At 42.6% G+C, this 72,089-nt stretch overlaps 1 protein-coding gene across 1 annotated transcript; it reads right to left on the reverse strand.

Annotated features, from left to right (window-relative positions):
- Positions 1 to 30,562: 30,562 nt before the first annotated feature.
- UBXN2B (UBX domain protein 2B) lies at positions 30,563 to 58,868 on the reverse strand. Its single transcript, XM_073331094.1, has 9 exons — positions 58,666 to 58,868; positions 56,072 to 56,175; positions 52,786 to 52,857; positions 50,380 to 50,545; positions 49,939 to 50,025; positions 46,066 to 46,175; positions 42,107 to 42,244; positions 37,122 to 37,283; positions 30,563 to 32,277 (listed from the first exon to the last, which is right to left on the reverse strand). Exons 1-9 carry the CDS (start codon positions 58,777 to 58,779, stop codon positions 32,115 to 32,117), a joined length of 1,116 nt encoding a protein of 371 aa, XP_073187195.1. The 5' UTR covers positions 58,780 to 58,868; the 3' UTR covers positions 30,563 to 32,114.
- Positions 58,869 to 72,089: the final 13,221 nt, after the last annotated feature.

Below are 72,089 nucleotides of genomic sequence, written 5' to 3' on the forward strand. Positions count from 1 at the left end.
GAGGCTACATAAAAAGCACTAGTGAAGTCAGTACACACTAAAATTTCATATGGACAATGACTTGTTTATACTGCTCTATATATTATACACTGAAATGTAAGTACAATATTTATATTCCAAATGATTTATTTTATAATTATATGGTAAAAATGAGAATGTAAGCAATTTTTCAGTAATAGTGTGCTGTGACACTTTTGCATTTTTATGTCTGATTTTGTAAGCAAGTAGTTTTAAAATGAGGTGTAACTTGGGGTATGCAAGACAAATCAGACTCCTGAAAGGGGTACAGTAGTCTGGAAAGGTTGAGAGCCACTGCCTTAGAGGGTATCAGTAACTTAGCCCTGGTCTACACTAGCGGGGGGGGATCGATCTAAGTTATGTAATCTCAGCTACGAGAATAACTTAGCTGAAGTTGACGTACTTAGATCAACTTACCATGGTGTCTTCCCCTCGTTGAGTTGACTGCTGCCGCTACCTCATTGACTCTACCTGCACCTCTTGTGGCGGTGGAGTACAGGAGTCGCCGGGAGAGTGCTCGGGGGTCGATTTATCGCGTCTAAACTAGACTCGATAAATTGATCCCCGGTGATTGATCGCTGCCCGCCGATCCGGCTGGTAGTGTAGACATACCCATAGAGAAGTTGTTTTACTTCTCTCCTGTTGTAATACTTAACCTTTAGCCAATACCTAATTTTAACACACACAAAAAAGGCCAGTTCTGTCCATGCTAGGAAACTGACCAGTTGCCAACAATTGATAAAGATGAATCCCACTGAGCCAGCACTGAAAATGATTTAGTTGCTAGCACAGACATGACAAAACCTTTTTCTCACTATTATGAGCCTGATTGAGACTTTGTGGGTATATCTACACTGCAATAAAACACCTGGGCTTGCAGGGCTATAAAATTGCCCTGTAGACATCTGGGCTTAGGTGGAGGTCAGGTTCTAGAAACTTGCTGGGGGGAGGGTCCCAGAGTCCGGGCTCCAGCCTGAGCCCAGATGGCTGTACTGCAATTTTATAGACCCACAGTTTAAGCCCCGCCAGCCAGAGTCAGCTGACACAGGCTAGCTGTGGGTGTTTTATTGCAGTTTAGAAATTCCCTCTGGAACCATGTTTCTGTAACAGTAATGAAAATGATTTTGTTCCATCTATATTAGCAGGTAAATCGACATGAAGGGGACTGACTGATGACAATCACAGTCAGGAATATGTTTATTTCCTACTGTAGATGGGGCATCATTGTACAATATATGCAGAGGATAAGAAGTCTACTTCTGGCCTAAAATATAACCACATGCTGTTGTTGCCATTAGAAGATAAACATTTCCTAACACACAAGACAACGGTCCCACAGTTATTTATTTATTATAATTTAATAATGGATCAGATCCTCAGCTGGTGTAAATCAACGTGGCTCCATTGAACTAGCTGAAGACCTAGCCCTGTGGGTTCTGAATTCAGACTTAGATTTGAATGTTATCTGGACTTATAGTGCTCTTAGGACAGTAGACTAGGCCTTGTCTAGATTTAAAGTTACCCCAGTTTAACTTCAAAAGAGTTAAAAGAACAATTTAGTTAAATGAGTGCATAACTCTGTGTGAATGCTGTTAATTTGATTTAAAATTGATTTAATTTAACTAGATTCCTTTAGACACTCAAAATTGATTTAAAATCATGTTTAAACAAGTGCAAACATGTATATGAGCAAGGGTTATATACAGTCATACTGAAATCATGTTGTACTCATACTTTCTGATACACACCAAAACTTCAGTGTGCACTAGGACCAGCTTTGAGAACACTTAACATAGGTCACTGAACAGACATCAGAGGGTAATAACTTTCTCTCACTGCTGATTTGGGCTGGATTTCAAAGGATGATTTACTGATGAAAAACTTTGTAACCCATCGCCCATCTCCTGAGCGATACGGACCCAAAAAGAGAAATTAATAATTTTAAAATAATGGCATCAGTGTCCTTAACAAGATTACCACCCCCCGGGAAATGCTGTTGTGTAGCAGAGAAGCCTAGACAGAGAGACACTATTTTTGTCCCTAAATATACTTATGTTAAACAGAATTTAATAAAGTAAGCACCAAATTTTTGGTTTTTATCTAAATTACACATTGCAAAACTTTGCTCTCAGTAGACAATAGTAACCCCAAACCAGATTCTCAGCTGGTGTAAATCAGCATAGCTCCAGCAAAGTCAATAGAACTGTGCCCGATGTACACCAGCTGACGCTCTGGATTCCTTTGGATTAATTCTTTGTATTTACTTAACCCATGGTAACTTTATTTTACAAGGCTCTTCGTTCAAAACAACTTCAGTTAAGGACAGGTATATTAGGGCCATCTCTGTGAACCACTATTATGATAACTCAGCTAAGGATAGCAGCATTCGGGACATGGCACATCAAATAGTTAGATTTCTAATGTTTTCTTTGAAAAACAAAGGAAAAAATGGAATTTCCATGTACAAAACATGTTAGTTTCATACTGGGGTTGAGCAAATAAGCAGTAAAAATCAGTAAGGGTCTGACTGAATGGGAGCTGGATTGGGTTTATCCTCCCTCCCCGCCCCCCGCCAAGTTGAATTGGTGGGAGTTTTGCTCACTGAACCTGTGCCTCTACTGAGACCAGTGTGGGATTTGGAGGAAAGGCTGCAAATCAGGCCCATCCATAGGAAGGTCTGGTACCCCTTCACATTGAATGGCCCCTTGAAATATGTGTTGACTACTTATGCTAAACAATCTGTTCCATCTTTATTGAGCTGTGGAATTCTGAGTACATTTCCCAGACCTCGGAAGCTTGTCTCTCTCACCAACAGAAGTTGGTCCAATAAAAGATATCACCTTACCCACCTGGTCTCTCTATATTTCCTTTTATTTTCCTCTCACCCTCCCTCAGTTCCATGACAAGACAGCTAGGATGGATCTGTTCTTGGAAGGTTTCTCCTGCCAGCTATTGCCACCTTGTGGGAGGTGGGGTGGTTCAAATTACAGAGGGAGACCTCCCCAAGTTAATGTGCTGGACAGAGTTGAGTAATCTGTGAATGGATGTGGGGCATGCTGGGGAATGCTGCCACAGAGAGCTGGTGGCCTGTGGTTCTAGTTCTCTGTGGAGGTCCCAGTTTCTATGGAGCACCAGTTGGAGCAGGTTCAGAAGGCTGAACAATACTGCAGAGACCATACTTCATTGTTCCACACATGCCATCAGGATTTGCCAAATCACAAAATGCCTCTTGCTTCTGGAAGCAGAGTGTAGTGATATCACCCCATAATATTTGACTTCATAAAGCATACTGAGATACAGTTGGTATGAAAGTTATACAAGATAAAGCCATACCGTATGCTTTTAACAATACTGCTGGTTAAGAAACTGCAATATGGTTCAACAATGAAATTACATTTCCCATTTCACTTTTATTATTAATTATTAGGTTAGAGTGAATTTACAGAAAGAAAAACTAAGGGCTGAATTCAGTTGTCTGCTAAATACATTTTGCACTGTTTCCCCCTGCGTGTCATGTGTGCATGTCAGATTCAGGCTGGGAGCAAGCTGGGTTTGGAAAAGTGTAATAGAGCTGAACTCCAGTATGCCTGATTCCTCAGGGCAGAAGTTAGAGTAGGGCCCCTGCTGCTAAGGCTTTGGCTAGGCAGCTGGGGATCAAGGAGGGACAGCTAGTTTCTGGCAGCCTCTACTGCCCACTACATCAGAGCACAGCTCAGACATAGAGAGAACATGGGGGAGTGCCTTAGACTTCAGAGTTGTGTAATTTTAGCACTATTCAATTCTGCATTATTTTCAGTAATAAAATGTTTTGCTCCCTTTTACCTTTGCATTCCCTCTCCAATCATGACTCTACCAGATGAAGGTACTTTAAAAAGGACCCTGTAGTTTGTGCAATGCATTGCTGGTGATAGGACAAAGGAAGAGATTCTCTCTCCTTGTTTGCTACTTTCCGGAGAGGTTTCAGAGTAGTTTGCTACTTTCAGGAGAGTCGTTCTAAGAGGGTAGGGAGGGTCCATCTGTGTTTTGGTTTACTCCAACAGCTGAGAAAACTCTGAACTGTGTTAAACCAATGCCACTGAGGAGTGAGGTCATACAGATGTGAGGGCAGAAACTGGACCAAAGGCTGTAGCTGCTACACTTACGCTAATGTAACCAAATACTTCAGCAATCAATACGCACTTTTTTTGCAATGTCATCTGACCGAATCAAGGTTGACAGGGCAGTTCTGTTCACTTGTAGTCCAACCAGTAGGTTTTTTTAAAAAAATGTATTTGAATGACTGTAGTAGACAAGACTGTCTCTCACTGATAATTAAAGACTATAAAATCAGCAAAAAACATGAGACAGATCCTGTTTGTTAGCAAATTGAGACAAATCTTCATCCATAGCTTTTTCAAATATTCAAAAATATTCATTTTTACATATGTGTAAATACAATGTATGTAATTGTGTGTTTCCTCTTTCAGGACCTGTGTGTCAACCTCAGATTGTTAACGAAAGTGAGAGTTGATGAAGTTGAGATAAAGTCTAGGGTATTTAGCCACCCACCTCCACTTAATTTCAGTCAGAGCTGTGTTGCTGGCTACATACCTCAGTAGGTTTTGAACAATTCAACTTGATCTGTTGTGATCTCTTTGTTAGGCATAGGATCTGTCTATCTTCATTCCAGCAGTTAAAAAAAAAGGGTGTGGGGGGGAGAGTAGGAAGAATTTTCTGTCCTCTCCTTTTTCAGGATTCCCAGCTGTGTGTTTTCTTATGGAGGTGAGAGCCATTCTATAGAAAAGGGTGTCACTCATTAAATTTCTGTTAGTCAGATACAGCATACATAGGACATCCTTCACTTGCCTTTCAAATGTCTTAGTTTCTCTGGATCCTATTTTGGATTTGAAGTTGTGCACTTAGCACATATGCATTCTGAAGATAACAGTCTCTTACTCGTAAACTCATACAAGAGGGTCTGAAGGAAAATGCTTACATTATAATCAAGTGGCAGAGGTGAAGGAATTAGGAAAAGACAATGGGTAACATTTTCTGAAATGCTTAATGTAACTAAGAAATCTGAGCTCCATCTACTTCCAGATTTAGGCTTTTAAGTCACTCAGACACTTTTGAAAATTTGAAAATTGTATCCATGATCTTAGAGTAAACAGATCTCTATAGCAGTGTAAAAAGATACGCACCCTCCAGGAACCAGGTGAACAATCCAATTTGTAAAGTGTGTAATATACACAACCAGCAGGCTAGACATAGGGCCAAATTCTGCTCTCGTTTACATTACAGCAACTGCAATTGGAGTTATTCTGGATGCAGACCCAGCACCAGGCCTAAATAGACTAAGCAATTGTATAAGGTTCCAAGCAGTTCAAGGGGACCCCCTATTCGGTTTTTACTAGGTGGTGTGCGTGGAGGGGCAAAAATATTCCTGCTTAGAGCCCCCAGGGGACTAGCACCACCTCTGTCTGGATGCACACTGGCCTGAGCAGAATAGTCTGCCACAATCTTCATTGTGCCTGTTCAGATGGCTTAGGAGAAGAAGATCACTGGCAAAAATAGCTACTGCCCCTAAGAAACTTCAGATTTAAATACTTTTGCTTTTGGTGCAAGATGTAGAAAAGGTTACATATTGTTAAGTGGACCAATATCAATGTAAACATACACTTCAGTGGCCATTGTTGACTCAAGCTTGTTTTCTGCCAAGACTGACAACCCTACGGGAGAAAACAAACTCAAACAAGATTTTTCATGGTTCACGTGTCTGACATGTGCATGTAAGTGTATGAAATTGGTACGTGTGAATATAGCACATATAGACATTCCCAAGTTAGCTTTGATCTAGTTAGATCAAATAGACACTTGAGTAATTACCTAAGGTTCTGGGAGGGATGGGGTTAGCCCACGCAACCACTTGTGAGATGGCAGATTCTCCCTGCTATTGTTATTCCAGCTAGCTTTGATCTAGCTCAAATCAAAGTTAGCCCAAGTATGGCTACCCCGGCTGCAATCACAAGTCTGATTGCACATCCTTAGTCTGATTTACTACAGAGGCTACATATTTTATGTTATTTTTAAATGAAAACTGGCAAAATGTGGGTTACAGTTAAGATAAACAAATATCTCCCAGCATTTCTTTTATTCTTTTCAAAGATAACACTCATTTCTGAATGTAATCACAGCAGGCAGAAAAATCCTGAAGAGATTTCAAAAGCTAGCACATCAGTTGATTAAATCACCTTTTGAAAACCCTGGTATGTGGAGAGATATGGGATTAGAATCCCATAGCATTTTGTATGATTTGGAAGAAGACTAAGGCTATGTCTACACTGCAATAAAAGAACTGTGGCTGGCCTGGTTCAGCTGACTTGGGTTCATGGGGCTCAGGCTGAGGGGCAATAAAATAGCAGTATAGAGTTCAGGCTTGGGATGGAGCCTGGGCTTTGGGAACTTCCCACTTCACGGGAGTCCAGGCTGCAGCCTGAGCCAAAAAAATCTACATTGCAATTTTATAGCGCCATAGCCTGAGCTGGAGTCAGCTGACCCAGGCCAGCCATGGCTGTGCCACGAGTGTCTTATTGCAGTGTAGACATACTCTATATGCCTCAGAAGTTTGACAGCGAGATAAGGAAGCTTTCAGTTCTTGGTCACTGCTGGTCAACATCAGGACAATTCAGAAGTAACTGAGGCCAATAATCTCAAACTGGAGTGCCTACAGTTAGGTAACGAAATCTCAGTACACGTTTTCAGAGGTGCTGAGCATACCATTGCCTGATCCTTCTGTAGTAATAGACTGATAGTCCTGGTGGTCTGGGATAGGTCCCTGGCCTGTCATGGAACTACAGGGTGACAGATTGCCTAATGTGGTCCCCAAGTTTCCCTCTAGTTTCTTTGTGCATCTGTACTGTGGACATTATTGCATGGCTGCTGCATTGTCTATGGGTAGATCAATCTCAGCATGTCATCCTCTGTCTCTTCTCCCATGCTCTGCATGAATGTTTGTCTTATATTATGCAGAGTGTAGGAGTAGGGCCCTGGAGACTCAGAAGCTAGATAGTGGAAAGACATTAACTATCAGTCCATCCAGCAGTTTAGAGAAACCTCTCTCCCCTCCACCACTCCCACACAAGTGCTTTGAAATAAGGACAAATAATTTAAGAATAAGGTTGTTTAAGAGGTGATGTAAAGAGCTGCTCAAAGGAAGCCATTTGTAGTGCATAACAGCAACACCCTTTATTGCATCTACAAACCCCTTAAAAACAATGCTACATATTCCTGAGTGCCCTTTATCGGCACATTTTCTATTTACATATATACAGACACAGAGCACTCTTGTAACAAAGGTTGAGCTCAAACTCTTAACTGGCTATGACTGAATCCAGATTTAAAGGTACAGCTCCAGAGCTGGAAGGCTTTCCTCCATGATTGTGCAGAAGCATTCAGCAAATGATTTTTTTCTGAGACAATAAAGGGCAGATGGCTGACTACTTATGGGTTCTACAGTCAATGCAAGGGCCAGAGCCTTAGTTAATATATATCAGCATAGCTCCATTTCCTTCAACGTGGCTATGCCAATTCACAACAACTGAAAATCTGGCTGTATGCCTGAAGAAAGGACAGCATAATATCACCTATGCCACACTTCCCCACAAGGCACTTGACCTCTTAGGGGAGACACCCATTAGGGTTTATGATTTAATTTAGGACCAGATCCACAAAAGGATTTAGGCACTTAACCGCCACTTTAGGCTCCCAAATCCAACCACTGAGATCCTTGTAACCCCATCTTAGCTGCTGCCTAACGTGCAGGTGCTTCAAGTCTCTCGGGCACCTACATTTCTGCTCTTAAAGTCACCAACGTGTCTAAGTTTCTGCCACTGGGCATATGCACAGCTGCCTCTAACCTGATGGCTGGCACCTACCTCATACCTAAGAGCCGTCAGGATTCTCAAGCTAGGTGTTTCCCTGCCTCTCTTGTCTGTGGGGCCTGATCTGATAGGCATGCCCAAAGAACGCTGCACTCCACACAAAATGAAGAGAGAGAGGAAGAGGTGGCTTCTCTTATAACCTTTGGCCTAGTGGTTAGGGCACTAAGCCAGGGTGTGGAGATCCTGGCTGAATTCCCCCTCTGCCAGAAGTGAAGAAGGAATTTGGATTTGGGTTTCCCACCTCTCAGGTGAGTGTCTTGACATTGGACTACAGGATATTTTGGTGTAGGTCTCTCTCAATCTTTCCGGAAGAAGCTTCTCCATTGTGTATAAACAATTAAATATGCGTTGGGACAGAGTGAGAATGAGGCTAGTGATTAGAGCACTCTCCTAAGAGGTGAGGAAATCCCTTATTCACATGAGGTAGAGGTAAGTATTGAACTGGGGGCTCCTACATCCTGGGTGACTAAAGGGATTATAAGGGAAACCCTCTGCCTACTTTCCCTCCCCCACTCCGGCTGTTTTATGGGGGTTTAAGCATATACCACCAACCTTCTTCCAAGAAATGGCATAAGCGCCTAACTCCAGGAGAAGATTCACAGCTGTGAATCGTGAATGGCAATAGGCCCTTTGCTCCAGCCCAGATTTAGATGCCCAATTCTGAGAGGGGTGGGTTCTAGGCCACACCATTTCCCTCAGAATCTGTTTTTCACTTGCTCCACATTCAGTGCGCTGGCTTTTGTGGAACCCATTCTGAGGTGCCCAACTCTCCCCATGCATTGTATAGGGAGCCTGGGTGCCTACCTCAGGGCTGTGGATTTCACTAGGTAGCAAGCGGCCTAAAAATTAGACATTGCAATGCTGACCATTGCAACATCTGAGTCCCTTTGTAGATTTAACCCTTAGTCTCCATGCACATTCATTTCTCTGCCTCTCTGTGCGTACTCCAAGAGCACTAATAAGGATGCTAGTAATTGTGAAGCAGAATTTATTAGAACTGATGTCTATCTTTCAGGTCAACAAAACAAAATAGCTACATGTGCTAAATAAAACATAGCAGACTGAGTGTGCCTGCAAACATACACACGATAGCACTCTGGATCAAAAAGTTATTTGATGATAGCATTCAGCCTTGAGCATTTAGCCTTGAACAGCATTTGTTAAGGTCTTCCACTACTCCAGCTATCTCTAAACATCAATACAACAAACTGCACTTTCAATTAGCCTTGAACCTTTGTGCAGGTGTTTTCCAATAAATAATTGCCAGAAAATATGTTATATTTCAAGCTTGTCAAATAACAGCTAACAGCAGCAGCTTAGGTAAGTATTAATATTTATTTAGTGTCATAAATAAAATATCTGGCAACTATAAAATAAATAAGATGACATGCAGTAACCATCTGATTATGATAAAGAGATGTTAATGTTTATGGTCCCAAATTAGATTAACCTGACATTTAAAAACCAATTTAGAGGGTTTTTTTATAATCTTTTTTTACCCTCATGGCATCATTACAGGGCGGAGTTGAGACTGTCTGGCTGCTTTGACTGTACATTTCCAGACATTGACATGCTTGGATTTCTTTTACATTTAACCCTAACTCTGAATTTCCTTTGTAATTTTTGTTGTAATTCTTCCCAAAAACATTCTCAGGATTTTTTTCTCCTCTTAAATTACTGATACGTATGTTCAGTTTTAACTTCTTTTTTGCATAGTTTTTTGCATGTGAATCGTTTATATTATGTACAATTGTAATAGACTTATCAAAGGCTAAGCCAATAAAGATAGACTGGACGAGTATGGCAATGAAAATAGGATAAGTATACATGCATGAAAAAATATTATGCTACATGTATATAATATGATAAAAATATTGCATGATATTATTTAAGAAATAGTGTAAGATGCTGAAATTAAGGGCTATGGATAAAATTTTCCAAAGTCCCATTTTCACAAGTGACCAGTGGTGCAAGTAGGGTGGTCCAGTCCAGTATCCTGTACCAGTAAGCTATTTATAGCTGGTACACCGTAACGGAAAGACACAGGAGGAGCAGAATGTAGGGCCACTGGGTGGCCCCACTCCAGCAGCTCCTCTGGTGTGGCTGTACTTTCCCCAGCCCTTCCATGCAGCTATGTCTAGTGTCTCCTGTCTGGAGTCTGTAGGCAGCCCTGCCGGAGGACAGGGCTGGGGGTGGTACAACCGCGCCGGAGGAGCTGCCGGTGTGCAGTCGCCAGGCAGCCCCATGTTCTGCTCCTTTCACCACTGCGGTTCCCAGGAGAGCCCTTAACCGCAGGGGTCTCCTGAGGACTGCAGCAGAGAAAGGAGCAGAATGTCAGGTGGTCCCATGCCGGCAGCTCCTCCACCTAGCCTCGCAGGCCCCGGACAGGACTCAGGACACACAGCTGTGTTTAAGGACTGGGGGTGAGGCTGGGGGCAGTACAGCCCTGCTGGAAGAGCTGCCGGCATGGTGGCCCCACATTCTGCTCCTTTCACCACTGCAGTTCCAGACAGCTCTGTGGTTCAGAACTCTCTGGCACAGCTGGAGGAGAGCGGAGCTCCCTCCACTCCCCCCCCAGGTAACATGGGATGGATCATGGGGAGGGGTGGGGGAAGAGCACGGGGCCCTGGGCTGGGGGTGGAGTCACATGAGATGTCATTTTCCATGGGTGTTCTGTGTTGGCCTAACTCAGCTCCACATGGGAGTTTTACCATTGATTTCAATGGTAAGAAATCAAGGCCAATACCAAGCACTCTTTCAAATGCCACTTCTAACCTTTAGCGGAAAAACGTAGGTAGCATTTATATTCTTTTAAAAATCAGAGGAACACCCCCAGGTATTTTGGGAGCAGCATTCTTTTAATAATTTTGTATCTGTCCTTGATTCATCAGAACATGCAAAGACAGGCCACTCAGTTGACATTACACTTATGTGCACAGGTCACATGACTGCAGCAGCCATTGTCCAAGAAAAACAAATGTTGAAGAGTGGTGAGATGCACTTTGGATAACCCGTTTATGCAAAAGGTTGGAACAGCTCAGAGGTAGGGCTCTATCTTTCTTGTTTACTTTGAAATTTACCTGAAAAGAAGTTAAATTAAGGTCTAATCAAAAAGCAAACCCAATGATTGTTATTTCATTAGGCTACCGGCTTTTGTTTGCTGTTTATAAAGATAAGGTACTCCTAGCTGATAAAATTGCCTCTGTAGCTGCTGACTCACAAAAGCTTTCTGGGGCTATATAAGAGGAGAGATTTCTCCCTATTTGGGAGCCCCATCAAAGCTAGTGTCTCACAGAGGGTGAAGCTACCCCCATTCTGACTCCACCCTCTTGAGCTCATAGGAATTACATCAGACTCTGTAGGGAAGAATTTTAAACGAGTCTGAAGACACCAAGGAAGTCCCTGGCTGACAATTTCACTCTGCTACAGAAAACAGTGAAGGAGAAGAGTAGTATTGCCATCCCCAAAGGCTAAAAAACAAGCAGGAATCAGACCCCACCCACCCACCCACCCAAAATCATGAGACTTAAAAAAAAAATCTTATGATTTGGGGCCCAAAGATTATATTGGGTTTTCCTTTCTGACCCCCCCCCCTCTGCCCAGCTCCAGTGTGTGCGCATGTGACAACATGGCCAGCACTCCCAGATTCAGAAACTATCAGGATTCCAGCCCTGCTGCAGGTGCACTTGCTGGCTGCCCCAAAGTTCTAATTAATTAATACTGGGCCCCGCATCTCATTGGTCATCCCCCAGCCCAGAAGTTAATTCTGTACTCGCAGCCCCACACCTGTCCTTTGCCCCTCATAGAATATCAGGGATGGAAGGGACCTCAAGAGGTCACCTAGTCCACCCCCCTGCTCAGAGCAGGACCAATCCCCAACTAACTCATCCCAGCCAGGGCTTTGTCAAGTCTGACCTTAAAAACCTCTAAGGATGGAGATTCCATCACCCCCCTAGGTAACCCATTCCAGTGCTTTACCACCCTCCTAATGAAAACGTTTTTCCTAATATCCAACCTAAACCTCCCCCACTGCAACTTGAGACCATTACTCCTCATTCTGTCATCTGGTACCACTGAGAAAAGTCTAGATCCATCCTCTTTGGAACCCCCTTTCAGGAAGTTGAAAGCAGCTATCAAATGCCCACTTATTCTTCTCTTGTGCAGACTAAAGAATCCCAGTTCTCTCAGCCTTGCCTCATAAATCATGTGCTTCAGCCCCCTAATAATTTTTGTTGCCCTCCGCTGGGCTCTTTCCAGTTTTTCCACATCCTTCTTGTAGTGTGGGACACAAAACTGGTTACAGTACTCCAGATGAGGCCTCACCAATGCTGGATAGAGGGGAATGATCACGTTCCTCTATCTGCTGGCAATACCCCTACTTATACAGCCCAAAATGCCGTTAGCCTTCTTGGCAACGAGGGCACTGTTGACTCATATCCAGTTTCTCATCCACTGTAACCCCTAGGTCCTTTTCTGCAGAACTGCTGCCTAGCTGCTCGGTTCCTAGTCTGTAGCAGTGCATGGGATTCTTCTGTCCTAAGTGCAGGACTCTGCACTTGTCCTTGTTGAACCTCAGATTTCTTTTGGCCCAATCCTCCAATTTGTCTAGGGCCCTCTGTATTCTATCCCTATCTTCCAGCATATCTACCACTCCTCCCAGTTTAGTGTCATATGCAAACTTGTTGGGGGTGCAATTCACACCATCCTCCAGATCGTTCATGAAAATATTGAACAAAATCGGCCCCAGGACCGACACCTGGGGCCTTTTGCTTGATACTGGCTGCCAAGTAGACATGGAGCCATTGATCACTACCCATTGAGCCTGACAATGTAGCCAACACTCTATCCACCTTATAGTCCATTCATCCAGCCCATCTTTAACTTGCTGGCAAGAATACTGTGGGAGACCGTATCTAAAAGCTTTGCTAAAGTCAAGGAATAACATGTCCACTGCTTTCCCCTCATCCACAGAACCAGTTAACTCATCATAGAAGGCAATTCGATTAGTCAGGCATGACTTTCCCTTGGTGAATCCATGGTGACTGTTCCTGATCACTTTCCTCTCCTCTAAGTGCTTCAGAATTGATTCCTTGAGGACCTGCTCCATGATTTTTCCAGAGACTGAGGTGAGGCTGACTGGCCTGTAGTTCCCTGGATCCTCCTTCTTCCCTTTTTAAAAGATGGGCACTATATTAGCCTTTTTCCACTCATCCAGGACCTCCCCCGATTTCCATGAGTTTTCAGAGATAATGGCCAATGGCTCTGAAATCACATCAGCCAACTCCTTTGGCACTCTCGGATGCAGTGCATCTGGCCCCATGGACTTGTGCTCGTCCAGCTTTTCTAAATAGTCCTGAACCACTTCTTTCTCCACAGAGGGCTGGTCACCTCTGCCCCATACTGTGCTGCCCAGTGCAGTAGTCTGGGAGCTGACCTTGTTCGTGAAGACAGAGGCAAAAATAGCATTGAGTACATTAGCTTTTTCCCCCACATCCTCTGTCACTAGGTTGCCTCCCTCATTCAGTAAGGGGCCTACTCTTTCCTTGACCACCTTCTTGTTGCTAACATACCTGAAGAAACCCTTCTTGTTACTCTTAACATCTCTTGCTAGCTGCAACTCCAAGTGTGGTTTGGCCTTCCTGATTTTGCTCCTGCATGCCCAAGCAATATTTTTATACTCCTCCCTGATCATTTGTCCAATCTTCCACTTCTTTTAAGCTTCTTTTTTGTGTTTAAGATCAGCAAGGATTTCACTGTTAAGCCAAGCTGGTCGCCTGCCATATTTACTATTCTTTCTACACATCGGAATGCTTTGTTTCTGCAACCTCAATAAGGATTCTTTAAAATACAGCCAGCTCTCCTGGACTCCTTTCCCCTTCATGTTATTCTCCCAGGAGATCCCGCCCATCAGTTCCCGGAGGGAGTCAAAGTCTGCTTTTCTGAAGTCCAGGTCTATATTCTGCTGCTCTCCTTTCTTCCTTGTGTCAGGATCCTGAACTCCACCATCTCATGGTCACTGCCTCCCAGGTTCCCATCCACTTTTGCTTCCCCCTACTAATTCTTCCCGGTTTGTGAGCAGCAGGTCAAGAAGAGCTCTGCCCCGAGTTGGTTCCTCCAGCACTTGCACCAGGAAATTGTCCCCTACACTTTCCAAAAACTTCCTGGATTGTCTGTGCACTGCTGTATTGCTCTCCGAGCAGATATCAGGGTGATTGAAGTCGCCCATGAGAACTAGGGCTTGCAACCTAGTAACTTCTGTGAGTTGCCGGAAGAAAGCCTCGTCCACCTCATCCCTCTGGGCTGGTGGTCTACAGCAGACTCCCACAACGACATCACCCTTGTTGCTCACACTTCTAAACTTAATCCAGAGACTCTCAGGTTTTTCTGCAGTTTCATATTTGAGCTGTGAGCAGTCATACTGCTCCCTTACATACAATGCAACTCCCCCACCTTTTCTCCCCTGCCTGTCCTTCCTGAACAGTTTATATCCATCCATGACAGTACTCCAGTCATGTGAGTTATCCCACCAAGTCTCTGTTATTCCAACCACATCATAGTTCCTTGACTGTGCCAGGACTTCCAGTTCTCCCTGCTTGTTTCCCAGGCTTCTTGCATTTGTGTATAGGCACTTGAGATAACTCGCTGATCGTCCCTCTTTCTCAGTATGAGGCAGGAATCCTCCTCTCTTGCTCTCTCCTGCTCATACTTCCTCCTGGTATCCCACTTACCTCAGGGCTTTGGTCTCCTTCCCCGGTGAACCTAGTTTAAAGACCTCCTCACTAGGTTAGCCTGCCTGCTTGCGAAGATGCTCTTCTTCCCTCCTGCAGCACAAGGGGTTCTTCACCCCCATCTTCCCTTTCCCGGTCGTGCTGGGGCAGGGAGGAGAGAACAGTCTGACCCATTGTTCGCAGAAGGGGAGGGAGGAGGAAGGGGCAGAGCTTCCTGAAATGCTGGGCTCTTTCTGCTCTGTGAGAATAGTGTTGGCTGCTCCTTCTCCCCTCCCTGACACCTCCTCTCCACTCCTGAGGGGGGGATGACAGCTCTGCTTGATTCATGCCTTCCCCACCTCCCAGGCAAGAGCAGCCAATCAGAGGAGGTTTTGCCCAGGCAGGGCTGAAATACAACAAGCTGGAGCATTTTACATCACTGGGATATGTTGGCACCAGTGAGGGCCAAAACTCCATTACTCACAATGAAATTGTGCAGACTGGTACTACTGGAAGAGAGATCCCTCCCCTTAGGCTGAAGGTTTCTTGTACCCTTCCAAACCAAAATGATAATGAAGGAGTGAGGCCCCTCAAGGATTCAGATGGTTGGGGAAACTCAAATGGCAGAAAATCACTGGTTGTGAGGTTCTGTGGGGACAGGACTGGAACCTGGATCTGTGAGGTGCGGGATGGCTAATACCTGCACACCACTATCCAGCAGCCATGGTAAACCTGCACGTGTTACCACATAGATCCTGTGCAGATAAATACCACAGGAAGTACTACCTTGAAAGGCTGGATTGACAGCCCTGATTGGTCCAGGCATCCTATTTAAGCCCAGGAGGAGTTTTAGGAAGTGTCTGTGTAACAAGGCAAACTCCCTTGTCAGCTCTAGCAACAGGGCAGGCCTTACCATGAGGTGAACAGAGGCGGCCACCTCAGGTGCCAGACTGTGGGGGTGGGGGGCGCCTCTAGGACCCAGAGTGTAGAAAATTGTCTGCTGCTGGTGCATATGTATTCTCTCTGCTCTAGATGCACAGAGACGGTGGAGTGCTGTGCTGGAGGAAGGAGGGCCCAAGGACATAACAGGCAGGCAGGAGGAAAGGTGAGAGGGAATAACAGAAAGTAGCAGGAGCTGCAGGGAGAGAGAGGAGCAGGAGCCTCTTATGGACCTCTCTAGCACCCCCAGGAGCCTGGACTGATTAACACCAGCTTCTCAGGGAGCTTCCTGTTTCGTGCTGCTTCCCTGAACCAACTTGAGGAGAACAGGCAGTCAACTGAAGTAGTAGGAGCCAGTTAGGCCCTTAAGACGCTGATATCTTTCCTCACTCAGGCCCGGCTACAAGCCTGCTTATTTGTCCCCTTCAATTGAGTGTTGAGAGTCACTATAGCTGGCACAAAACAGCAGTCATGCGTGAAAGAAGAAAACGCCCCTCTGGGGCGGCATTCAGAGAAAGCAAGCAAGCAAAGGAAGCTTTTCTATCTAAGCAGGAAGGAGCTCTCCTGAGATACATAGACACAAATGTTCTGGCCCCAGTGAGGATGTGAGTGGTGAGGAGATGCCTGATCTTCCAGTTAGTCAGAGTGCAGGTGACCTGGCAGCTACTGCAACATCCATATCTCCATCTCAAAGGGATGTAACCATGCACATTCCTGAAGAAAAAAGTGTAGATCAGAGAAGAGTCTGGTGGAGGCGCAAGAAACAGCTGCTGCTGAGTTTAGTTCCTTAAGTCTAGATGATCCAGGACTGTGGACCCACTTGAGCAGTAGCCTGAGGGACTTCCTTGTACTGCATGGGCCACAGCAAGTGAAAAACTTCATGTTACCCAAAGACAATGAAAATAGAAGTTTCCATCCAACACATTACTGGTGTGAAATCCCCAATGGTGACAAAGTGGAGAGGCCATGGTTTATGTACTCAAAAACCACAGAATGCTGCATACTGTTTTTGTTGCAAACTCTTCCAGTCTAATGTTCCAGCCACATTGGGTTCTACAGGAACAAAGGACTGGAAAAATCTGGCTAGAAATCTGGCATGCCATGAGAACATTCCATAGGTGGAAAGAGCTTGAGATGAGACTAAGGTTAAAGGCCACTAGAGATGATCAGCATCAAGAGAAGATTGCATCAGAGTCTCTCTACTGGCAAAATGTTCGGAAAAGGCTCATTGGCACTGTGAGAATGCTTGCTACCCAAAACCTAGCACTGCATGGCACTTCAGATCAGCTGTGTGTGCCAAACAATGGAAATGTCCTTAAAACTGTGGAGCTGATGATGGAGTTTGATGCTGTACTCCAGAAGCATCTAAGAAGAGAGTCACCACCCAAGAAAAGTGCACACCCCACTACCTTGGAAAAACAATTCAAAATGAGATCATGCAGTTACTGGCAATAAAAGTCAAACAGAAGATTGTGGCAGATCTGAAGTCAGCAAGATATTACTCTGTTATTCTGGACTGCACACTGGACATCAGCCATACAGAACAAAATGACTTTAATGGTGCGTTTTGGAACAGAACCTAGTGAAAATGTCCCTGGAATGGTGACTGTCAGAGAGCATTTTCTAGACTTTAGTGACATTGATGATACTACGTGAGCTGGTATAACAAATGTGCTTCTTAAAAAGCTGGAAGATACGGGAATTGCGATAGCTGACATGAGAGGTCAGAGGTACGATAATGGTGCCAACATGAGAGGAAAGAACAAAGGAGTGCAGACACGGATCCGAGAGTTAAACCCTCGAACTCTTTTTGTCCCATGCAGTTCTCATTCATTGAACTTGGTGGTCAGTAATGTAGCATCAGCTTTTTGTGAGGCTGCTGAATTTTTTCACGTAATTCAAAGCATCTATGTATTTTTCTCTGCATCAACAAATTGATGGCAGATTTTGAAGCAACATCTGGTAACATCCTCTCTGACACTGAAACCACTGAGAACCACAGGATGGGAAAGTCGAGTGGAGGCGATAAAGCCTAACACACACACACACACACACCCCCCAAATTGGGAAGATAGATGATGCCATAGTTGTCATTATGGAGGATAATGTTATGACAGGAACTGTTCATGGGAGAACAGTGGTAGAGGGAAATGGAATCACCAGAAACATACATAACTTCACATTTCTGTGTGGCTTAGTGTTGTGGCATGACATACTGTTTGAAATAAATGTTGTAAGCAAGAGACTCCAAGGTATTGACCTTGATAAATCTGGAGCAATGGAACAACTGGACAAAGCAAAGTCATACCTACAGTCTTACCGGTCAGATGAGGGATTTCAAAACGTTCTGAAGAGTGCACAGAAGTTGTCAGAGGAACTTCACACTGAAGCTATTTTCCCATCCATTCAGGAATACAAGAGTCACCCAAGAAGACGACATTTTGATTACGAGGCACAGGATAATCCCATAAGAGACCCCAAACAACAATTCAAAGTTGAATTCTTTAACCAGGTGCTAGCTTGTGCAATACAGTCAGTTGAAGAACGTTTCATGCAGCTCAAGGAACACAGCAGTATATTTGGGATGTTGTAGGATATTCCCAAACTCCTTCACTATACCTGAAGACGACCTACACCAGCAATGCAGGGCACTAGAGACAGTGCTGACACATGATGACATGCGCGATTTTGATGCGACTGATTTAGAAGATACATTTCAGCAGGATCAACTCCAAAGGCTGTTCTGGGGGAATATATGTGCACAGATAAGATGACCACCCTCTTTCCAAATGCTTTTGTTGCTCCACACATACTTCTAACACTTCCTGTAACAGTTGCCAGTGGAGAACGCAGCTTCTCCAAGCTGAAGTTAATAAAAACACATCTGCGCTCCACAATGACACAGGAGAGGCTGGTTGGCCTTGCAACCATCTCAATAGAGCATGAGCTGGCCCAGACTGTGGACCTTCAGCAGGAAGCAGTTCAAATCTTTGCAACCAAGAATGCATAGAAAGCACCACTTTGATATTCAAGCAGATAAAAATGCCAGTGTTTACTATGCAGACAAGAAAAGTTAACTTTCAAACGCCTAAACAGCAAATGTAAGTGTTACTTAAAATTTTTGAACAATGCATTTTTAGTTGTTAGTTCTCCTTTATTGGGGTAGGTAGCAGAGCAGTACCACGAGACGAGTAGAACAGGAAGAAGGCAGAATTGAGACCTTTTAAAGTTTTGGCCCAAGTGAAGGGACATGGGGGCGTCATTTGAGCTCCCCACCTCAGGTGCCAAAATGTTGTGGGCTGGCCCTGTGTAGCAATGGTCCTGCCTCTTGAATCACTCTTAGACTCCTGACCCCTTGTGCTGACTCCAGCTCTGATTCTTGGTTCCTGACTCCAGCTCTAATGCCTGGTTCCTGACTCCAGGTCTGACACTTGATTCTAACACCTGCTTCCCGACTTCAGATCTGTTTCCGGTTTCTTACTGCTACCACTCTGATCACTAGGTCTGACCTCCCAAGCTCCAGTAGTGACAGTGTGGATAGACCCACACCTAACCTCCCACACAGAAATGGCCCCAATTGGGGGAATGAAAGCAACAGGCTTCCCACTAACCAGGGTATTCCAAAGGGCAACAGAACTACAGGAGTGGGTTGCCCACCTCCAGGCTGAAAACCGTGCGCTGCAGGCTCAGGTGGCACAACTGTGGCTGAGAATCAGGGCCTTCGAAACAAGTGGCCTGCTTACACAAAGAAAACACTTCACTCTAGGCATGGATCATGATCCCATCTTCTGAAGAAGCAGCATACTCACCATGTTAGAACCATCCTAGAGAGATTGCAACAATGCAACCTGAATGTGAAGTTGGAGAAGTGCGTTTTTGACCAAACCTCCAAAGAATTCCTAGGGTTTATCCTACCTCCACAGAAAGTATTGAGATGGATCAGAAAAAGGTGGAGGCCATTCACAACTGGGCAATGCTGTAGTGCACCTGAGACCTCCAACACTTCTTTGGCTTCATCAATTTCTATCAGTGTTTTATCACAGACTTTGGGCAAATAGCACCTATGACCACCTTCCTCCATAAAAATGGAAGATTTATCGAGCCCCTGAAGCAAAACATTTTGCACAACTCAAACTTACCTTCATCACTGCCCTAGTACATCCACATGTGTGAGTTGATGCATCCAACATGGCAATTGAGGCAGTGCTCTCTCAGAGGCACGGTCCCCAACAGTTACTACACCCGTGCACCTACTACTCCAGGAGACTCACTGCCACAGAGCAAGATTATGAGATCTTGGATGCAGAACTCCAGGCAATAAAAGACGCTTTTGAAGAGTGGTGTCACTACCTCAAAGGAACCCCATGTCCAGAACAGGTCTATACTGACCACAAAAACCTTGACATCTACGCAAGGCCAAAGTACTGAACCAGAGACAACTCAGGTGGGTTACATTCTTCTCACACTTCAACTTTATCATTACCTATCTCCTGGGGGACAAAATGGTAAGGCCGAGGCACTATCCCAAAAGGGGGAATATCACGTAGGCCCAGAAAAAGCCTAGCCAGAAGCTGCCCTACATTGTCAAGCCCCAATATTTCCTGAATACCATCATTCAGCAAGATCTAATCACCTTAAACTGTCTGGCCTCAAGGAAGGGGATATCTCCTGAAGAGCTAAGAGCAGGGGGAAAGGGACAACACTCTATGCAGGATAGGATAATATATGTGACTGGATGCATATATGTCCCATTGGGACTTCCCCGGACAGTGGTGATGCGTCTGTACCATGACACTCCAAGTGGAGCATTTTTGGTCATCTTAAAACCTATTGCTTAGCCTTCCATTTCTTCTGGTGGCCTCACATGCAAGCCACAAGCCATAATACAGACTTACATTGACTCCTGTGACTTGTGCATCCACTCCAAGACACAATACCACAAACTGCTTGGCCTTCTCCTGCCCCTAGAGACCCTGCCAAGGCCCTGGATGTCATCATTCATTGTCAAACTCCCTGAAACCAGTGGCCTCACAGTAATCCTGACTGTTGTGGACCAACTTACCAAGATGGCACACTTCATCCCCTGCATCCACCTACCTTTCTCTGAAGAAACAGCTCAGCATCCAGAGAAACATGTGATCTGCCTTCATGGGCTCCTGGACCATGTTACTTAGGACTGAGACCCACAGTTCATCTTATGCTTTCGGCATGAAACTTTCCTGCTCTTTGGAGTCTGCGTTTCCACCTCTTCAGCATACCACCCACAGACAGATGGCCAGGGTAAGCCAAATATTACAACAAATACCTACAATGCTTCATCATTTACCACCAGATCAACTGGTCTGTACTCCTGCCCTACATGGAATGCACATATAACACTGACCATAACTCCACTGGGCCAATATATATATATTTGGTGGCCAATTATGGGTTCCACCCAGCATTATGTGCTACTTCCCCAAACTTAGCAGCCACTGACTGGATTCAACAGATTTACCATGCCTCTTTGAGGAAGCAAACACAGCCTGCAAGTGATATGCAGACTGTTGCTGAAGGGAGAGACCAACACTTTCAGTAGTCCAAAGGTGTGCCTTGCCACAACACCTGTGCACAGATAGGCCATCCCGTAAACAAAACCACCAGTTCCTTGGGCCATGCTATCTGTCAACAGAAGGAAGAAGCTGTTCTAGATTTGATTTTCACAAATAGAGAGGAACTAGTTGAGAATTGGAAGGCAGCTTGGGTGAAAGTGATTTAAGGATGATTCTATGGAATGGTAGAAGGGAAAAGAGCAGAATAAAGATAATGGATTTCAAGAGGGCAGACTTCAGCAAACACAGGGACTTGGTAGGTAAGATTTTATGGGAAGCAAGTTTAAGAGGAAAAACAGTTTGAGAGAGCTGGAAGTTTTTCAAAGAGACATTATTAAGGGCACAAGAGCAAACTATCCCACTGCGTAGGAAAGCTAGGAAGTGTGGCAAGAGACCACTCTAGTGTAACCAAGAGATATTCAATGATCTGGAGTACTTTTCTTTTTGCGAATACAGACTAACACGGCTGTTACTCTGAAACCATTCAATGATCTGAAACTCAAAAAAAGAGCCCTACAAAAAAGTAGAAACTAGATCAAATTATAAAGGATGAATATAAACACCACAAGCATGTAGGGACAAAATTAGATAGGCCAAGGCACAAAAGAAGCTAAACTAGTTATAGACATATAGGGTAGCAAGCAAACATTCTACAAATACATTAGAAGCAAAAGGAAGACCAAGGTCAGGGTAGGCCCATTACTCAATGAGGAGGGAAAGACAATAACAGAAGTACTAAATGACGTTTTTGTTTCAGTTTTCACCAAAAAGGTTAGTGGTAATTGGATGTCTAACATAGTTAACGCCAGTGAAAATGAGGTGGATCAGGGCCAGATTTCCAGGTACAGTAGGCACGTGCCTAGGGATGCCAGTGTTCTAGGAGCACCTAAAAGTTAAAAGTGGGTTAAAAGTTTAATTTTTTATGGAAAACATGAAGATCAGCTATAGGCAGGAAGGGTGCTGAAGATGCTGTGCTTAGGGGCGCAAAAGGCATAAATACGCTCCTTGGTAGGATCTGAGGATAAAATAGGGAAAGAACAAGTTAAAAATTACTTAGACAAGTTAGATGTCTTCAAGTCGGCAGGACCTGGTGAAATACATCCTAGAATACTCAAGGAGCTGACTGAGGAGATATCGGAGCCATTAGTGATTATCTTCGAAAACTCATAGAAGATGGGAGAGATTCCAGAAGACTGAAAGAGAGACAATATATGCCCAGCTATAAAAAGGGGAATAAGGACAACCCAGGGAATTACAGACCAGTCAACTTAACTTCAGTACCCAGAAAGATAATGGAGCAAATAATCAAGCAATCCATTTTGCAAACACCTAGAAGATAATAAGGTGATAAGTAACAGTCAGCATGAATTTGTCAGGTTTGACATGATTTGTTCTTGACTAATTCATGCTGCCTGTTACTTATCACCTTATTATCTTCTAGGTGTTTACCCTGATAAGGCCTCAGCTGGAGTATTGTGTCCAGTTCTGGGCACAACATTTCAGGAAAGATGTGGACAAATTGGAAAAAGTCCAGAGGAGAGCAAAACAAATTATTAAAGTTCTAGAAAACATGACCTCTGAGGGAAGATTGAAAAAATTGGGTTTGTTTAGTCTGGAGAAGAAAAGACCAAGTGGGGACATAACAGTTTTCAAGGACATAACAGGTTGTTACAAGGAGGAGGGAGCAAAATTGTTCTTCTTAACCTCTGACGATAGGACAAGAAACAATGGACTTAAATTGCAGCAAGGGAGCTTTAGGTTGGACATTAGGAAAACCTCCTGTCATGGTAGTTAAGCACTGGAACAAATTGCCTAGAGAGATTGTGGAATTTCTGTCACTGGAGCTTTTTAAGAACAGGTTAGACAAACACCTGTCAGGAATCGCCTAGTTATTATGTAGTCCTACCTTGAGTGCAGGGGACTGGACTAGATAACCTATTGAGGTTCTTTCCAGTCCTACACGTCTCTGATTCTATGGTATCTCATTGACTGGTGAGGTTACAGCCCTGAAGAATGGTCCTGGGAACCAGCTGCCCATATCCAAACATCTGACCTTGTGGATGCCTTTCATAAAAACGACTCATACAAGCCTGGTTCAGCAGGGCTTTAGGGGTGCCCCTGAAAGGGGGAAGGGTGATGTGAGGTTCTAGAGGGAGAACCAGGGTCTGCGGGATGGCTCACCCCTCCATGTCGCTATCCAGTGGCCAAGGTAGGGTTGCATGCATTACCACATAGACCCTGTGGAGATAAACACCACAGGATGGACTGCCTCAGAAGGCTGGACTGACAGCTTCCCTTGTGGTCTCTCTTAGGTCCAGGCACTCTACTTAAGCCCAGGAGGAGTTCCAGGAATTGTCTGTACAACAAGGTGGACTCCCTGCCAAGCATAGCAATGGACCTGCCTCTTGGCTTGCTCTCAGACTCCTTGTTCCTGATTCCAGCTCGGAACAGATGCTGTTCCTGAGTTCTTACTGCCACTGCTCCAACCACTAGCCATGACTGCCCAAGCTCCACTTGTGTCAGTGCAGGGGGTGGGCTCACAGCTCTGATCCATTATGGGAAGGCCTGATTGCCAACTGCTTCTATGCTAACTCATGTCTCCCTTTTGGGTCTGTAAAAGCCCCCTCCTTATCTCTAATACCCACTGTAGCCTTTTGCAACCCACTTCACTTGGAGATGCCATTGGTTTTCATGCTGTTTGGACCAAGAATGAGTGAAGTGAGAGGGTTAGGTTCCAGGCACATCTTTTACTTTCTCTACCTCCCCTTAGTGGTTAAAAGACTTTGCTCTCTCTGGGGATGGATTATGTGAAACACCCACACAACAGTCACTTGTTTAAAAAGATTTATTAGATAAAGAGAAGCAGATCAAAATAAAAGAAATTATTCACATAATATACCACATCCCTTAGCTTCATTAAAAGAGAAGAAAGGAAAATAGAACATGAAAGCAGGTCCTATCTGTGACCCAACCCTGGTCAAAACTGAAAGCCTTGCATAGCTGATTCTGGAGAGAGAATCCCCCCCTAACCTAGACCAGTTTTCTCCAGCTAGATACACAGAATATAGGAGTTGGTGAGCAGTTGCATTGTCTAGGGGATGTGCCACTGAGGATCAGAGGACACTTTAATGGTGCTAATGGCGGTCTTTCAAATGCTTAACCACCAAACTCAAGTACAGCCTTGCGCAGTTCATTTGGTCTGGCTGTCTCCAGTTTATCCAGGCTCCATCACTTTTCCCTTGCTGTGAAGTATAAATTATTGATAGAACCCAGACGCTCCATCACACAGATGAACTCAAAGCAAAGCAAAATCAGCCTAAACAGCCAAATTTTGACTGTTTTTGAACCAAAGCCATAAATCAGCCCCAATGTGCATGACAACTAGCCAAACTTCAACAACACATGCACAAGCCTTGGCAAATCCTGCCCTACTTTAGAAACAAAACTCTAATCCAGTTTTATTTTGCCTGGTTGAGAGTTTTATTACAAAACCAGCATACTGTTTTGTTTGCCTTAAACAGAAATACAACATACATTCATACAGAATGCAGTACAAGAAACAGTATTACTGAATGGAATGTCATGTTATTATATGGGAAAGGTTATCTGTAAATACTCTGCATAAAAATAGATTTCAGTACTCGTAAAATACAATCTACTTCTCTATGATAGAGTTAGACCTCTATCGCAGCAACATTTAATGAGGGTTTAATTACTGTACTTTTCAGAGACTATTCAGTTAGAGTATCTGAGTTTGCAGCAGATGGGGCTTTAAGAACTCTACTCCATATGCCACAGTTCTAGGAAAAGTCCTAAAATGAAACTTGTTTGTAATTGGCCTTGGCCACTACTGAAGGTCATTTGGAAATCACTTACACCAGGTCACCTCTACCTGCTCTGCTTGCGCAGTAGATTGGGTAATAGCTGCCTGTATAGGCTTTAAGGCAAACAGACCTTGCCAGGTTGGCATTTTCTGAATTTTTATGGGCTGAGCTAAATGATCACTTCAGAAAAGAGTAAAAAAAAAAAAACAAATGAATAAAGCAAATGAACAAACATTCGGGTTTATTGGAGAGCATCACAGAGATAGCTCTTGGAGTATAATATACACTGTTGTTGGCTAATTTTGCTTGCCCATTAACAGCTACAGATGGAGAAACTAAATAAAAAATTTAGCAAACTGTATTGTTTAATAATTATATTTTATTAGCATCCAGAGGTCCCAATTAGAACAGCAGAGCCACTGTGCTAGCTAGTGTACAAACACATACAAAGACCTGTAGAAAGGACCAGGTCTTCAAGGATATCAATGGGAGTTAAGCACCTAAATAACTTTGAGGTGCTGGGCCATACAGGTGACAATCCAAGCTCCAAGTCCTGCAAACATGCCTGATTTATGCATGGAAGTGGTCCCATCCATTTTAATGGAACTACTCATGTATGTCAACTTTTGTGTGTGCATAAGTGTTTGCAGGATCAACATCTATGGAGACAGCATGAATATTGAGCCTGTTCAGCAAGTCAGGTATAGCTGAATATCCACCAGAAAATATTTGGCTGTATAACAAAAGAAATAGTCAGTGTGGAATGGAGAAAAGATTTGGAAAGTAAAACTTCTCTTGAAATATCTTATCTGTATTGTGTTCAAAATCCTCTCAAATTTGTTTCCTGACAAATGTGGCCACACCCATATTTTATATATGTATAAATAAAATATACAGATCTGACCAGCTATTTACTTACCTTTTTAATGTAGTCTACAAAGTTTTACAAGAAGGGATAAAACCAAGCAGAGCTTTCCTCATCACCTCTAAGGCTCAGATCTCAGAACAGGGTTTGCTTAGATCTGCAACAACGGAAATATAAGCACTATATCAGTAATATTAGTACTATATCAACAAAGCTCTTGCCCTGCTTACACACCAGTGGGGATCAAAGTCCAGATTTACCGGATTAACTAAAACAAAATTAAGTATCAGCTGTCAAGTGAGCTGTAACAGGGTGTAAAACCAGCACTGGATAGTCTGGAGTACAAAATGTATCTAACAGGGTATATTGCCATCCAACAATGCCAAAAATGCTTTTTAAATTAAATTTGAAAAATGTTTTGGGCAGCCATCCTTTAAAATAACTCAAAGGAGCTTCTTTCAGCCAAGGTTTTCCCTCGCGTATGTAGAGGGTCTGGTTGCTATAACAGGCAAGGTTGAGAAAGTGAGATTCTGCAGATGGGACCTAATCCTTGATAAAATTAAGATTGACTTTAGTTGGCATTATGTCAGACTCATAAAACAGGAGGAAAACTCCTGTTTACTTTTGTGGAAGTTGGATTGGGGCTGTAAACCCCTTTACCAGCAGAAGCTACATGACAAGATCATTTAACATTTTCAGCCCTTAAAAATTTAGCTTAATCGCCTTCCCATCATGAAGTTTCAGAATTTTGCTGAAAGCTACAGAAATACAGTTTTGTAAAACCTTTGGCACTGAGCAAATAAACTACTAAGTTATTGCTGTATTTCAAAGAGCTTTATGGTATATTTTAATTAGCCTGTCAACCTACTCCTCTGCTGTTCAGTTACTCATGTCTGGCTAAGGAACAGTATGCTTTTGTTGGGGACTGGCATGCTTAACTAGCCAATGGGAACAGGGTGGGAGTCTGCTGGACAGACTATATGGTCTGTAAAACTACGCAAATCGGACATCGTGGTGGCTCCAGCTAACTGAAGTGTTTATACGTCAGCTTCCTAGATTCATGAATAAGAGCTACATAAGCAATTACATTGACAAAACTCCCATTCTGCCCATCACCTGTATGTATACAACTGCTGCTGTAACATCCTTGCACTTGGCTGCCTCCTGTCCCCACCCTTTGTAAGCTGCTGTGACAGACCCAGACCAGTGGGGTACAAGAGTCTGGTAGAAGGCAAATATACTGGCCACTGAATGAATAATTTTCTCTAGTGCAGCCCGTTCTGGTCACTCAGGGAACAGAAATCAGGAACCTGCTAGAACCAATTAAGACAGGCAAGCTAATTAAGACACCTGGAGCCAATTAAGAAAATACTAGAATCAATTATGGCAGGCAGACTAATTTAACCTGGTTTAAAAAGGACCTCACATGGGGAGTGAGGAGTACAAGTGTGATCAGGCTTCAGGAGGAAGATCCTGCGGTGAGGATAAAGAAGGCGCTGGGGGGAGGCCGTGGGAAGTAGCCCAGGGAGTTGTAGCTGTCATGCAGCTGATACAGGAGATGTAGACAGCGGCTATCCACAGGGCCCTAGGCTGGAACCTGGTATAGAGGGTGGGCCTGGGTTCCCCCCAATTCCTGATCGGACACAGGAGTTGACTTGATCTGTGAGCAACATCAGAAGGGAAGGTCTAATTTGGAAAGGGATCTGGCCTGTCCCTGATCCACTAGGTAGGGCAACAGAGAGACTGAAGATTGTTCTCTATTTTCCCCCATGCTGGCCAGTGATGAGGTTAGCTGAGTGAACGGCAGGTTCAAGCCTCTAGCAGAAGCAGCCAAACTGAGGGCTGCTGTGAACCTCTGAGATGAGCAAATCTGCCAAAAAGCACAGGACCCACCAAGGCAGAGGAAGAACTTTGTCACACTGTATATAAAGAGCATGTACAGTGGCCTATTGTACAGCTGCATGGTTTCTACTTGCTGATCACAAGGTTCACTGAATAGCAGGCATGCTTGAGGGGAGACCAAATGTCTTTCAGAGCAAAAGTATGAAACTAATAATAAAGGGGGTTGGATTCCTTAGCAGCTTGGCACCTATGACTAGATGTTGCTGAGCACACTGCTAGCCAGTGTCTGGGCTGCACACATGATAGGGGCCAGGGTAAAGAGAATCAAGGTGTGGTGTGCAGGGGACTTCACAGATGTTTAGCAGTAAAATTTCCAAGTGTGCCCACACATTACCTGAATGTCCACGGGTAGACGATCCCACCCCCTACAGGTGTAAGCGGGGCCAAAAGAAAGCCCAAACACCCAGAATAGATATCCTCACTGGGAAATGCTTGTTGTAGCAGATTAAGTATTAGTGTCCTGCTCCAATAAACTCTTTGGAGAGAGAGAGAGAGAGAGAAAACACAGAGAGATGTGGTTGAATATTGTGGTTCAGATCTAAGATGCACAGTGGCCTGAAAGATGAGCCTCTACCCATATCACACTGAGATCAAGGAAGACCCTCAGAGGGTCTTAGACCTGGCTTTAGGGGTAAAAGCATCTCCTCCTATCCACCTTATTCTCCCCCTTGTCAGACTCCTTTCCTTTATTTACCTCCTAGCATACAGAAGTCCAAGCACAATGATGTGTTGCAATGCAACCTTGCTCCCTGATGCTGTACTCTCTATACCCACCCCCAAAGCACCAGTATGTGAGCTCCCCACCATTTTCACTCCTCCCCCACTTATTCTGATCCCTGCCTGACTCCACCACCTATCTCTATAGTATTTATAGCTACTCTCAGCTGCATGTCTGTGTGGATCCCTACTCCATGCACTGTCTGCTTTAAGTGTGTCAATACTGCAAAGCAGCCAGTGAGACACAGCTGCTTGAACACCTTAACCTGTGACCCTTTACTTAGTTATACTTCAGATACAATTTCAATAGAGAGTACATGGGATGAAACCCAGTGCCTTGGCAGCCCTTACCCAGGCCATTCTTGAACATCCATCATTACAGTACTCAACTTGCTGGGCACCCAGACAACTTAGTCAAGAGCAGCTACCTGCAGTGTAAATGTGCTGGCCAACCAACTCTAATTGTTATCCAGAGATAGCTGGCTAAATGGCTATTTATGCCCATACAAGCTTTTGAAAATGCAGGTGTTTAGTAAAGGTTCTGTGGCTTCCAGGTATGGCACACAGCTCCCATAGGGTGGGGGAAGATGATGTTATTCCCAAATACAGAAGTTTTTAAACTGACGCGTGGCCCTCCAAGGGGTGTGTAACAGGACACGCACCCCCTTGGCCAAGTGCATGAGTCTTCAGTGACTCAGCCCTCCAGCAGTCTCACACAGTTGGTCTGTGAAAGCAAAGCAAAATCCCTTCTGGGGTACAAGTCCTACAGGGATGTATCTCTGTGCTCTCTGTAACATCTCCCTCAAGTTGCCCAGCTCTGGGATAGAGCGGTACTAGTCGTGCTGCTGCTCTAGTTCCCTGGGCCACTTCTCCGCGCATCTTCACCTTTACCTCAGGGCCTCGTCCCGATGGAGTCCCAGCAACCCTCTCGGAGCTCCTCACTCTCACCAGCTTCTGGCAGCACTGCCTCATCCAAGGTCCTGCAGGTCCCTCAGCCAGCCAGCCACACACCATCCATGCTCCTCCAGCTCCAGCAAGGAACTGGCCTTACTCTAGTCCTGCAGCTCCTCTTATACTGACCTGCTGGGCTCTGATTGGCTGTGTCCCAAACAAACACTCTAGGCAGTTTCTGGGCCCTTTTCTGCAGTGGGGTGTGGCAGGGCTGTGAGGCCTTCAGCAGGGGGCCTCAGAGGGTCTGGTATACTCTGTCACAGGGGGGCATGGAGGAACATTTGGGGAGGAGGGTGTGAGTGGCAATGCCTACCTTGTGCAGTGGAGCATGGGGAGGGAGTACAATCTCTACCCCTTGACTTACCTCAGCAGGCCATCCAGCCTGTGGGTCAGGGCCACATCCGCTGTGGCCACACCCAGCACTGGCTCTGGCCCCAGAGACCATTGCATGCACCTTCCCCAACCCTGAAAACCTGAGGGGGGAGTGGCAGGTATTGGGTCTATTTTTGCCTGGGTTGGGGGGGCACAACCCCAAATTGTAACTCAAAGTGGGGGGGGGGGGCGGTGCGCTCAGCTCAAAAAGTTTAAAAAACGCTGCCTGAATACCTCCAAAGATATTAATAAATACAAATGCATGCTGTATTTTCTCTGAGCGCTTTAATCTTAAAGTAAAGACTTTTACCCAGATGTTACAAAGCTCTTACATCAGAAGGTCACTGGCTATTTAAAATAAAGAAAGGGTGACAACATGTAGTTAGTGATGTCTTAGATTCTCATTTTTCAGGGTTGTTCAATTTCTTTTATGTAACCACAGTTCCTTAGGCATTAAAACTGTTCAATTTGTTATTACCTGAGCACTGCTTATATTTTATTAGGTATGGACGTGAAGCTAATCCTTGATTCCAAACACGCCCAAACTTTGTAGTGGTTCAGATCCACATCAGAACTCTGACTCGGAAATCTATATTTTATTTACCAAGTATTTAAGTCTAGTATATTGTTTTAAACATATATTTCCTTCCTCCCTCACCCCAAATACACAACACTCACCATGCAAAACACACAAACAACTCGTTTGTCACAGCGTAAAAAATAAGAGAATATGAAAAAGTTGTCTGGGACATTTTTAACTTAAAATGTTTTCTTTATTGATTAGCACACACAATGTATTTGTGATTGTTTAAATCATGCAGATATTTGTCTTACAAAACATTTGACTTCCTAAATGGTTGCAAATGATTGAAAATTACTTATAGTTGGAAATGCCTACTCTGAGGTAAGAACTTAAAATAAATTCTACTGACCAAGGATGAGCGAAGTATAGTGAAATAAGTTTTCAAGTTTTTGGGAAATAATATTAAAGACAACATTCTATACATACTGGCACATGGGAGGCAGCCCATTCTCCTCATCTAAGATTTGATCCTCTCTTTTGACTCACGGTATGCAGATTTATAATATCTGTGGCTGTATAAATACAGGAACCCATTTTCTATTTCACGCTGTTTCTATCTGCATAGCAGAATGAAGGATTAAACTCTTTGAAAAGAATATACTTTCAAAGAATTGTCATGGTTTAATCACGCAGCTGCCAGTGAGAATAAAGAAAATTGCATAACTAAATTCCCATTGTACTACTTTGAAAATTTAACACTTTTAGACAAAATATCAAATATGAAGAGCTAAAGTCCAGGTGCAAAACTGCATGCACAACTGCACATCTTCTTTTGTGCATTCAAATGACTACATAAACAAGTCTTGTGTTTGTGCACACATGTTATCTGAACACCTAAATAACTGCTTGTGCATGGAATTATATATCTGCATAGGTCTCACTTGCACGCGTGTTTGAATGTGATCATCAAGCCAATTCTTTGGAAAATATGGAGCTTTGTTTGTCCATTAGTTGCTATTACTCTCTACCATTTCTATTTAAAGTAAATTCTTTCCAACATGAGAATTACACCTGGAGCACAAGTGAGAAAAATATTAAATATGAGTGAGAACAATATTAAATATATTCAGAAAAGGCTGAGATTTGTTTTTCTTTTGTTACTGATCCATTCATAGTGACGGTTATAGGATAATTTACAGGAAAAATATTTATAGGTTATTTTATGTAATTATACTGCACCAACAAAACACTACAAACAGAATATTTTAAAATCATATTAGGGCATGTAAACATGTCAACTTACAAAGAATACTTGAAAATCTATGTGCTAAGGGAGGTAAACATATCTCAGCCTACTGGGTTAAGTTTTCAAAAGGCTGTTTGTCAATGCAGCATAAAACATTTCCTTAGTGCAAGACTTACCAAGTGTGTAAAAAGACACTGACTCCCTGAAAAAACTCCTTTTCTCCCCTAAAAATATCTGAATAATAAAGTGATATCTGTGTTTCTCAAGTAGCTTATTAGTTCTTGCTGAGTTTTGGAACATACCCATTTATACAAGCTTAGTTTTAAAACTGTAAAAACATTTGGTGAGAAATCACTCTAAAATCTGATTCAAATATGCTATCGTTGGAACACAGAACAGAAATAAAAACAAAACTGATCTGTGCAAGTGAAAGAAGATGTTGATTTGATTCCCTCCCTCCGCACCACTGGAAGCATCCTTGTATGACAGTTTGGCACATTACCTATCCACAAAAGCTATATTGGACTGACAGGTGCAAGGTTACTTTAGTTGTTGAAGAATCACAGTGTTAAGTATATCTGCTTCTTGTAGTGTCAGACTTTCATCTGTTAGTTCTTTATTTGGAAATGTAGTCACAAGAACAAAGTCAGATGCTGCAAATGCAGGACGGGACTGGATAATAAAATCTCGAACATCCATAATCCTGTTGAAATAAATATGATATAAACACTGAAAATTACTAATGATTTAATTTATACAGGAATCAGCTGCCAACACCAATAAAGGCAAAAAATTTGAATACTGCAAATACAGCATGCACTATTTACAAATGCACTTTTGATTGTATACCTATATTTTGATTATATTCGCCAGATTAGGATGATAATCTAGGGATTCTTGCTTTCTGAATACAAGGACTGAAAAGAAGAGTAGATGTATGGTTTGTCTTATATAATAGAAAGTTACTCATCTTGTAAAATCTTGAGCTGTCTCCCTCTATAAGTGCTCCACTTCAGGTGTGCAGGTGCCTCTTGAGTCATTGATCAGAGATTTTCAGCTATCAGTGTCTGTTTAGCCTGTGCATTCGCCTATGCCTCCTTGTGCCAGACACCAAGGCTATATAGGTGTGTGCAGGCAAACTGGCCTCAGGTCCTTCTCTACCCAACTGTCCCCCAAGGAACAGTTTGAAGCACAGGGGAAGGAGGGCAGGTACTGGAGCACCCAAGGGGACACACATCTTGAAGACTGTAGTTACTGCACAAGTTGAATAACCTCCTCTTCTTCTTCGAGTAGTGTCCCTATCGGTGCTCCACTTCAGGTGATTTCTGGACAGTATCCCCAGAAGGAGGAGGGAACTTCAAAACAGAGTCCAGAACTGAAGATGATACTGTAGAACCTACTGATGTATCAGATCTGACCACATGGATAAGGAAATGAAGCTGGAATACAGGGTTGGTTCCACCACTGTTGATGACCAATACAATCCTCCCTGGGACTAGCCAAAAAGGAATTCCTGAAGGGGCAGGTTGGTGAACCCCTGACCAAGACAGAGGAGACTGATTGAAAGTCTCCCTCTTTCTTTTTTATGTCATCCCATCGGGTCGGGGGGCACCACTGAAAATGGTGGAGATTCCTACGGTGCCAAAGGACAGTAGCCCAGAGACTGGTGTCTCAGTACCGAAAGGCACTTAGTACCCATAAGAAGCAGGGACTCTGGTCCATCAGATAACGTAAGGTCCTTAGAGTGCTGGAATGCCTGTGATACTGAGAAGGGATCCAGTACTGAAGCAGTAGCCCAGGCCATGGTCACCAAAGCCAACGGTACTGATGATGATTACACTCCAGGTGAAGAAGGGGGTCATGCCAAATGTGCTGGCACTGATGGCTGGACAAAATGAATCAGTACCAATGGCTGGACTAAGGGGAGTAATGGCACTGCTGGCTGGGTCGGATGCATTGGTACTGACTGCTGGGCTGAACTCGACAGTGCCCCATGACTGCTCTCCTTGTGGGTAAAGGATACTGGCATCCTGCCAGAGCAGTGTCTTCTTTCCTTGGAGCTCCAGTGCTTCACAGCCCCACCAGTCCCCATAGAAGAGTCTTTGGCCTCAACAGTACCCTCGGAGACCGTAGACTTGGTGCGGAGACTTGGTCTTTTCTGGTGCTGGCTCCTTGGATTGAGAGTCTGCACTTCTCTTTTTGGGAGCCTTCCCAGAAGCCTCCAAAAATCTTCCCTTCCTTGGGGGAAGCTTGCCCCAGCGTGCTCTGGGTCTGTCTGAGGACAGGCATTCTGGAGGTGGGAGGTTTCTTGTGACCTGGTTCTGGCTGCAGGAGTGTTCTGTCATGAACAGTCTTAGCTTGGTCTCCCTGTTCTTCCTTGGCCTACACTTAAAGGTCAAGCAAAAGTTGCACTTCTGAGAGATATGGGACTCCCCCAAGCAATGAACACACTTAGAGTGGCCATTGTTTACAAGACTAGCCTCATTAGGAGAGGCAGCATTTGAAACCTGGGGAGCCAGGCATGTCCTGCCAGGAAAAATGAGTCTCCCAAAGGAAAAAAGGGTAAGGAGAACAAAGCAATCCCCCCTCACTATCCACAGAAACTAACTATAACTACTACTACTAGTAGTCTCTCCATAGTAGTCGTCCATCACTGATAATGATGACAATATTGTTACAATTCTCATCTATGGCCATGCATATGACTCTGAAGTCCAAACCCTGATGCAGAGTCGGCTGCACTGAGGGTGCAGGAAGTCCGTATCCATGATATTTGACGATGCAGCTCTATGGCATCTTTCATATGCAGCCTGGAAACAATTTGGTCAATCCTGCTCAAACCCATGGCATGCTAATCTTGTCAGAGACTACCAGTGAGTCCTGTTCTGAGCGGTTTGCTCAAGTTCTTTGAGATTGATCCCAGCCCACAACAGACCGCATTTCAAGTTATCTATGAAGCGCTCATACGGATAACACTTCTTTGTTTTGCCCTGTCTCAGCTCCCCATACAGGATCTGTTTTGGGAGGTGGTGGTCTTCCATTCTGATGACATGTCCAGTCCTAATTTGTGCTCTCAATAACATTTCCTCGATGCTGGTTGTGTTTGCTGTAACTATATACCACACTAACATTACCAACTGCTAAACTAAGTATCTTAACACTAAGGAAAAACAGAATGGCCAATGTAGATACACTAAGGCTCCGTCTCAGGCTGAAGTGCTTGAGAAAAAGCTAAGGGCAGTTTGCCTGTGCACCCATATATAACCTTGGTGTCCGGCACAAGGAGGCACAGGACGCATGCAAGAGCTGAATGGACACTGCTAGCTGAAAATCTCCAATCAAGGGCTCGAAAGGCACATGAGCACCTGAAGCGGAGCACCCATAGGGGACACATCTTGAAGAATGAAGGTTGTGGCACAGGAGTTCACTAGATAAACTCCTTTTATTTTTCAACGTAATTTACTCTTTCAGCAGTTTGAGTACTGAGAGTTGAGTAAAATCCAATACCCCACATGTAATGACAAAGCCAAGCTAAATTAACGCCAGTTCCTTAATCAGCTTCAATTCTGAGTGATCAGTGCTGTCCCTACTTCCCAGACATGGCCAAATCTGAATGAAAAAAGAGAAGCATTACACTGTACCCCTGTGGTGTAGCTAGGTATCGAAATTTGGGTGGGCCCCAAATTCTGATGGAAGGGCAATGTCTAATACCTGAGCTCCCACCTTCACGTTGCATGGTTCCAAAATAAAGCCCATTAATAAATTCACTTAAACTTGGCATTCACACAGACTCTGATTCTGGTGGGCCTGAGTGAGCTACGATCCATGTCTACACCAGATCCATGTCTACACCCTTGATGTACCCTGAAAGTCAGCAGACTAGCTCTGACAGAAAAATGGTGGTTGGGGACAGGAATGTGTTCCAAAACCAAAAAGTTTTCTGCTGAATACCCTATCAACCACCCACAATCTAAAAACTGTCAGCAAAAGTACTTCAGATGACATCATAAGTAGTGTCAACACACAGAACAAGAAGTCATCTTAAGACAGCCAAGATGCAAATTATACAGGGCTCGAGAACAAATTTAATGCTGCAAAATTGTTCCAGAGGAAAATAATAAGCCTGTGCAATCTTTGAAGAGTTAGTGTAAAATGTCCTCTTTAACCAATAATTAAGCAAGCAGACAGCAGCATCCTGCAGTAGCTGTAGTTCCTTACTGATCGTCTACCGTACACTGGGCTGTGAAGTGTATTCTATATTGACATTATCAGTGCTTGGATAACTATGACAACTATGTGAGAAAAGGGTCACTATTGCCTAACAAAATACATGGAAACAAGTGCTTCTGGCTATTGATGCTATCTGGGAACCTAGGAGCAGGTTGGAGTCCAGAATCCCCCTTCCCCTCCTGGATGGCAAAGTTCCTTCAAGACTGGAAATACTCCCTCAATAATGGGGAAAAGCAATATCCTGGGTCACACCTTGTATCAGTTTCCCCGCTTGAGCTGGTCAGGAATATTCAATGCAGTGGTTTGTCACAAAATACTGATTTGCCAAAACTTTTTGCAGGAACATGCCAGTTTAAACAAAAAACTTTTGCCAGGAATGGTTTCCTGGGTTGAGGATGGAATTTCTGGTCTAAATGAGAGAGACACCTTCCTCCTCCACCACCACCAGAATAGCCCACTGGTTAGGGCATTCAACTGGACGTGGGAGATCTAGGTATGAGTCTTGCTCTGACTGATTCAGACCAGGGACCTGAACGTAGCCTCCCACATCCCAGGTGCGTGCCCTATGCACCATGCATTGACTGTTCTGGAGTGTGTCTCTCTTCGGCTCTTTGCAACTACATAAAATGTCACTGTTTTGTCTATATGCAGAATGGGAGTGTTTTTGAAATCTCAAAAATTTTAACAGGACAGGAAATCTGTTTCCTGCACAGTTCTATTCCCAATCTATCAGCATCACCTTTATTTTAATTGGACTAAGCCTCAGCCACCTTGCTCTCAACCAAATACTAGGAAAGAAGGAAGGTTGTATTATTCAGGTCTGCTAAAATAAAGAGACTTAGCATTGCAAGTCCCTCTGCTCACTGATTGTACTACAGCTGAAACTGTCTCACTCTGCCCACCACAGTTCTCACATACATGTAGAGCAGGAAATGTGACAACAGTATAACTTTGCCAAACTCTGCACAAATGCACTCTTAGAATGGATAAGTAATTGCATAACACCACACATCAAGCAGCCAAACAGAAGTAATTCTCAAGGCTATATCCAAACTAACAGCCAGAATGATATGAGTATGGACGATGAAAGTTATATTAATTTTACAATTACCAAATGCCTGAATCTGATCACCTCCAAAAGTGTAATTCTACATCTAGCGTTCCTCTACCGCAAACATTCATAATTAATAAACTGCTTATACACTTTACCTTTGTTACCATCATTCTTGCCTTTTTATATGCCAGCTGCTATTTTAGTTCTTTTTTTATCTTACTGAAAGAAGTGTGGTTACTTGTATCTCTGTGGCATTAGTTTACCTGTGTGTTTGATTGAACCTTTGTATCAAACGGCTTCCATCCGCTAGCCTAATCTGAATTTTAGTTGTTGCAATGGAGTCATCAATCAGAACAGTTGCATTAAGAATGGATTTTTCCTCTTCTTCTGGGGAAGAAGGTGTACTGACAATTTCAGGTGTGAGGCTAAAGGATTGAAATATAGGTGTTACTGAAAGAATTAAACCACAACTGAAAAGATGTATTTTAGAACATTTCTTATCTTTTTTTTCTATCTGAAACCAGTATCATGCACTGTATGCTAATTGACCTGGGTATTGAAAACAGTGTCAAAGCTGTCTGCATTAATACATGGATAAGATTTTATAAACATGCACTTAGTTACACAAGAACATTTTCTCCATACATGAGGTTTCTTGTACATATTTTTTTATATACAGAACTATTTCACACAGGGATATAAATATTGTTTAAAAAGTTAATCGTTTAAACGATTAAAATTTTTTCACTTAAATGGTTAACCGATTAAAGGATCAGACTGGTGCGGCTGGGGCTGCTCCTGCCCTTGTGGCTGGGGCCAGCGGGTGGGCTGGTGTGGGGTTAACGGTTAAGGTGGATTAACCAGTAAGACTAATGCTTACAGGTTAACTAGTAAACATTTTACATCCCTAATTTAATGCACATCACTACGAAAGAGGGAAGGCTAATACAGTTGCATAATTTTATATATATGGACAGATGATTATAAAACAACCCACAGGTCGCAGGTTGCCCATCACTGGCTTACACTGAAAGCTCCAAATCAAAAACCCATGCAATTAATGGAACCAACTTTTGACACTTACACCCCACACACCTTACCTGCAAATGAAAGCTTTTTCAGCAAATTCATTTGAATATGTCAGTTAAGTGCAAAGAAGGAAGACTTGGAGAGTGAAAATCTGAACAGGAGTTTTGAAGCAACAACAACATGTAGCTATTGCCTGTTGTAATCAAACAAATCTGCTTATGTGATCTTAGATGTGTTATATATTTATTTTAACACAGTTAAAAATTAATTACCGTATATACTTGTTTATAAGCCGACCCCCCGCCAAATGGATATGTAAAAATAGTAAAAACTGCATGACCCTTTCATAAGCCGACCCTATATTTCAGGGGCTGGCAAACTTTGGCTCCCGGCCCGTCAGGTCGGGACCTTTTGTTCACTTGGGGCGCCTGCAGGCACAGAGCCCCTCACTCCCAGTGGCCGTGGTTTGCCGTTCCCAGCCAATGGGAGCTGTGGGAAGTGGTGCCACTTCCTGCAGCTCCCATTGGCTGGGAACGGGAAACCACGGCCACTGGGAGCTGAGGGGCTCTGTGCTTGCAGACGCCCCAAGTGAACAAAAGGTCCTGACCACCAGCAGCTTACCCTGACTGAACAATAACTGAACAAATGTGTCTTCACTTTCAAAATTACAATCACTTTCAAAATTACAGTCAACTGCGTGCCACTTCCCGCACCTCCCATTGTCTGGGAATGGCGAACTGTGGCCACAGGGAACTGAGGGGCGCCATGCCCGCAGGCTCTCCAGGTAAACAAAAGGACAATGTATTAGATAGTCAATTCAATGATTTCATAGAGTTTAAAATCACCACATTTTGGTGTAGACCCGTTTATAAGCCGACCGCTGCTCTTTGATGCGTCCTTTTTTACCAAAAATATTTGGCTTATGAACGAGTGTATATTGTAAGCTATTTCCAAAAAGGTATCAGAACTGCCTTGCTGACAAAATTAGTACACATTATATAACGTGGTGAGCATCAAGCAGTTGAGATGTTTACTATTCAACTGCTAGGCATTATTGAGTTAGTCTATAAGATTGCTCTGGAGCCTATGATTCTGTGTTACATAAAAGCTTGAGGACAGAATGTTACACGTATATTTTTTTCTGCTTCTTCTTGCTGAGTTACCTTGAATAGTTTTTTAAAGCCTTGTCTAAAAAGGTATAATATCTCAAGTCTGATTAGGGATGCAAGCTGACTGTCACATCTCAGATGCTCAGTCACTAGAACATATTTTGCAGTTGCACTATTATGTAACTGTTTAGAATTTTATCATCCACATATTCTTGCCCCCAGATACCAGATTAAGCAATTCAAAGGCAGGTGTCACATTCTTTAACATTATTGCTTATGTTTCAATGACTATTATCTATGTACTTCAGCTTTTTGTGGCAGCCTTTGAAGCTCTCACCAGGATTTCATTGGAATTCAGGTTTTAACATCATGCAATTTATTGTTCATATTCATTTTGTGTAAAATAAATCAAGCGGGATTCTCAAATTAATATCTCTTCTGTTTAAGGATACCGGACCTGTCAATTGTGTAGCTGGGAGTCTTATATTCAAAGGTGTCACCAGTTCATATACTATATCACAATATTTCTGCCACTGGCATTTCAGCCAATAGATACTTTAATTGCTGCCATACAGAAATCCTATCAAGAACTTGGTCAAGTATCAGACTATGAAAATGTTTATGGCTAAAAGCAGAAAATGACAGAGAAGGATGGGGGTTGGATGGTTCAGGGAATTAGTAATGGAATATACAGTTTGCTATTTATACTGAACGTCATTGGATTAAATACAGACCAAGTACTGACGGCTATAGGGTTGAATAAATTAGTGGTCTCAGTCAAATTCCTGTTGAACTGGTGCCTTCTTTAAAATCTCCAACAAAGTAGGCAAAGTTTTTGGCAGTCTCACGTGAGACAGCAAGGAATTAACAACGATCAAGACTTAAGTGTGAAGGACTATGTATAAAGAGTGGTCCTTCCAGATCAGGGTTGAGGCATATTGGCAAGGTTGCATGAGGAATCCTATACTACAGCTCTCGGCATTCTACCCATTCAAACAGTAAAATAAGGGCTACAATCTGGTTGGCAATCAATCCATTACTTTTAATCAGCTACATTTCCTTAATAAAGGAAGGACAGGTCTTTGTATATATTAATTTATCAAGTGTCTAGGTAAACTGATCTGGCAGATTGGAATGACATTCCACTATGAATGTCAAATTCCACTTCATGATTCTCTAGAAACAGTAATAAAGCAGCAAGTTTAAATTTGAATAGAATAATCTTAACATCCTGCATACATTTTTTTCCGATGATTATAAGCAGAACTGGTAGCACCACCCTTCGTTAAAGTTGCCCAAAAATGTTTCATTATTAGGATGACCATACATCCTGTTTTGGTGGGACAGTCCCCTTTTTAAGCCCTGTCCAGGATGTCCTGACATTTTTGGCAAAAGTGTGCATTTGTCACAAAAGCTAATGGGTCAAATGCACAGTTTTGCCAAAGCAGAGGAACGTGGCGGGGGAGGGGTGTGACGATGTCAGACCTTGGGCTGTCAGCCCTAGCCCTGAGTGGTGGGGCTAGGGTTTTCAATCCTGTGCTGGGGGCAAGGCTTGGGTGAGCCCCACACCGGGGGTGGTATGGGTGTGGGATGGTAGTGGTGTGGAGTGGTGGTGGAAGGCTTGCTACGTCAACCCTGGGCAGCGGGGCTCAGGCTTCAGCCCCAGCCCTGGGTGGCGGGGCTAGGTCTGTCAGCCCTGCTCTTGTGGGGAAAGGCTCGGGCAAGCCCCACATGGGAGATGGGGAGAGAGAGGGCCTTAGGCTTCAACCCCAGCCCTGGGCAGCAGGGCTCAGGCAAGCCCCATGCGGTGTCCTGTTTTCCCTTTGGGAAATATAGTCACCCTATCTATTATAAGACCCTGTTTTTAGTTGCCTATAACTTGGCCAAATGTTAAGCATTCAGGCTGAAATGTTCCATTCTGGGTGTCCATTTCAGGCTGAATTTTTTGTAAAATTTTAGCAAAAATGGTTGAGCCACATCTGAGAATAAAGATAAGGGTAAAATACATTGTTTTCCCAGTGTTAAAAAAATCTTACAACTTTGGCAACTCCATTCTTTGAAACAGGGACTTTAAATTCGGCAGGGGTATCACCCTGATTTCAAGGGTGCAGCTTCTGCTGTTCCCACAAAAACCCCCTAAATTTGACCAATTTATACAAAAAAACCCCCACAGTATGTGATCATGTAATTAAGCAGGGCTGCCCAGAGATGGGGGGGCGTGGAAGGGGCAGTTTGCCCCAGGGCCCCTGTTTCAGAGGGCTCACAAAATGACAGAGGGGCGGCTGAGCCAAATTTGAGTGAAGAAGTGTTGCAACATGGTGAACGGGATTGCAATGCTGCTCAGGTTTGATGCCTGCCATCAATAATGCAGGGAGCGAATTGCCCATCTCATCCAGGCCCAGAACCCATAGTCAAGGTTATTGGCATCTTTATGCCAGGCTTGAGGCAACCTGCCACGCTGACAGCCCAGAAGAAGGAGTAAGGTCAGGGATACTATTCCCGCTAGTGACAGGGCTAGAAGGGCTAGAGTTCAGGGAGAGGCAAGACCTGGCTACATGCAGAGAAGAGCATCCCCATTCCTGTGGGGAAGGCAGCAAACACACAGGCCTGGGGCTTCGCTGACCCCCTCCCCCTGTATCCTTTCCCCTCTTCCTAAACTTTCATTCCATGGTAATTTTTTTTTATTTGGATGGGGACATCAATTTCAGATTTTGAACTGGACCCCCAAAACCCTCTCTGCAGCCTTGAAGACTGTAAAATAAGGCATGCACACAATGGGACAGAATTACATTGCAAAGGCAACCTTAACTGGTCTTCTAACTTCTAAGTTTTGACATATTTGACCTGTGATATTTTGGATTAATAAAGTATTTGTTTTCATTCACTACATTCTTTGAACAAGATGGATCAGTAAACACTTCTGGTATTAACTGCCGTAAGTGGAAAGTGCACTGAGTTACCTTCTCCAGAAGTCTCCTATAGTGTTTGAAAACATTACAAAAACAAAATGCATCTTTTGCGGTCATCCTGAGTCCTACTCTTCTCTTTAATTGCAAATTACACATGCACATGACAGAAGAGAACATTAATTTGTTTACATTTTTTTTTACCTTCCAAGCTTTTGTCCTTCTCCACTGAAAGCTTTGAATTTCAATCTAGGCTTTACATATTCCTGTTCTTGGTGGTCTTCCATATCCAAGTTAACTTGGCCACCATGCACCAACCATTGAAGTTCCAAAGGAATCTCTCTTAAATGCAAAAATAAACCATTTTAGCTGTCTCCTTAAAGTACACAATAGAAATTCCGAATTACAGTACAGTAAAACATTTCAGTATGGATCCTACAAGAGCCTAAACAATATTTTAATAAAGAGTGGAAACTACTGCCCTATCTGTATCAAAATGCAGAGGAATCCAATTGCGCCTACTTCTTCTAGAAGCTAGAGTTAAAAATAAAGACTAATGGAATGTATAATTAATGTAGTTCATTATTAAGTCACAAGTTGAAATCTAGGGTGCACTGATAAAATTGTACACTCATTCATTGTAATAGCTACATTTTGCAAATGATGTTCAAGCAGATGAAGTTACTGGGGAGTTCTGTGTTTAAAAAAAAAGTGAGATGGAATATTGCCCATACTTAGATATTTTTAATATTTTGGTTGAGAATTTAAAAAATAATCCAGAGGAACAGAATTAGAAATGTCTAAAAATAGTTGCTGTAACTTTAAATTTATATTATAATTTTTCACTAATCAAACATTTTTAAAGTTTTCTCAAGTAATCTCTAATGCAGGCGTGGGGAAACTTTTTTCTATCAGGGGCCACTGACCCACAGAAAAAATCAGTCACGGGCCACACACAGCCCCACAAGCGGGGGGGGGGGAGAGGGCGGCGTGGAAGCTCAGGGCTTCCCCCACAGTAGCGGGAACCAGCTGGGGGCTTACCCTAGACCCCTGGGTGGAACTAGAAATGAGGGGTTCAGGGTGCAGCAGTGGGCTCCGGGCTGGGACAGGCGGTTGGGGTACGGGATGGGGTGAGGGTTCCGGCTGGGAATGCAGGCTCTGGGGTAGGGCTGGGGATGAGGAGTTTGGGGTGCAGGAGCGGGCTCAGGGCACGGGAAGGGGATTGGGGGTGCAGGTGGGGGTCTGAGAGGGAATTAGGGTGCAGGAGGGTTTCAAAAACTGGGGTGGGGGTTGGGGTGCAGGCTCTGGGAAGAAGTTTGGGTGTGGGAGGGGGCTGAGACCTGGGGGTTGGGGTGCGGGGTCTGGGAGGGAGTTAAGGTGTGGCAGGGGGCTCAGGGTGCAGGCTCCGGCCAGGTGGTGCTTACCTGCGGCAACTTTGGTTGGCTGCGCAGTGGGGCTAAGGCAGGCTACCTGTTTGCCCTGGCCCCGCACTGCTTCCGGAAGCGGCTGGCATGTGCAGCCCCTAGGTGAAGGGGCAACCAGGGAGCTCTGCACAGTGCATGCTGCCCATGCCTGCATCGCCGGGCCCGCAGCTCCCACTGGCCGTGGTTACTGGCCAATGGGAGCTGTGGAGCCAGTGCTGGGGGCATCATGCGCAGCTTCCCTGATTGCCCCTCCGCCTGGGAGCTGAGGGGAGAATGGGGGGTGGGAGGGGAGGGCGCAGAGGCTCAGGGCTTCTGGCCCACAGCACAGAGACTTGCTGTAAGCTGGATTAAATTAAGTAGTGGGCTGGAGGTTCCCTACCCCGGCTCTAATGGAATACATTTTTTTTGCCTGTCAATCACAGTCCTTAACAGGGATCTTACTCCAATTGAGGGGAGGAAAAAGGCCTTGAGAAATAATCAGCTGATTATTATATTGCAGTAGCACCCAGGGCCCTCAATTAGTAACATCGCCCCACTGTGCGAGGTGCTGTACAAATACAAAGACACAACCCTACCCTCAAGATCTTACAATCTCAAACAATCAATATGTAAAGGGTGGAGGGAAGAGGGATGAAATCTAATATATACATATACAATAAGAGGTATAACATGGATTTTGAAAACTGGACTTGCAGTCACTGGAGTAATTTCAAGTGTTCAAAATGTATTTCATTTTATAACTTATAACTTCAATATTCCTCCTCACAATAAAACTTGTAACCCTACATAAACAAAACTAAGCGTGTTGAGTAAATATTAGCAATACTATATTTTACTTTTGCATAGTGCCATTCAATTAAAAGAATCAGTCCTTTGCAAGTCTTCATACATTATTTATTTATTTTATATACCGCCAAAATGCATCCACCACTTCGGTAGAGCTCAGCTGTTTAAAAACTTATATCAACACTTTTCCTTCTATACTGTTAAGAAAATACTTTTGCTAAGATTGCCTAAGATAGCAAATCATGCTTTTCACATACATAGTGGACACTTCACAGGTATTAAAACTAGGGCTGTTCATTAATCTCAGTTAACTCACACGATTAACTAAAAAAAATTAATCATGATTAATGGCAGTTTTAATCTCACTGTTAAACAATAGAATAGCAATTGAAATTTATTAAATATTTTGGATGTTTTTCTACAGTTTTTCTAAGTGTATATTATTTTTTATTACAAATATTTGCACTGTAAAAATGATAAACAAAAGAAATAGTATTTTTCAATTCACCTTATCCAACTCTCTGATGCGGAAACTACAAAATCTGAACCACCAAAAAAGAAAATCAACCTTCTGCTTGTGGCATCTGACTCATATAATGAAAATGAACATGCATCGGTCCGCACTGCTTTGGATTCTTATTGAGCAGAGCCCATGTCTGCATGGACACATGTCCTCTGCAATGGTGGTTGAAGCATGAAGGGACATATGAATCTTTAGCACATCTGGCACATAAATATCTTGTGATGGCTACAACTGTGCCATGAAAAGGCCTATTATCACTTTCAGGTGACATTGTAAACAAGAAGTGGCCAGCATTATCTCCTGTAAATGTAAACAAACTTGTTTGTCTTAGCGATTGGCTGACCAAGAAGTAGGACTGAGTGGACTTGTAGGCTCTGAAGTGTTACATTGTTTTATTTATGAGTGCAGTTATGTAACAAAAAAAAATCTATATTTGTAAGTTGCACTTTCACAACAAAGATTGCACTACAGTACTTGTATTAGGTGAAGTGAAAAATACTATTTCTTTTGGTTTTTTTATAGTGCAAATACTTGTAATCGAAAATAAATATAAAGTGAGCTCTGTACACTTGTATTCTGTGTTGTAATTGAAATCAATATATTTGAAAATGTAGAAAACATCTAAAATATTTAAATAAAAATTGTATTCTATTATTGTTTAACAGTGCAATTAAATCGCACAACTAAAAAAAATTAATCGCTTGACAGCCCTAATTAAAACATTATTCATGTTAAGGAATAACTACACCTGTTTTGCTCAGCCCAGCATAATATGAATATTCAAACAGAAGGAGGCATTTGTTGCAGTGAATAAACCATGAATTATTTTGAATCACAGTTGGCACTTCTGAGCCTACTACTGCCCAGCAGGAACTAAAAGCATACCCCCTATGGAGATTATTTCTGTTTGAGCATATTCGCAGAAATACATTGCGTGGAGTGGCAATGTGTGTAGGCCCCTTGTTGCGTCAGAGGGCGCGCGCGCACGTGTGTGTGTATATGCAGATAATGCTAGCTAACATCTAGGCTTCAGAGGTGTCCTCAGTGCAGCTATAGCATAATAAATAGACAGTCTATGGAATAGTCCCATACCGCAGTCCTTCTCCCATCACAAAAAAAGTTTTCAAGATAGGAGGAAATTAAGAAAGCGTACAACATCAATCCTTATAAAATTGCAGGAGGCATAAATGCCTTTTGATCCATTGCAAAGAGGTCCCTATGACAATATACACTGTCTGTATCTCTGCAGTAACATTAATCAGCCTAATCTTGTTTCTGGTACAATGATTATTTAATGTTTCAGTACTCGGTTGCTTTACACTGCAAAAAGGTCATATACTTTAATATTCATCACTGTTTTATTACTATTTCCCTTCTCTCCAACCGATTGCTCTGATATAGTCAGCAAAGTAACCACCATTATAACTTACCCTCTTTTAACAGACTCAAGAAACTGAGCATTTGTTGGGTCTGTGTAAGATCTCAACTCTCCATCATCTAAACTGAAACCATTCCTCCATAGTTTAAGCAAAATTTGAACCTATTGAGCAAAGAAAGTATAATAAAAAACTAAATGAAAAAATTTCTAAGCAATTATCTGCTGATCTTTTTTGTTAGCTTTGTACATATTGGCAAACAGAGTACTGAATCTAAAACACACACACATTTTGGAGCAAAACATAGAAACATAAGACAGAAGGCAAAAGAAATAAAAATACTGTGTTAGTTTTTGTAGAGAGATTTTGGACTGTCATTTTTAGATTCCCCCCCCAAAAGTGATATAGACTTCTAGTAACATTGGCACTGTTGCTACAGTTGAAATTACAAATTCAATGGTACTGAGACCTCAGACAGATTGGCACCCTTGAACCTCACAATAAGCCTTGACTTTTAACAGTGACATAGCTAATAGATAAAATACAAGGTACACAGAAAATATATGCCAACAATAGTGTACTAGGCTTAACAGGTGATGCAACTGCTTTCAAAATAGTGAATACTGTTTTTGTTTAAAATTGATCTAGCACCCATAAACTTGCAGACTACTACTACTATTCTAATCACTTGTGGAATAAAGCGAGAGTTAGAATTAGTAATTCTGATAACTGGTTTTATCATTGTTATTTTTATTGTAACACCTAGGAGCCCCAAGTCATGGACTAGGACCCCTCTGTGATAGGCACTGTACAAACACAGAACAAAAATACACACCCTGCCTGCCCCCAAGACCTTACAATCTAAGTATAAGATAAGAGACAACAGATGGGTACAGACAGACTGACCGGGGAGTACAAGGAAACAATGAGACATATTGGTTAACATGATAGGTATGTATGTATTCTCAGCATACCCAGCAACATAACAATTGCCATATTTTCTGTAGGCTTCAGGGCAAAGGAGAATTTTAGAGGGATTCAAAATAGGATAATGAGTTTGTTTTGTTTTACAGGGAGCTTCTCCAAGGCACAATGGGTAGCATAAGAGAAAGCATGAAGGTACTTGTCTGCCAATTTAACAAGTGGGTGATGGAAGCTAGCATCATGGGCTTATTGGAGGTAGGAGTCAACCTTTCAATATGGAATGAGAGATGACAGGTAGGGAGGCAGATAATCATGAAAGGCCTTGAAAGTGCAGACAAGTAGCTTATATTTGATACAACAGAGAAGAAGGGAGCCAGTGAAGGGATACAAAGAGAAAGGTTATATGGTCAAAGTAACAAGCTAGGAAAATGATCTTTGCAGAAGCATTCTTAGTGGAAATAAGCAGGGCAAGACTGCATTTGTCAAGGCCAGAGAAAGGATGTTTCAGTAATCAAGATGCGATTACTTAAGCATTTATACAACACTAAACAATTATGCAATGTTTTATAAAACATAAAAGAAGACATTCCTGCTCAGAAGAGCTTGCATTCTAAAACAGACGAGGAAAAAATTCAGGAAAATGTCTGGGTGAGAGTGTGACTTACTGCCAGGGAAAGTTGGTAAGAACAATTCAGGGTAAACAGAAGAAATATGTGGAAGTCTGGATTTACAAGAAGCAGCAAGAGAGTGCTCACAAGTTTAGGAAAAGCATAAAAAATGAGGTATAGAGTAAGAAAAAGGAGAATGAGGGAGCAGCAGATACAGATGATTATAGCACAGAAAAGGAGCATGCAGGAGCATAGGAAGAAAGAAGAGTAGAGATAAGGATAGGGCAAAATTATGCAGAACCTTAAAGGCAAGGATGAAAAACCTGATGCAGTAAGAAAAGAATCCAGCAAAAGGGCTGAAGGGGACAATTATAATGGCAGAGTAGACACAGATAAAGATGACTTTAGCAATGATATTTTGGAAAGTTTGGAGGGAAGTAGAGGTGAGAATTCCAAAGACCACAGAGGAAGTGGTTGCAAGAAGGAAGAGGAAATATGACAAAAGCATAGACAAGGGTTTTAACAGTAGCTATAGCTGAACTTTGGTTTTTTAGGGTTTGCAAACACAGGACTTGTGCAGAAATCCAGGGTGTGAATGTAGAGCCCACTAGCCTACTGCACAGTAGCAGGCCATGTGGACCCTGCTACTTTGCACTAAAAGTTCTGTAGTGTGCTTTGATTTACTGCTGTTTCTTACAACCTGTTTCAAACAGCAGTATGTCAAAGCACACTACAGAACTGTTAGTATGCAGTAGCATGATCCACACAAGGATTTAGTGTGCAACAAGCTAGTGTGCTGTTCATTCACACACTGGTTTGCCACACACTAAGTTTCTATGTAGACAAGCCCTTAGAGAGGAAGAAGTGACAGAACTTAGCACTAGTTATGGTGGGGAAAGAGCAGAAGTCAAATATGGGAGGGTAGGGGAGTGGAAAATGGTGTTAGAGAAGAAAAGAAAATGAAGAAATTTTAGGAGAAAAGTTCAAGGTTGGAGAAAATGAGCTTGAGATAGCAGGAGGACATTCACATAAGTATATCAAACACAGTTGAAGAGGTGGACAGAGGGATGAAGATTAGAGAAAGAGAATTAGATTTGTAAAATTATTTCCATAGAGGTGTTAGCTGAAATCAAGTGGAGCTATCTTGAGCACAAAGGACAAAGAGGAGATGACCTAGCACAGGACCCTGAAAGGCACCAGAGAGAGAAAGATGCTTTAGTGTTAATTTAGTTTTACTGATGATATTATAGTGTAGTTTTACTCTGAAAAGTGACTATATAAAATGGCATCATCTTAGTTCACAATTCTATTCCCTGTGTATATTCAGGGTCATGTCTGCTCTCGTTGGTGGCAAAAGTAAGTTTGACTCTTCTTTACTCCTGTTAGCACTGCCGACCAAGCTCAGCTAAGATTCAATTACTGCTGATGTTTTTTCCATCTTGTGCATCAACTAAGTTGTTTATTAAGCTCCTATCAGTCACACCTATCCAAGTCTGATGAAAACAATGGCAATCAGGAAACAACTCTTCTATTCTATTCAATTTGTCATACTGATCTCAGCACTTTCACAGGTGTAGCTGAAGGCCCAATTTGGATGTTAGAACATTTATTATTGGTGATGATGCATGGTATGGAAAGAACCCTGTTTGACTCTCACTGTGCAAATAATATGAAAGGCTGACAGGAAAAGACACCTCTTTCTAACTATAAACTGACACAGAAATCACTGAGCTACAACAACACAGAACACTATGAAGCGGGAAGAGATTGAAGCTTCTTCTACAAAGTAGAACCATTCCGGTTGTTTTCTCTTCACCCTAAATAGGACTTAAAATTAGTCAAATATAATATTTATTTTCTTTCTACACGATATCAACTTTAGAAGGATCTTATTTAGCTAGGGAGTATTCCAGTAGCTTACTATCAATGACACTCAGTTTTCTATCTCACAGGGAATATAGACAACACACAAAATTACAAGTTATGAATTGTTGTGAGATGCTTAATAGGGCTGAATCAATACAACTAATTTCTACAGAGCCTTTAAATATTGTAGGCAACTCCTCACAAAATTAAGCTTTTAATTCCAAAGGAGCACTTTGCAACTCAGATTAGAGTCACAGAGCACTTACAGAAATACAACCCTTTTGCCAAACACCTCTTTCCTCTACCTGCAGAGCTTATGTACTTCATAATCTATGTATTTTTGTCCATGTAGACCCTTTGGCTTTAAGAAATTATTCTTAAAATGTACATTACATGGCTCTATAGCTATTCATTATAAACAAAACTATTGTTATATAAAAACATTATCTTGAAAACTTGGGCTTCAAACATTGCCAACCAGGGGTCAGAATGTGTAGCCCTATTTTCTGCTATTCAACATTTTACGTACATCTTGCCCATTCTGATTTTCTCCATATATATATTCAGAGCGCTTCCGTGATGAGTCACCCAATCTGTATCCACCACCTGAAAATGACTGATAAAATATTTAAAAAGAAAGTTAATTAAAAAAATTAAACAGCCAGAATAGATACATGAAACAAGTTACAAAAATATTTAATGGGGTGCAAGCATATAAATTAAAATGTGAACAAGCCTGCTTTTTTAGTTAACACAAACACATAATGTTCTAATTGATATGCCTTCTAATTAGCAAATTAGGTAGTTAGAAATTATAACCATGCAAAGCAGTCAGTGTACTATGAAATGTTAAGATTGGAAATTGAACATTTGCAAGCATTAGTAATATAATTCACGAGACAATAAGCCATTTAGGCAAAAATAACTATAATTCGTTTGGTTTTCACCAAACTATCTTTTTTATACTTACTTTAGCTTTACTAAAATCACCTGAGGCTCTTGCGGCTTCATCCAGTGGAACTGCCCCATGTTCTTTCGCCTCTTTGAAAAGTTCATCAACAATTTTACTGGGATTCTTATTATCAGAAGGCCCAACAATCTGTAGTCCGCTATATTCTGAGTCACCTGAGTAAAATCTTTAAACAATAATGTACATCAGTGACAATCCTTTTGAAGTAATTGATGGACACCCATTTTTCAATAAAAAAGCTCAGTAAACAAATGGAGCCAAATTCTGGCACAAGACCTCTTCACTTTGATCACAGAAGCATTCATCCAGTTCTGGCTTTTGCAATACACAAAGAAGCACTGCTCAAAGAATTGTTACAGTATTGGACCTCCAAAGGAATAGAGGTTCTCAGAGGTTAGGAACCATGGTCATATTTTATAGCGAACACAGTCCTGACATAGCTGTGGCTTTACATGCCTTATCTTGTGTGGATTCCCCCAGCTCCTGGAAAGAATAATCTCCACTGGGAGGTTCTGTGCATGAGACTATGGCTAGTCTGATCAAAATAAGGATGCACAATTAACATTGCCTTTGTAGAATTAACATACAACTGTTTGGGGGAACAACTAAAAATAGCACCAAAGTCAGATTTTAGGCTTAATGGTCAATTATGGTCACATTTCTAACAATATTAGTTCTTTTTTAACAACAATTAATTTATATTCTGAGGCACTTTAGAGTCTGCAGTAACTTCAGAGAAAACCACTGAATAAAAGAAACAGTAGTAAACATCTAGTTTATTTTCAAAATAGACTAATTTCTAGCCATTGCAGGAGATCCATTTCATAGGAGTGTATTATTTAGTAGTTTTATTATCTATAATCAGAAGTTATATACATGCCGGATAGTAAGATTAAAAGACTAGAAGTGCTTGGGGCTAATATGTGCTTAGACACCATGGTGATGGATGCTATCCAAATTTAGACAGATAGATATGACATACTGTCAAGCTGTAGCATCTTTAATGTCTGTTTGGTTTGATTTTAAACAGATAATAAAATGCTGAATGCTTCCTATTCTCTTTGGGCATACTATTTAAGTATAGGAGGCAAGGTGAGTTGATTCAGGATAAAACAAGTCAATCTGCTGCTGCTTACTAGAATAAAACTGATTCTGCTATCTCAACACTGATGTCTATAAACTAAGGGTGATGTGATGAAGCGGAGCTGGAGGTGATTGTTCTAACAAGTTAATAACTTATTGCTAGCAGTTTAAGGATTAAGTGTTACCTTTAATCTTAAATACAAGATTCACACAACTGAAGGTAACAAAGGAACAAAGTTAAGCTGTGAAACAGGAACACAAACACAGAGAAGAGTTGCAAGGAAAAGCGGGGAAAAGATTCATTAGAAAAGATTTTTTGAGTAATGGACAGAGTTAGATTATTCTAGAGGAAAATTACTCAATATGCACCTGTGTAAATCTGACTATGAACCAAAAACGAAACTATTAAATAAAAAGGTGCTTGAGTGGCTTACCAAACATAATGGACAGGAATGCAGATGTAAAAAATAAGCATATTTGGAAGAGCTACTAGCACGTTTTAATACCTCTACATCATATTCATTTCAGTTCCAGAAATAAAATCTAAGAAATATATAATTATTTACAAAATATGTAACATATAAATTTGATTTAATTCTAAAATTTATTTTCCTAAATTTGGCCTGGGCATTATGGATTATCAAGAGCAATACTTTGCCAGGGGAGAGGGAGGTTATAACAAATATTACATGTAAAACCAAAGAGATTAAGAATGGAAGCCTACAGTTCAGAAAGATTCAGATTATAGGTTGAATGTTGGACAAAGCATTTTATTTTAAATAGGAAAGGCTATCCTCCATACCTTGTGTTGCCATTTCCCTCTAATGAGTCACACAACAGCCCTTATGTTACCACTTAGAGCAGTGGTTCTCAGCTCTGATCTGCCGCTTGTTCAAGGAAAGCCCCTGGCGGGCTGAGCCAGTTTGTTTACCTGCTACGTCCGCAGGTTCAGCCAATTGCGGCTCCCACTGGCTGCGGTTCGCTGCTCCAGGCCAATGGCGGCTGCAGGAAGGGTGGCCAGCATATCCCTTGGCCCGCGCCACTTCCCGCAACCCCCATTGGTCTGAAGCAGCGAACCGCAGCCAGTGGGAGCCATGATTGGCCAAACCTGCAGACGCGGCAGGAAAACAAACCGGCCCGGCGCGCCAGGGGCTTTCCCTGAACAAGCCGTGGACCAGAGTTGAGAACCACTGACGTAGAGGAAAGACTAAGATCAACACCATTATGAAGAAAGAAAAAAAAAATGTATGAATGAAAAAAATAAAAACTAAATTAATATATTCATAATTGTTATAGATAAATAAGCTTCTGTTTTTACAGTACCTTTGGTTTTCTTTGTCATCACTCATGCTTCTTTCTGGTTTTCTCAAGCTTCTGAAGGAGTCAATTTTTAGACTGCCAACAAATATTTAAAAAAAATCATTTGATGATTACTGATATATACACTGCATCATATATCCATGGTGACAAGTACTTCACACTTTATGACTGTCTTTTTTTTTTTTAAGTATACAAAAAACTAAGAGAGAGAGCAAAAATAAGGTCTCTCAAAAGTTCTGACCTGATGGGTTCCAACAGCCATTCAGGCTCACTGTTTAAGCATTTTATAAAATAATTCTAAATCGTTGACACTCTGTAACAGCATATGTTCTTTTGACCACAGTAAATAGTTCCAAATATTTGCCATGTAGCAAGGAAAGAATGGAGGGCAGCTCATTTAGGACCATACAGCAATATCCTTATGCATGCTGAATGACAATTTACTTCAAAAGTGGCCTCACTGACATCAACAGGTAACATTCAGTGTGAATAAGGGTTGCAGAATCTGGCCCTTAACCTTCAATTATATTTAAAAACTGGTTTTGTAGTACAGTATCTCCTCGCTTAACGTTGTAGTTATGTTCCTGAAAAATGTGACTTTAAGCAAAACGATGTTAAGCAAATCCAATTTTCCCATAAGAATTAATGTAATTGGGGGGGTTAGGTTCCAGGGAAATTTTTTTCACCAAGCAAAAAACTATATATAAATAAATAAATAAAAATATATATAAAAACACACACACACACACACAAAATAAGTTTTAAAACAAACAATTTAATACTGTACACAGCAATGATGATTGTGAAGCTTGGTTGAAGTCGTGAAGTTAGAGGGTGGAAGAGGGTGGGATATTTCCCAGGGAATGTCTTACTGCTAAATGATGAACTAGCATTCGGCTGAGCCCTCAAGGGTTAACACATTTTTGTTAATGTAGCCTCACACTGTACAAGGCAGCATGAATGGAGGGAGGGGAGACAGCATGGCAGACAGAGACACACACCCTGTGTGTGTGGGGGAGAGAGAGAGAGAGAGAGATACGCATTGCCCCTTTAAGTATGCTGACACCATTCTAAGTACATTGCCTCAAAGATCAGGAAGTTGAGACAGCAGCTGCGGCCAGCCTCCTGAGCCCTGTCCCCATATAGAGAAGGGCTAAGCGGGGTGGGGTGGGGGGGCAGGAGTAGAGGGACACCCTGACATTAGTCCCCCTCTTCCCCCCTCCCATACACAGCAATCAGGAGGCTCCCGGGAGTAGCTCTAAGGCAGAGGGCAGGAGCAGCACATGGTGGGGGGGGGAGGGGGGGGAGAGAGGCAGGACAGCTGAACTGCCAGCAATTGGTAGCCTGCTGGGCGGCTGCTGCACAGGGAACTTAGGGGAGCGGGGAGCTGATATGAGGGCTGCTGGTCCACCCTGGTTCCAAGCCCCCACCAGCTAGCTGCAACGAGCTGCTCTTCCTGCAAGCAGTGGACAAAGCAGGCGGCTGCCAAACAACATTATAAGGAAGCATTGTGCAACTTTAAACGAGCATGTTCCCTAATTGATCAGCAACGTAACAACGTTTACCGGGACAAGTTTAAGTGAGGAGTTACTGTACTTGAACCTGCAATCGGACCAACCAGCATTACTATTATTTATTTGTATTACCAAAGTGCTAGGTACCCCAGTCATGGACCCGGACCCCATTGTGATAGGTGCTGTACACAGACCAAAAAGACAGTCACTGGTCCCAAAGAGCTTACAAGCAGTAGTTTCCCCAATCCTTACTGTTCATTATATGAATTCAAAAATATTCTTAAAGCCAACATTGCAAAAGTTTACAGTAAACATTTAGAATGAATTTAAAAGATACTTTGTAATAGGGAATCAGAACCACTGCACTAGCTTCAGATCCATGGGATAGGTCCACCACTGGTGCAAACTGTCCTAGCTCCACTGACTTCAGTGGTACATTGACAATTGATGTAGACTACAATCTATCCAAATTAGGAATTATTTAACATTGTGTAGTTAAGGGGGCATCTTTTCTTTCCAAAAATGATTCATCTGAGTCATGGTATATGATTGCCAATAGAGAGTCAGAGTTTGCCAACATATACCATTCTGAAGTATTCAAGATACAGTACCAACCTATTCCCTACTTGAAACAGGAAGTAAGTATAACAACTTTGTGGTATGTATTGGCAAGCAGATTTTTAATAGTGATATCCATAGATGGTTAACCATCCTATATTGGCGATCTCAACCAGAAACAATTATTATTGTCCCCCAAGTATCCGACCCTGGGGTGAATTTCATCTTTCCAGAGATCCATGTGCACAAATGGATTGGAGGTTGTCCAGTCGTGGAGATGTCCACTGGTATACACCCATTTTTTAAAAAATGAGATTCACATTGACACATCTGTGTGGATGGGGTCTTTTTGGAAAGCCACAAAAGCCTTGTGTTTGGTTCATCATGCCCCAGTCACTTGCCACATATAGATCATTTTAAAAACAAAACACATCTTACTGTTCAGTTGTTTTGTACTTGATTAATTTAAACTTGGCAAGATTTTTTAGAAGATTATTTGAGAGTGCTATAATGAGTCTCCATATATTCTGTTATGTGTACCCTAAGTACTTAAAGCAAATTCTTGTTGGCTGCATGCACCTAAACATGCCAGAAAAACAGAGAAATATATTCAATTTCTCTACCACACAGAGGTTGTCCACCCAAGTTCTTTGTTCCCATGAAGAATCTTAGAGGATATTTGCCAAATCTCCTATGGTAGATGCTGCTGAGGGATAATTTTGGATAGGGCTTAATGGTCACGGATCATAGTCCTCATGTTGACATAAGCACTGTGGTTTCCTGACCCAAAAGAGACACCTATGCATAGTCCTCCATGTGAATTGCTCCTGCTCCTAACAGTTGTTCCCCTTAAAAAAGAAAACAGGTCATATGTCCAAATCTGTGCGACAGCATAACTACTTCTGCATTTAACTTTGAGTCTTTTTCCAGCATCTAACAGAAACATATAGTGGTTGGGACCAGCTGCAGAATGAAGACTACTCAATAAATAAATATATGCTACAAATACTTCCTAAGGAAGCAGAGTGGGCATAGTATTATAGGGACACCCATTTTTCTCTTCTGTGTTGTTACAGTTTTTTAAATAAGCATTGGAATATAATACTTCTTTGAGCTCAAATTTCTGAATGTTGTGACAAAAGCAGGGTTAGTAAACTGAAACAGATATTACAGATGTCAAATAAATTACAAATCCTAATGTACAAATCACTTCTTACCTCTGAACAGGTAGTCTTGGGTTACCAACCACTGTAGCTGGTGGTCTGTCAGAATGGGATAACTTGCTTTTAACTTCATCTTCATATAACCCAGCCAAAGCCAACTACATACAATACCAGACTTTTTAGAAAAATCGATAAGACTAGAGATATAAACTATACAAAGAACAAGAAAATAAATATTGTATTCATTGTTTTAGAAGCCCAGGTTCCTTATTGATTTAGAAACACGAGTGACATTATTCAGATACTCATAAATATTTGTCTGGATACTTGTACTCTGAAATAAACACACTTGTATTTATTTACATATTAAAATAAACACAAGTCTGAATTACCCCATTAAATATGTAATAAGGCTACATTAGCACAGAATGACTAGACTTTTATACAGAAGCATCTGTTCAGAATACATAGAAAGCACTCACATTACTTGTAAAAGGTTAAGACAAAGATATTCTATGTTCATGTGAAGCAATAAGCCACATTACTTTCAATAAGGTTGTTAGAGAACACAACAGTAATAGCTTTTGATTTATATTTTTCAGTTTCTACATAACAGGTTTATAACCAGGACAGAATGTACTAATATTAAGATCCCAATTTAGCAAAGCACCTTAGCATGTGTTAACACTGACTTCAACAAGTGTTTAAAGGCTTACACCCAAGCGTAATAATCTGTATTAGAAAGGCTTTTCCCAAGGATAGTCCTAGATGCTGCCATTTCTCTGGCAGATTCAGCTTTAAAAACAGTATGCGAAGGTATACCAAATACGACATTTTTAGTAGCTTGATTTCTATTGTCTTTAACAATGTTGTACTTTGGTTCTGAGACAAAAATTTTAGTATTTTAAAAAACATTAAATTTTTTGTCTCAAAACCAGAGTTCTAAAATTTGATTCTGCTGTTCCCTGGAGTGATATTAACATTTCACCACATGGTGCTGCAGGGCTGTAATTCTACTATGGTTTGGCTTACAAAACAACAAACATTAAAATAATGAGAGCCCTCTGCAAGACAAACTGTTTTAGAATCACAGTATTTAATACTGTAATAAGTGTTGTCATGAGATGCTTGTTATCCAGGAAAGTAAACTAGTTGAAGAATTGAGGCTATTAAGAAAATTGTACAGAGTAGTTAGACTGCAATAGAACTTTTAAAAGACATCCAGTGTCTCAAACTTAATATGCATTCTACAGATTTGTGCTAGTTAAAAAGGGAACTTTTATTTCAGATACATTTAACACCATGAAAGACCATCTACTCAAAAAGCCTGCTTAACTACAAGTCCGATCTTCAACAGTTGGAAACCTGAAGATGAATGTAACTACTGTATGCTTCAGTTAAAAATGTTATTCTCAATAGACTCATAGGCTTTATCAACAATAATTAACGTGCAAACCTAATATTAGTAAGTAGAAAGGAAAAATGGTAAGGACTGGTCAGCAAAGTACTGGCCTTGTGTGTAATGTAAACAAAAACAGTAACACTGCCTAGAGTTTCATGTTTCTTTTAGTTAAGTAATAGCTAAGGGTAGGTCCACACTTGTGTATTGTGTAGAGTAGACACAGCACGCCCAATCAGCAAGGGTATAAAATAGTAGTATAGACAATGAGGCATGGTTGAGTAGAGCAGAAGGCCCTACATGCCTGAATGTTAAAGTATATACCCTACACAGCTCTTTACATGCCCAAGCTCTTTACATACCAGTAGATCTCTGCTGGAGACTTTCATTTCCACAGCGAGTGTGGACATCACCTGCCCTTCATTGCGGCATGCAGCTACATGCAGTGGCATTGGAACTATTTTTATTGTGGGGGTGCTGAAAGCCATTGAACAAAACGGTATACCCTGTATATGATGGAAACCACTTCAAGCCAGGGGTTGCTAGTACACCCGCAGCACCAGGACCCCTGGCTACACCTACCCTTCATGCTGCTGCAAGCATGGTCAAGCATAGACATGGTTTTAAAGAATTTTATTTGGAAGCCTTTCATAGTTTTAAAGTTGGTGGGGAAAATGAATGCTGAAAAAGAAATGGTTACAGCTGAGAAGATTTTATATCCTTTCTTTGCAGGAAGCTAGAAATGGGAGCCAAACTCTCTCCAGGCTGGAGCACCTCTCCATTGCTCCAGTGTTTGAAAGCCAGGCTCATCGGTGCAACAAGAAGGTTTTGGGATTAAGCAGCTTTATTCTGGCCCTGCAAACAAGAGCGGGCAGCCTCATCGGGCCGGGCTATTAAGTCCTGAAAAATGTGGGTCTCGTGAGAGAAGGGGTGTGACACAAAGCCGCCTGGCGGATCACCCCACGCCCTATGGCACGTTACGGCCCCGTGGGGAGGAGCACGGCGGCGGAGGGCCCAGGGGCAGGGTGCCAGGTGTGTGCATGGAAAGGGAAGGCAGCAGCCCCGCGCCAGCGCTCAGCTCCCAGTGCCCCGCTCCGCCGGGAGATACAGCCCGCCGGGCAGCGCCCTCCGCGCGCCTCCCACCGCAGAGACTGGCCTTGCCCAGCCCCGCCCAGCCCCGCCCAGCAGCCCGGGGCAGCCTCCGGGCTCTTGTTCGTCGTTCCCTGGTACCGCCCCGGCCCTCCCGTACCTGTAAGTCCCGGGCCGTGGGTGGCCGGGCAGTAGCCCGGGGCCCTTTGTCCCGCCGCGGCCCGTCAACCGCCGCCTCTTCCCGCTGCCCCGCGGCTTCCCCGCCGTCCGCCATCTTCAGCAGCACGGAGGGAGCCGCGGCCCGGCTCCGAGCGGCGCCCTGCGGACCTGGAGGGAAGCGCCGCAGAGCGCTTCCGTCGCCAGGCTGCCATGGCAACGGGAGGAGCGGGACTGGACCAGTCCACGAGCCCTAGCCCCGCCCCCTCCGCAAACGTGTGATTGCGCGCGTGCCTGCTCCCCTCGGTGTGTGCGCGTGCACACACATATGCCCCCCCACCCCCACCCCGGCCCCCATGTGTGCAGGGCCCAGCGTGCCGCTTTGTATGATTGCCCAGCTTCCTGTTGTGGGCATGCATAGGCCTAGGTGCTGGGGGTGCTGCTACACCTCTTGGCTTGAAGTGGTTTCCATTACATACAAGGTTTACAGTTTGGTTCAGTCACAGTGTTTTCCCCAGGAATTGAAATTAGGGGTGGGTGTTTGAATTTACAAGGGAGCAGGGTCAGGGCCAATGAGGGGTGAGACTATGGGCTGTATGGCACCATAGTAAAAACTGAAAAAATGTTTCATGACCATTTTATTAGATTTAACTCATGTTTTAAAATCATCACACAAATTAAAGTTGGCTACTCAAGCCTTCTAGGAAGCACTAGATCTACATCCTTCTTGGTTTCTTGTTATAATTTTGCACAACTCTGTTAATAAACTTCTTGAATACAATGCGTTCATCTTTGGTGGCTTCTCGTGTGTCTGGTACTTTCATTCCTTCAACTGATATTCTTATTAGTTTATTCATATGATCAGGCAGGAGGCAACTTCTTTCAGAACACAAAATTCTATTCAATGATGAACAAGAATGCTCAACTGTTGTGACTGAGAGTAGCAAGAGATGAATTCCTACTTCTTTCAGCCCAGGAAACATAGCACAAAGATCGGGTCGAGCCACTAATGATGATAAAAAAGAAGTTGAAGTCAAATCTTCATTCATTCATCGTATGATATTCCACTCTGTGTTCAAATTCTCTGTTCTGTCCTGAGCATGGCAGCCCCATTGCTGGTAGTGCCTCATTCCACTCAGCTGTCGGTGTTTTATAGGACAGGGATCTGTAAAAGCTACGTAGAGGTTGAGTAGAATCTAGAAATCACTCTTGTAGATTTGTAACAATCAAGTCTGTGTACTTTTTCAGTTGTCTTGACAAACACTTCTTGTCCGCTTCACTTAAGGATTCAATATAAATGCCTTCATTAGTCACCTTCTGGACTGAAGTCTTTGCTGCTTCCAGCACTTTTTCAAGGGCTAGCTCTCTGATTGATCCAAATATAGCTTCTATTTCTGGACAAAGTTCTACTACTGTTGTAGCAGATGCCTGGATGCATTGTTTAATGACCCAAGTGGTTCAAGTGGTAGACTTAGAGAGAGAGAATAGCAATGATCTTCTCTGAATGTAGTAGCAAAAGTAATCCCTCAGCCTCACTACTTAGATCCATCCCATCTTGGTAGATACTTTCCAAAGCCGGTAATAATGGCTGGAGTAATTTTAAGACAACAGCCAAGGATCACTCATGAGAAAGCCAGAGGGTTTTCCCAGGTTGGACTAATTTGAACTTTAGTCCCAGTGTAACTTCTATATTTTCCAAGATATTCAGTCTTTTTGGACTCTTGCTGAAAAAAGAATATACTGAAGACATTAAATTTATAGCTTTTTAAATGTCTTTTGAAGTGTAGTACTTGTGGCACCTTAGAGACTAACCAATTTATTTGAGCATAAGCTTTCGTGAGCTACATCCAATGAACTGAGCTGTAGCTCACGAAAGCTTATGCTCAAATAAATTGGTTAGTCTCTAAGGTGCCACAAGTCCTCCTTTTCTTTTTGCGAATACAGACTAACACAGCTGTTACTCTGAAACCTTTTGAAGAGTATGCAGCTCGTACTAGTCCTAGTTGGAGTAGATGGCCTCTGCAGCGTGTATAGGAGAAATTAGGGTTATACTTTTCTCTGAGCAAAGCTTGTGCTCCACCATGTCTTCCAGAGAAGTTTGCAGCTCCATCAAATGCATAAGCAGCCATCTGTTTGGGATCCAATGGACAAGCATTTAACTCTTCTAAGATGTGGGTTGTCACAGGTGCAGCCAATGTGTCTTCTATAACTTGAACATCTAGAAATGCATCTAGTGGCCTACCACTGACATCAAGATAACGTACACAATGACTTAATACTTGATGCCCATTTGCATTGGTGCATTCATCAGCCATGTATGCTATCAGGGTTCCTTCCACACCCTGAACTTTAGGGTACCGATGCGGGGACCTGCATGAAAGACCCCCTAAGCTTATTCTTACCAGCTTAGGTTAAAAGCTTCCCCAAGGTATAAGCTTTGTTTTGTCCTTGGACAGTATGCTGCTACCAGCAAGCATTTTAAATAAAGAACAGGGAAAGAGACCACTTGGAGACGTCTTCCCCAAAAATATCCCCCCATGCCCTACACCCCCTTTCCTGGGGAAGGCTTGATAATAATCCTCACCAATTTGTACAAGTGAACACAGACCCAAACCCTTTGATCTTAAGAACAATGAAAAAGCAATCAGGTTCTTAAAAGAAGAATTTTAATTAAAGAAAAGGTAAAAGGATCACCTCTGTAAAATCAGGATGGTAAAGACCTTACAAGACAATCAGATTCAAACCATAGAGAATCCCTCTAGCCAAAACCTTAAGTTACAAAAAGACACAAAAACAGGAATATACGTTCCATCCAGCACAGCTTATGTTACCAGCCATTAAACAAAAGGAAATCTAACGCATTTTCTAGCTAGATTACTTACTAACTTAACAGGAGTTGGAAGGCTGCATTCCTGATCTGTTCCCGGCAAAAGCAACACACAGACAGACAGAACCCTTTGTTCCTCCATGCTCCAGATTTGAAAGTATCTTGTCCCCTCATTGGTCATTTTGGGTCAGGTGCCAACGAGGTTACCTTAGCTTCTTAACCCTTTACAGGTGAAAGTGTTTTGCCTCTGGTCAGGAGGAATTTTATAGCACTGTATACAGAAAGGTGGTTACCCTTCTCTTTATATTTATGATGTATGCAAATTTTTGGAACTTGGTAAAAGAATTCTTCACTTTTTCAACTGTTGAGTCTTTCACTGTTGCACCGCATGCTTCTAGCCATCAGTTCAGTTTCTTGCAGAAAGATAGTGAGCATTTGATGGTCTTGTTCAGAACCAGTGTTCAACTTTAGGATGAACCAGTGACAATGCACTTAACATTGGCCTCCAGTTTGTAGTGTGTGGTATCTCTTGCTTAAATAGAAAGTATGATGCCACAGCCATGTTTGTTCTCATGAACTGTGTTGTGTCTCCAGCATTCTTAACAGCCTCATTAAGTACTTCTAAAATTGGCTTTGAAAGTGGGGTTATAAGGCTTTCTGCATGTTGATGCAGTCCAGAGGCATGGTGTTTTGCAGCCTTTTCACATAAAGGGTTAAGAAGCTAAGGTAACCTCGCTGGCACCTGACCCAAAATGACCAATGAAGGGACAAGATACTTTCAAATCTGGAGCGGGGAGGAACAAAGGATTCTGTCTGTCTGTGTGTTCCTTTTGCCAGGAACAGATCAGGAATGCAGCCTTCCAACTCCTGTTAAGTTAGTAAGTAATCTAGCTAGAAAATGCGTTAGATTTCCTTTTGTTTAATGGCTGGTAAAATAAGCTGTGCTGGATGGAATGTATATTCCTGTCAGCATTGGCTTTGCTGATCAGTCTGACAAACCAAGCTCCTCCACTTTTACCAATTATAGCATTGGAAAGTTTTCTTTCTTCATCAGCTTTTTTGCAAGGGTGCACCAGTAGCCATCTTTTGTAACTTCAATAAATGGGAACACTTTGACTGACAAACATCAGGCCTACTAGGAAACATATTTATATAAGTTTCCATTCCCAGTCACAAATCTAGCATTCTGGAGCAAAGTCACTAAAATATAGTCCAACAAACAAATATTTATTTAACGTACCCCTCACTTTTCCCTCCACTGCACCCCACTCACCGGTGTTGTCCTTGGTTAGTGGAGACTCAGAGTTCAGAGGTGCTTTCACATGAGTTTACCTCCCAGGTGGGGGGCAAGAAGGCACCTTGCTCATTCCTCCAGCTGCTCACTGTTCACTCTGGCCACTGTTGTTCGTTGTGCCACCGTTCACTCCATCGCTCTGTTGCCAATGGCCCTGCACCATCACCTTCTGCTGCCACCTGCCACTGTGACCTCTGCGAGTTGGTCTCTTGAGGGTCCACCCAACTATCAGTGATTTCAGTTGAGCTCTCAGTGGGGGAGCCTCGCTGCTTGTGCAAGCTGGGCCGTCTCTTCCACAGAAACAGTGTCCCACAGTAGGTCTAAGTACTTTGACCTGATAATCAGTAATTTCAGCTGTAGTTGTCACTTAACAAAACAAAAGACTATCTATGGAGCCTAATCAGATCTGTCTTTAAACAGCGGAGAGGGGCAGGTCAAATAGTACTTGTGACTCAGGCAGACCATCAAGCAAAACACCTGTCCCCACCCTCTCTCTTGATGCCCTCAATCAGCACAGGCTAAGTACACTTCTACTGCCCTTTACTCATACAATATGAATAACATTTCATTTCCCCCCCACCCCATTCAAGTGATTTGTAACCCAACCCCAGCCAAAATTTATCACTTGGGCAACACAGCCCTGTTTGCTGGATACCTAAGTAGATTAGGTGTGAATGTAAATATAATCTGGTCCTGAAGCCTTTCTGCCCAGCCTCCAGCTCATCACTAGCTGTCAGGGAGAGCTCATTTAGACTTTGTTACAAATCATAATTTGAAATTATTAGGTTGGCCAACATTGCCAAAATGAATGCACTGACATTGTCAAAAAAAACCAACAGCTGTATAAGGAAACTAGTCTATGTCCATACTTTTCAAATCAATTATACTTTTTCAGATACACATTTTATCATACACTGTATATGCTTTTAAAGTGTGTATTAATATTTCCATTTCAATTCAAATTTCCAAAAAATCACTAAATTGGCAACACTGCATGTAATTAGTTCACAAAACTGAGGTGGGGGTCTAGGGAAATCGCTGGTTCAGGGGCTCTCAGCAGCCCCACTATACAAATTGTTCCAGCACCTGTGTGCATATGCCCACCTGCCCATGTATGTGCACTCACTCCTGTGTGTGTGCCCACAGGCACCCATGTATGTGTCTGCCTACTCATGTGTATGTTTCTGCCTGTCCCCATGTATGTCTGCACATGTCTGCCGCTGTGTGGGCCTGGGTGTGCTTCCTGCCCCCCAGACTGCATGGGTGTGTGCACCTGCCTACCACTGTGTGTGTATACATCTGCCCACCCCACGGGTGTGTGACTGCCTGCTCCATGTGTGTGTGTGCTCGAGTGTTAGAGTTGCCAGGTATCCGGTTATTGACTGGAACACCCGGTCAAAAGGGGACCCTGGCAGCTCCGTCAGTACCACTGACCAGGCCATTAAAAGTCCGGTCAGCGGCACAGCAGAACTAAGGCAGGCTCCCTGCCTGCTCTGGCTCCGCGTGGCTCCCAGAAGCAGCCGGCATTTCCCTGCAGCCCCTAGGCCAGAGGTGGGCAAACTACAGCCCGCAGGCCACATCCGGCCCGTGGGACTGTCCTGCCCGGCCCCTAAGCTCACGGCCGGGGAGGCTAGCCCCCGGCCCCTCCCCTGCTGTCCCTCCTCCCCCGCACTCTCAGCTTGCCGCGCGGGTAGCACGGCTTGCGCCCGCCCACCTCCCAGGCTTTCCAATAAGCCTGTCCTGCCACTCTGAGCGGCCTGATAAGGGGAAGGGGGGTTGGATAAGGGGCAGGAGGTCCCGGGGGGCAAGTCAGGGGACAGGGGGTGGTTGGATGGGGTGGAGTTTCGGGGGTCAGGGGCTGTCAGGAGACAGGGAGCGGGGGGAGGGGGGAGGGGGGGGTTGAATAGGGGGTGGGGTCCCGGGGGGTTGGAGGGTCCTGGGTGGGGGCGGTCAGGGGACACAGACACTAATTAGGTCAGCATTAACTTGTATGGCTTCCCATCCTACTTAGAGAAACTCCCTAGCAAAGCATAGTTGGGTGAACATCAGGAGGAAGGGAAGACATAGGGGACTAAAAAAGGCAGTGGGGGCGGGAACAAACCTATTCTCTCAAACCCACAGAGGAAAACTGATAAGGGAACTTGGCAATCGGAAATGTACACCATTTCTAGTCTTTCATGTGGGAACGATGTATGTAAGGGACAACGTGGCTCTTTATTTCCAAACTCCCCATGGAAGTTTGTGCCATGAGGCTTGAAAGATTATTAAAATACAGTTAATATGTATTTTTAAAAGTATGGAAAGACAGCACATGAAATTGTTCTGATTGTCATTCTGAAACAAACCATTTTAAAGATCTTCCGTAAATTGTGTTGGGATTTATTAAACACTCTTGTAAAAATTTCCTGTTTATGGATGGGCCAATACTCCTTTTAATTGTTTTGATTTCCTTTTATTGATTTCATTTTATGTATAAATGTGTATATTCACATGCGTGTGCACTATGGAAGTTTTTGGGGGGCTGATCATGCATTCCCTGCACACCCAACATTTCTGTTGATTCCAAAAGTTGTGAAAGGAATGTAAGATTAGACTCGTGGAGTGTTTGTGAGCTACAGCCTGTGAACTCTCTTGGTGGTTTGTAAATCTGACAATCTTTGAAGAAACTTTCAGTTATAGTCCCAAACACAAATCCATTTACTTTTTTCATTCTTAACTTTACCTTCCTTATTTTTGCAGCTCTGCTGTCTCCAAGATTCCTAATAATTTCAGGGATAATAATGCATGTCTAGGCACAGTAAGATCAGGCCCTCTGTGCACTGCAGCATCCCCTCCTGTGAGCAGAGGGTACAAGAACCTGGAAGGATTCCCGCTGGGAAGGTGTGAAAAGGGGCACACCACCTACATGACATCAGTTCCCTTGATCCCTTTGCCTGACCCAGCAGAAGCCCATCAGTGAGTGCTCTATAGAGTTATGGTTTCATACTGTGGGAATAGGAGGCTGGGGTTTATCCTTCAACTAATGTGGGCTTGGAGTCAACTGGAGTCTTTCCATCAACTTCAGGCTCTGGATCAGACCCTGAGTGAATAAAGTAATGCAGGCAAGGTCAAAATTCACTTCCCCCCATCTCTAAGAAAGGTTCTGGAGGCAGCGACCAGGAGAATATTCCCTTGTAGTGTGGCTTCCTCAGAAGCTATGTTGCCATAGGGCTTGAGATAGAGAAGGTAAAAGGAGGTCCTGTATGCCCTGTGTCTTTGTCATTCTCAGAGAATAAACCCTGATTTTGGGGCCCGAACACCTTGGCACTTCTTGGAGGCTAGAATGGGAGGGAACATGTGCCTCCCACCCCAGCAGAAGAATTACAAGGAAACTGTGTTAGAGTGGCATTTCTTGTACTCTAAATTGATATAGGCCATGTGGTGAAGATAGGCCTCAGCACCCAGCACTAGTGGCATGTGAGTCAGCTGACCCGTTTTAGGGAACATAGGAGCTGGAATTAGGGGTGCTGGGGGTGCAGGAGCACCCCCTGGCTTGAAGTGGTTTCCATCATATACAGGGATTACAATTTGGTTCAATAGCTCTCAGCACCCCCGCTATACAAATTGTCCAAGGACTCCTGTTAGAGAACCGTGGGCTTAAGCATCTACATTGTATTTTAACCCTATGTTAAGACTTTTCTAGCTCATGCTCAAACCTAGGGCTCTAGAATCCACACTGCAGTGCACAGACCCAAGTCAAATTAACCAAGTTATGATTTGATAAATATGATTATCCTGTTTATATGCATGTATCATTTCTCTATCTAAAGTTATGAATATTGTCCATGGACTTGTATCTTATACATGTGTTGTATTCCAGGGTAACTCCCATAAGATAAGATTTACATCAAGGCTAGACAACTGTGTTGATGGCTCATTAAGGACATTTCACTCTAAGACAGAAGAAACTCATCCTGGCCAGTAGCCTTCCTGCAGACACCTCAGCAGTCTATTGCATCACTGTTGCAAACTTGATATAGGGCCTTTGCAATTATTTCTATGTATATGATCTAGTAAACATTATTAACTCTCTTATTCTTTTCTTTCATTATTAAACCTTTAATTTTTAGTTCGACTATGTCTATACTACACAGCTTTTAGTGACATGGTTGTATCGCCACAGCCCTGCCGCTAAAAGTTGTGTAGCATAGCCACTGTTTGTTGACTCTCCTGCCAACAAAAAACTTCTACTTCCAATGAGCGGCGTTTGCATTGTCAACAGGAGAGCGCTCCAACAACGCACTGTTCACACTGGCACTTGTCGCGGCAAAATTTTTGTCTTTCGGGGTTTTTTTTTTTAACACTTCTGAAAGACAAAAATTTTATTGTTCAATTGCCAGTGTAGACATAGCCTTACTAAAGGATTGGCATCAATGTGATTATTGGGTAAGATCTGAGTTATATATTGACCTGGCTATGTGGCTGATTTTCTGGGATTAGAAGAATTCTATTTTTGATTAAATTGGTTTTCAGTAACTACTCATCTTAGAGCCCAGTGTCTGAGTGGTGAGAGAAGGGTTGAAATGCCTAAGAAGACTGTGTCTTTAACTTCTTTTTAACCAGTGTGGTTCACAGAAATTTACTTTTGTTACTGGCTTGGCATAATCTAATGAGATAATCACCAGTCTGAGGTGAGTCTGCCCTATTTCTCAGCAGTTTGTCCTGAATTTGGCATCCTCAGCTGTGACCCACTGAGAAATGGTGACAATCGAGTCAAAATACCACATCCCAGAGACCCTAGCACCAACTGCCCACCTATGCCTGAAATGCAGCTGCGAAACCCTAGGACCGTGGTGCTCCGTGGAAAAACTTTACTGCTTGCCCTGGATGTTATCAGGAAGTAGCTTGCTTTGCAAAAGGCTTGTTCGGTTCACTCTCCATTGCAAATCCAGAAGACTCTCTGACAGTGTGCTTGCAGATCGGTGATCAGAAGAGAATGGGTTAATGTTGACCTGAGCTTCTGTTGTTTGCAAAGGAATGGGCGGCTTCTGTTTTCACTAGAATAGATTGCAGATTGTTGGATAAAGAGGACTAAGAAAGTTGTCCTACAGAATTGTGGGATACTCCTGGGACCTGAGTCAAGTGGGGCTGTGTCTACAGTGCAAAGTAATAAGGACTTGGACTGTGGATCCGGCTTAACTCGAGCTTGGACCCTCCAGCCCTGAGATCTGAGCCCTGGGTTAGCATAGTTACAGTGTTAACGCAAAGGGAGTTAGGCTTGAGCCTGGGCTCAAGCATGGGCTTATGTTGCAGTGTAGACGTACCCATTGACTTCAGTAGGGCTTCCATGCAACAAATTCAGCATCAGGGTCATAGTCTTTTGTCAATCACAAAGCCATTTTTGTTTTCATGATGGTTTGCACTGTTCTTTGGTTTTCTGCAAGTGTTCCAAAGACTGAGCAGTCTTTGTGCTGGTCATATTTGCCCACATTATTGAAAATACATTTAATAATGTAAGTTCAGCTGTGGAATATATAAATGAAATGTAGTTGACCTTTACTTGACAAGACTTGTGTGTCTGCAAAGTTTTCTAACATGAAATAGAAACAGCAGAACAAAATGAAGGATAAAGAAGAGAGAACAGAAAAAAAAACAACCCCTAGAACTATCAATGTTGTTAAAACCCTCACAGAACTGAACTGGTTGTAGCAGCAATGGACAGGGTCAAGGAGAATATTTAATGCCTTTGAAATGAAGGCATAGTCCATTTGAACTCCACTCTGCCTCATCTATGCACCTGACTGAGTAGAAGTACACCAAGGGTTCAAGAATACCCAAAAGAGAACAGATGCACAGAGAATAGATGAATCATTCCACAGACAATCCATTGCTGCAAAAGAAGTAAGGAAAATGTTTCTTTTTGATAAATATTGTAAAGGTATTTTTTAATGATTACATTCTTACAGATTTTGTAGATGCTTTCAAAAATCATGGGACAAAGTTAATCTTAGTTGGGCTATTCCTTTTTTCTGCTCTGCTACCCAGCTCCCTCTCCTCCTCAGGGCAGCTACCAGCGGAGAGAAACTTGGGCAGGCATGGAGAAGGATTAGGGAGGTGAGGTGAGGGTTGGAGGTGGACTAGGCTCCACAGGCTACAGAAGAGGTTTGGAAAGTAGGCTGCAGGAAGGAAGCAGCAGCATCTTAGAAGAGCAAGAAAGGCACGTTTAAGATGCTGGCAGTTAGTTTACAACAGCACTCCTACCAATGCTACCACCAATGGAGCTGCAATGATGGAAACATTTAACACAAGGCTAGTGTAGTCACAATCTGCATCAGACTATGCAGAAGACTCTATGCACAGGTGCTAAGTGCCAGGGCTTTGACTCTTTACTGTTTTTTAAGCAGAACTTATCAGGCCAGACGCAGCTACTAAGATGATTACATTCTACCTAGAGAGAAAATGCCATTTTTATCATATCTGAGTAACAGGCTTTTTTTTCTAGGAACATTGATATTTTTCCATCAGGTTTATTTGTATATGTTCGTTTTCTTTTTAATATAGCATGCTACGAATATCCTCCTTTAAATATGTGGTAAAAGGAGAGCAGCGGGAAAATTACATGATGATAGGCAAAACCCTGCTTGTCTAACTCCCTTGAATAGTCTAATTGAAATCAAGTAGGTGTAAAGCAAACAGGACTTGGATTAATATATGTAATATAATATATCTTCTGTGACCCACACTTGACAATATCTATGAAGCAATAGTCCCACAGCTTTAAAAAAATTCAGTTTTCTAAAATGAATGGGTACAGTGTTTTTATAGATATTCTTAATAACTATGGCCTCAGTCATGCACAGCCCATGGGACTACTCACAATGTGTAAAATGACCATTAATCTAATTCTGCTTAGACTGTACTTTAGAGATGCTGAATTAGACTACATGGAAAAGAATTAAAGTTGTGTAAAAGCTCTGACTCTGAAAAAGATTTGGGGGTCCTGGTGGATAATCAGCTGAACATGAGCTCCCAATGTGCCACTGTGGCCTAAAAAGTTAATGCGATCCTGGGATGCATAACCAGGGGAATCGCAAGTAGCAGTAGAGAGAGGTTATTTTGCCTCTGTATTTGGCACTGGTGCGACCACTACTAGAACACTGTCCAGTTCTGATGCCCACAATTCAGGAACGATGTTGATAAATAGGAGAGAGTTCAGAGAAAAGCCATGAGAACAATTAAAGGATTAGAAAACATGCCTTATAGTGATAGACTCAAGGAGCTCAATCTAACAAAGAGAAGGTTAAGGGGTGACTTGTTTACAGTCTATACCTATCTACATGGGAAACAAATATTTGATTATTTACTCTTCAGTCTTGCAGAGAAAGATATAACATGATCCAATGGCTGGAAGTTGAAGCTAGACAAATTTAGACTAGAAATAAGGCATACATTTTTAACAGTGAGAGTTACTAACCTTTGGAATAATTTACCAAGGGTTTTGGCAGATTTTCCATCACTGACAATTTTTTAAATCAAGATTGGATGTTTTTCTAAAAGATCTGCTCTAAGAATTATTTTGAGGAAGTTCTATGGTCTGTCATACAGGAAGTCAGACTAAATGATCATAGTGGTCCCTTCTGGCCTTGGAATCTACGAAAAACAAAGAGTCAGGCTCTGGAGCTTTTGTTCAAGTTTCAATGTGAATTTTGCCTAAGTCAGCCTTTCAGGATTTGGCCTACTCATTTCTTCTAAACTTCATAGAATAATTTGTGCAGAAAATCATTTGTTTTATGAGATCTGCATACAGTTCAGAGCAGGAGTGCTGGAACTACGGGTGCTGGGGATGTGGCAGCACCTCTGGTTTGAAGCGTTTTCCAGCATATACAGGGTTTAGTTTTGTTCAGTGGCTTTCAGCACCCACACTATAAAAATTGTTCCAGCACCACTTGTTCAGAATTAAGAAAACAACAGTCATTGGTTTGTCTTTCACTAAATTCTTCTTATAATGCAAATAAATGGCAAAAGGAAAATAATCTTACTACAAAAGAGAAAAATGTTGGTGATGTGATTTACCACTAGGTGGCACTCATATAACAGTAAGTAGTAACTGTGAAGGGAATATTTGAAAACTTTGTTCCCAGCTATTACCTTTTCTACACCACTGTTTACTATTTAATATTACTATCATTTCATATTTGTATTGCCATAGTGCCTAGGAGTCTAGTCAGCAACCAGGGCATCACTAGGCGCTGTACAAACACAGAACAAAAAGAAAAGTGTTTTGTTCCTCCACTATTTCCGGTTACAGGGCAGTTACATGCCACATAGGACTCTTGGGGATTTCCAGGAGTCTCGTTAACATTCTATCAATAAATTGAAGATCAGGTGTAGAGGATTTACCTATCTCTCATAGAGCTGATCCTATATGGATACCATATCAGATGCAGAAAGACCTCATCTCGAGAACTGCCAGTTACACCAATTGGCAGGCACTTTATAAAATAATACCCAGTGGGATATTCCTCCATCAAGGTATCTTACCCGCCACTTCAAATTAAGAGTTGAACGCTGTGCTATATTTTTAATGTACTCCATATATTTTTTTCAAGGCAAAGTAAATTTCCAGCTTTTAACGTAAGCATCTCATCTACTTCCTTGGTTACGGAAAGCATTTTTGTTTAACTTGGAAAACAAGTGTACATATTCTCCAGTCTTGCTCCCCTATTCATCAGACCAAGGGCTTTATCCCAGGTAAAGGGAGAATAATTTGGGGGGAACCCCTTGCTGAAATATTGATAGCAAGTCACAGCCAAAGCTGATTTCTTCCTTGATTTGCTAGTAGCAATCATACTGAATTCATCCCTTTTGAGATTAATTTGCAGGTACGGTTTTATCATGTGCCCCCGGCTGCTTTATTTTTATGGTGTTGCTAAGTCTTATGACTTTAGCAAACAATATTTGGCCATTTTCTTAAACCTCCAGCTTCTGGAGTCACGTGAATACCTGAAAATCTCAACTCTCAGTTTTTTTAAAAGCTTTCTAGACTTTGTGGTGATGGAAAAATGTTTGAAAACATGGCCCATGTGCACCCTAATACTAATACTTAATAATATAAAACCAACAATCCAGAACACAAGTAAAAAGAATCCCAAATATATTTTAAATTTAAATTTCATGATTTTAAGCTAATATTATGATTTGGGGAGTCAGGAGATGGGTGACTCATGAGGTTGCCTGCTTGGGATTAACCATTCTGCTTTCAGGAGTTCAAAGAGTTGTGGCTTTTAGATCTGGAAACACTTGCTCTGAGAGTCTTTTTTGTTCTTTC

The sequence above is a fragment of the Lepidochelys kempii genome, chromosome 2 (assembly GCF_965140265.1).
Source record: "Lepidochelys kempii isolate rLepKem1 chromosome 2, rLepKem1.hap2, whole genome shotgun sequence".
NCBI classification, from domain to species: Eukaryota; Metazoa; Chordata; order Testudines; family Cheloniidae; genus Lepidochelys; species Lepidochelys kempii.

Bases quoted from the DNA above. Each gene is read 5' to 3' on its own strand.
- UBXN2B (XM_073331094.1), bottom strand. From the start codon at position 58,779: ATGGCGGACGGCGGGGAAGCCGCGGGGCAGCGGGAAGAGGCGGCGGTT. The intron at 46,176-49,938 runs GTACGTAAAATG...TTTGCTCAATAG, and splicing joins AAAATCAGAATGGGCAAGAT to GTTCAAATTTTGCTTAAACT. The intron at 37,284-42,106 runs GTAAAAAAAAAT...TCAATCCTTTAG, and splicing joins GAAGGACAAAAGCTTGGAAG to CCTCACACCTGAAATTGTCA.